At 37.4% G+C, this 72,089-nt stretch overlaps 1 protein-coding gene across 1 annotated transcript; it reads left to right on the top strand.

Annotated features, from left to right (window-relative positions):
- Positions 1-12,505: 12,505 nt before the first annotated feature.
- Gnat3 (G protein subunit alpha transducin 3) lies at positions 12,506-68,605 on the top strand. The gene is made up of 8 exons (XM_021162702.2): positions 12,506-12,716; positions 35,402-35,444; positions 40,041-40,182; positions 48,085-48,242; positions 51,636-51,764; positions 63,743-63,872; positions 64,070-64,223; positions 67,974-68,605. The coding sequence occupies exons 1-8, from the start codon at positions 12,599-12,601 to the stop codon at positions 68,162-68,164; spliced, it is 1,065 nt and encodes a 354-aa protein (XP_021018361.1). The 5' UTR covers positions 12,506-12,598; the 3' UTR covers positions 68,165-68,605.
- The last annotated feature ends 3,484 nt before the right edge of the window (positions 68,606-72,089 follow it).

Below are 72,089 nucleotides of genomic sequence, written 5' to 3'. Positions count from 1 at the left end.
ACAAGGGTGTTAAAGCCCTCCCACACCCACAAGACCATACCTACTCCAATAAGTTCACACCTCCCAAAAGTCCCACTCCCTGGGACAAACACATCACACTGGCCAAGTACTTAGAAGGGTAAATCTCACATTTGACACCAAGACTTTAATATCTTCATTTTACGAATGAAAGATTTCAGTACAGTGAGTTCTATTTTATTTTCTGTTTATCAAATGTTGCTTTAAAAATTGTGATTACTTTGATCTTCAGGAAGAATAGATCTGAATTCTAGTGTTGTGCCTTCCAGTGGGAAGACTTGGGAATAATATAATCTCTAAAAATATGAGATGCTCTTGAAAGCCACTGAACTTTTCAGGAGTAATGGACAAAGAAGGCAGAGACAAATTCTCAAGAGGAAAATAAGATGGGCCAAAAATCAGTTTACTTCTTACCCATTAGGATAGTAATTTTTTTAAAGGGCTAAGTTTCAGTACAGATAAAATCAAGCCAATGACTGTGCAATAATTTCAATTGCCCATTTGTAGTAAATACTCTTTGAGATAACAAAGACTGCCATAGCTGGCAAAGACTCATTGCTGCTCATAATGTATTTGAAATAATACAAATAATATATTTGTATAGTGAAAATGCACTAATGTGGAGAACATTGCATTTGCAATATTTGTTGAAGCTATGACAGGTAGAAGTAAATCTAACACTTAGTTTGCATCTGAGGCAAATAATTCTAGTCAAAATATAACATGATCTGAATCTAAATCCCTGACTTCTAGATTCTTGCTTCCTTAAAAAAAAAAAAAAAAAAAAAAAAAAAAAAAACGTTTTAATTTACATAGCAAACCCTATCCTTTTTTAAGTGGATATATACTGATATCTGAGAAACTTAGGATATACAAAGCCATTTTGCTTTTGCAGGAAATGAATAGCTTTTTTTCTTACTTCTGTTCAATATTTTTTTTTAATTATCTTTAATCTTCTTTACAGTCCAGTCGTTTTCCCCTTCAGGTCTGCCCTCTGACAGTTCCTCCTCCCATTCCTCCTCCCCTGTCTCCAAGAGGGTGTCACATACCACCCTACCACACCAGGCCACCACACTCTCTGGGGTCTCAAGTCTCTCCAGGGTTAGGTACATCTTCTTTCACTGAGGCCAGACCGGGCAACCCTCTGCTCCACATGTGTTGGGGGCCTCATATCAGCTAGTGTATGCTGACTGGTTGGTGGCTCAGTGACTGAGAGATCTCAGGGGTCTAGGTTGGTTAAGACTGCTGGTCTTCCTATGGGGTTGTCCTCCTCCTCAGCTTCTTCCAGCTTTTCCCTAATTCAACCACAGGAGTCTCCAGCTTCTGTCCATTGGTTTGGTGTAAATATCTGCATCTGATTAAGCTGCCTGATGGGCCTCTTAGAAGGCAGCCATGCTAGGCTCCTGTCTGAAAGAACACCACAGCATCAGTAACAGTCTTAGGGCCCCTGGCTTCCCCTTGAGCTGGTTCCCAATTTAAGCCTGTCACTGGAGCTCCTTTCTCTCAGGCTCTTTTCCACTTTTGTCCCTGCAGTTTTTTTTGTTTTGTTTTGTTTTGTTTTGTTTTGTTTTGTTTTGTTTTGTTTTGTTTTGTTTTGTTTTGTTTGAAAAGAACAACTGTGGGTCAGAGTTTTTGACTGTGGGATGGCAAACCCATCACTCCAGTTGATGCCCTTTCTTTCTACTGGAGGTAGACTCACCAAGTTTCCTCTCTCCACTGTTGAGCATTTCATCTAAGGTCCCTCCCTTTGAGTCCTAAAAGTCTTTCTCCTCTCAGGTCTCTGGCCTATCCTAGAGGATCCCCCAATCTCCCACCTCCCACCTCCCGAGGTTGCCTATTTCCATTCTTTCTGCTGGCCCTCAGAGTTTCACTCCTGTTCCCTACCCCCAAGACCAGATCATATTCCCCTTATTTTCCCTCTCTGTTCCAATCTCCCACCCAGGTCCCTGCCTCCCTCTCCCTATCACCAGGCCCCTGCTGTGATGATTGCTTTCTTCTTCCTCCCAAGTGGGATTGAGGCATCCTTACTTGGGCCCTTCAACTTGATAACCTTGTTAATATGCATTTTGGATATTAGCCCTCTATCTGATGTGGGGTATTTGAAAAATTTTCCCCAATCTTTAGATTGCCGATTTGTCCTTTTGACTATGTCCTTTGCTTTTTAGTTTCATGAGGTCTCATTTGAACTTAGAGCCTGAGCCACTGGAGTTCTGTTTAGGAAACCCATCAACTCCACCCTCTGCCAATGAGTTCGAGGCTCTTTCCCAGTTTCTCTTCTGATGAATACTACTTCAGGATTCTGTTTCCAGGAAATTTTAATTAAAAGAACAAAAAACTGATGTAAACATAAGACCAGAAGTTTATATCATCAAACCTTCAATATCTATAAGAGCTTCTGAGGGCTTAGGACAATGTATTTAATCCTATGGTAGAAGCTGAATGAAGAGCAGACACCAAGCTAGGGCAACCTGTCACTGTTACACAGGGTTCATCACAGTCTGACTTTGGGGATAGGCTGCTATATACTTACAAACCTCTCAATGATGTGACAATGTCCCTTGATTTTCTATTCTTATGGCTAAACTATCCTCCATTTTCAAATTAAATAATAGCTTCTCTTGTGAGTGTGCTTATGACTTTCAACTGTCTATAATTGTTTCTTGAGAAAATCATGCTATTGTTCCAATTTAAACAAGAGAAATGCCTTCTTATTTTCTTCTCATATTCATTTCCCTTTATTTGTCATGTTGCCATGTATAACATTATAGCCTATACTCAAAATTTTACAATGCTGCAATACCTATCTACTTTCAGTACCATATCACATTCACTAATACCACTAATCTTATTTTAAGGTCAGCTAACACATCTGGAAGATTCAATCTTCAATGGTAATGACATTTTAGTATAATCTTGCTAATTTATAGAACAACCTTGAAGGAAATGCACCAGGTTTCCAACCTGCACTACTCTTTGCATGAACTGCATTTTTGTCAGTCTTGCTTGTAGTTCTTGTGAATTGTTTTAGTATAATTTTCCCATAATCAGCATCCTCATTTTCATTCCTAAGCTTGAGTGTGTCAGCTGTTACAATAGTAACCTGTGACTCTTCTATCTTCTGACCTATCCAGTATGGCATGGGTGGCACTTTATGCTGAAAACACTGATTCCCATGACCTACTCTTACTTTCTTCTTATTTAGTTGTTCCAATCTGTGCAATGACACGTGACTTTACATGAAATTCCATGCACCCCCCAAAACTCATTTAAATGTCTCCTTTCTGTTCTTGTGTTCACTTGCTTCCTAATTCCACATAAACTCCTTATGCTGGTGATGTGTAATGGCAACTCACCGAGCTCCTCCTCCCCTCTGTGTAGGAGGAAGTCCTACCAACAGGCCTCCAGCCACACTATTAGCATCTCTTGGAATGCTAGCCATTTTACAAACATTATTTCTAGACTTTAAAAGAAATATTTATGCTTATTGGTTTATAAGAGAAGAAAGTAAACAGACTAATATTATAAAACTTGCATAAGATTACATCACCATGAAGAGAACGCAGGCTGCCTGAGGTATAGCCTAAAACTTCTGAAGATTCTAATTATCTTGGACTATGTTATAAATGTCTGTGGAGAACTTGAAATGTTACCTACATTAGAATGCCTAGCTAAAATCAGAACTTCATTACCTTCATCTCCATGTAAAGGTTTTCCCTTTGTTCTCTGTTTCTCTGTCTGTCTCTCTCTGTCTGTCTGTCTGTCTGTCTGTCTCTCTTGGTCTCTGTCTCTCTGTCTCTGTCTCTGTCTCTTTCTCTCTCTCTCTCTGAGTGTGTGTGTGTGTTTGTGTGGTGGGGGAGTGGGTGACAGATGAGGGAGAGAATTCATTTCATATATGTCAAAATATATTATGCAATACTCTTTGCTAGTCACATTGACTCATTCTATTGCCTTCCAGGGCAATTTTCAGGAGTATCTCTCTATAATACTGTGTTGGTTCAAAATAGTACATCCATGAGTGAGACTGAATAATTAAAGTAGTCATTAGACAATTTGCTGGAGAAAAGATAATTCAGCTGTGATATGATGGCTTTTTTCACCAGAACAACAATGGGGAAAACGCAGCCATGGAAACAGACTATTACGTCTTTCTGCTACATTTATAGATTTTATAATGTCGTTGACCTGTTGGCAGGAAGAACATAGAGCTTCAGTGAGTAAGAATGCCTTGCAACACAGGTTGGTAACAGGCTAGCTGTGCCTTTGTAAATGATAAGCTTTTGATTGTTTGGGGCAGTGTGCAGAGAATGGAAAGGATGGGTAGACCAAGCTTCATTTGGTTTGAGCAGTAGACATAGAGCCAAAGTTGGTCTGCATAGTGAAGGTTGCATGTAGATTTTTCAGATGAAATTTATTTATCAAGCTTGCATATAATATCTGAAAGCACTAGTTACATATGGATAAATTTAAATTCTAAGTAAATGTAATAAAACAAGAGGTTTTTTTTTTTCTTTTTCATTAGCCATGCTTAAAGTTGCTTCCATAGTCACGGGAAGCTCGTGAGTTCTGTGGAGGAATGTGCAGAAACGAAGCATCTTCATCACCTCAGACATTTCTATTGCTCAGCTGTGTCTAAAGCACAAGCACTCTCTGGGATTTTCTTTTTGAGTGTTCACAGTACGGGAGAATTTGGAGGGAATGAAGGGAAGGGAAGATGTTATAATCATAATTTAATCTAAGATAATTCATAAGAGAAACATTAAAAATCTTTTAGCTTGTCTTTGTGATTTGAATTTTACATAAGCAGCAACCTATGCTGGAAACCTTTAGGATGTTGCTAAGCTAGAATGAAGCCGCTAAGGTGTGCTTACTCCAGTCTGACTGAAAAGCTATGTGAAGATGTGATGAGAAAGTGGCTGCCTGCAAGCTATAGACAGATAACTCGTAAGGCATAAAACCTACCCACACCTTGCTCTTGGGGTTCTACCACATAGGACAAGTTAGATTTTTACAAAGAGTCCTATTATAAGTACATGTGAGCCTGTTGAGTCCTCCTAGAGCATCACTGAACTTGGGGCAATCTGGAGAAATGCCTGAAATCAGTCATTATGACATTCATTGTGCCTAGGAAACATAAGTTTATTGGTAATAGTGTACATATATCTCAGACTAATTTTTAATTTTAAAATATTTATTAACTTGATCCAATGTTTTAAATGTGTAGCTAAAATTCTTTCACCATCTGAAAAGAATTACAGTTTGGCATTATTAAAATATAAGTAATCAAATGTAGTTCATTGAAATAAAATTGCATGTTGTTTAAGCTGTCTATCTTGTGGTTGTTTTCTATCGCAGTCCAATAAACTTAATTCAAGTATATACCTTTGTTTTCATACTGTGGGTTATATTACTGTTAATTAAAATGGGCAGATTAAAAATATGCTGAAGATATTTTCTAAATTTAGACTTCTATCAGACATTTAAACAGTACTCATTTTCCAATGTCAACTTCCTTCTTGACAACTGTGTTCTCCCTACAGTGTAAATATCAACATTATAGTTGCTGAACTGGAAATTGCATATCCTAACAATATTCTTTACAGCTATTTTTAACCTATGAATGTAAATGAAAATATAAAACATAAATCTTTTATGATATATGTTGGTACATTTGTGCTGCTGTAAGAAAATCTCAGAGCCTGAGTAGTTAATTGAACAAATTACTTTTGTCACTATTTTAGAAATTCAAACTGCAAGATCAAGGTTCTGGTGCTTTCAGGAGTCGGATGAGGGCTGCATCCTTGGAAAAGAAAGACTGCTGTGTTTCCTCATATGCTTTCTGATGCTCAGAGATTAATAATTGGGAGACCAAGCTAACATATACCATGTTGTTTTTTAGTGAAGGACATAATCTTCTTGATAAGAGTGAAACTCTCATAGCCTAATCACTTAGCAATATCACACAAGGAGGCAAGGTCAAAGTATAACATGATGTTATGATTCACTGAGTCATGTATAAATAATAATGAAAAAAAGATCATCATTCAGATTTTATCATTCCAAAGACAATTATCAATTGACTGTGTATCAATTAATATGGATAATAAATTAGAATTCAATTATGTAAATAAATTACAGTAAGTTCTCACAGACATTTGTCATGATGTATTAATGTATACCACAAGAGAGTCTGTCAGCAAGCTGGTCATCCAGGAAAACCAGTGTTTCTTCCTACTCTAAAACCAGCGAGTTTATGTACTTTACAGTATGAGTCTAAAAATCTAACACGCAAGTTCACTGAGCATAGACGAAGATTAATGTTTCAGCTCAAGCCAAAGGCATAAAACTTTCTTCTCCTTCCCCTTTAAACTCTGTGATCTGTCATGACTGAACCTGTACACATGCAGACTGGCTCTACAACCAACAGCTGCTTTGGAAAATGTCACTGGTTGATAGGCGCTGATGTCTTGAAGAGTTATAGAAAGCCTCTGACTCATAGCACTGAAAATAGAAAGCAAAGGCACTCCAAGTGTGATAGAAATACCCTGTCTTAAAATGGCTCTTCCATGTTAACAAAGCTTAGTTAAAAACAAAAACAAAACAAAAACAAAAAAAAAAACATACCATTTGGTCATGACATTACTATATATGTAGATCCACCTATCATGAAATTGGTTGCATAAGGAACCACTCAGTCACAAATTGGCTTAATGGGAATCTGTTCTTTAGTGGGAATATTCTGTCTGAAACATGATCAATGCATGACCAAAGGGCACCAGAGAGCTGCATTATTGACAGCTTAGTCACCAATACTTCTCCCATAGCTGTTTTTTATACTCAGAAAATGAATGAGGAACAGGACCCCAGCTAGGTTCACAGCTAGGTCACCTTGATATGTAGGGCTAAACCAAAAGTTGGTTGCTGCTGTCTTACTTTCCTTTTGAGTGGTGGAATTAAAACTCCTCTGACAGCAAAGCTCTCTTTGCAAAGTATACGATAATGGTAACTATGGGTGATTGTCCATTTTGTGTGAAAACCAGAATGGCCTTAGATAAGCTAAAGACTTATAGACATGGGTATTTACAAGGGAATTGTCTCCATACTTTGTGTCTTAGAAATGAAATTACCTTAAGGTCATGGACAAAGTGTTTTAGAGGCAAGGACAAATAAAACTGTTGAAGATTTTAATTTCATGGCAATACTTAATAATGAGCATCCACCACGGAAGTGCCTCTAATTAAACATTAGGCAGAATCATTTGTCCACTTGATATCAATTCAATAGATTCCCAGTGCTGTACCAGTGAATTAAGGAAAGAATAGCTGTGGCGCTAGGGATAGAAACTGTGCATGTACCTGTCAGCATCACCTGTTACATACACTAAGTAATTGCTAATTCTCCTAGATTCTCTGCCTCTCCATAAGAAAAATAATGTGAACCCTTCTACAGTGTAATTCCTTTAGGAGATCAATCAACAATCTCTTAGTGAAGTGATTACACGGAATTATTTCTACCTTAGAACCTACAGCAAAGGCTGTGAAATGTGCAAGATGAATGTATGATTTTATGTATTCAGGTTCCCTTTGTCATAAGGCCAGTGGATAAGGAAAGAAATCCTCAGAAGGGTGGGAATGAATTGACATCAGCGGGTATGACCACAGTTATGCAATAAAATGAGAAAGTAATACCTTGGCGCCTAGATGATCTGCCACATTTATTGATGCTTCCTGCTCAATTTTACTAGTAAATAGCAAAGGCAGCAGTCACAGTATAAAAAGGGTGTGGGAACAGGGACTAGTAACTCTCAGTGATAAAAGTCTTCATCATCTCAACAGATAAGATAGCTAGAACAAGTATTGAAATGATGCATCAAACTCATTTTCCACGGATTATCCATGGACTTTGAACCAAAATTCCCTAACCTCATCAAACTTTATGGTCCTATGTGAATTTGGTTAGTTAACTCATCACTGTTCCCATTTCAAAAGTCTCCCAGATGTCTTCACCACTGGATAAATCTGAAAGAAGTCATGACCCAGTGCTGTTCCAGAAAAGGAAAATCTAGAATAAATAGCATAATCAGGATATGATGAATAATGGTTGTAGGCTTAAGAACAAGATGGTACGTTTCCCAAGAAATGAAAGCAATCAGTCTTGGGACAAGCACAGATGTGTGCTAAACACTAAACCCGGTTACTGGTATAGGAGCCAGGGAAGCTGTAATGCAAACATAGGTGCTTGGCTGTACTGGCTGGCTTTGTGTGTCAACCTGACCCAAGGTAGTCATCAGAGAGGAAGGACCCACAGTTGAGAAATGCTTCCGTGAGATATAGCTGTATAGAATTTTCTCAACTAGTGATCAATAGAGAAGGGCCCAGCCCATTGTGGGTGGTGTGGTGTCACTCCTGGGCTGATGGTCCTGGGTTCTATAAGAAAACAGGTAGAGCAAACCATAAGAAGCCAGCCAGTAAGCAGCACCCTCCATGGCCTCTGCATCAGCTCCTGCCTCCAAATTTAAGTCCTGCTTAAATTCCCATTCCGACTTCCTATAATGATAGACATGTAAGCTAAATAAACCCTCTTTCCCCTGCCCCATGTCCTGCTCCTGCCAACTTGCTTTTTGGTCATAGTGCTTTGGTACAGCAATAAAACTCTAAGACAACTGCCATGAGGAAGAAATTATTCCCCTGGCTGACAAATCCTTGTTCTTGCCTACTCTTGTGCAGAAATTATCCTCACCCATAAGAACCTTCTTATACATAATACCTTCTCCTTACTGTAACCCATATTTCAATGTCTGGTTCTTGAAAAGGATAAATGGTCCTGTTTTCTATACTTGTTTGAACACAAGCCCTAAGGATCATCTCAGCTTCAGATCTCCCAGGGATTGCCTGACTCTCCATTGCAACTGCATTGCAACACAATTTCTTCTTCACGAATTTACCTGATTCCTTCACTAATTCCTCACTAATTTACCTGATTCCTCCAAAGGAAGCATTCTAATTCAGTTCCTGGCAGTATTTCTTTACATTGAAGTGAACTGAAATTGCAAGTATAGCTCAATACCATGACATTTGTCTGGCATGAATGTGTCTTTAGACTCAATCCACAGGACAGAGGAAAGGAGAAGACTGCATCATCTTGGTGTTACCCACCTACCTAGGAGGATGAGGCAGGTCGTACAGGGAAGCACACGAGAGAGGACATATACTGATCTGCTTTCTTCATTACAATATGGACACGGTGGGAAAGAGCCACCTCTAGACCACAAAGGCATTCTTATTTAGAAGAAAAGAAACATGAATGAAAACTAGAAATGGATGGTGAGAAAGGCAAGTGACTCAAACAGCCAACTAAAATAGAAAATATGCTTTGGGAACCACTGAGCAATATTTTTGATAGATAGGTGGTAGTGACAAAGTTGTTGATGAAATCTGTAATATAAAGGGAATTAATTATTAATCTTAGGTATGGGATAATTTAAAACTTGCTATAATCAGGTAGACTGAACAGGAATAGAGCAGTCTTTAATATCAGGAAACTTAATAAGAAGCTGCTGTAACAGTCAAAACTAAAAATCCCCCAGGAAATCATGGAGGCAGTGATATAAATGATGTAATATGCTTAGAAAGAAACCTACAGTAGAACTTGGGGTAGAAAGAAACACTCTCATAAACAACTAAATATAAGCATATCTTCATCCATTAACAGTATATAGGCTAAATAAAGATGAATACCAATTACATCACATACATATTTGTATTGCTTATTACTTAATATAAACAGTGTCATCTCACTGTACCAAGTGAAGTACTGACACAGAGAACCAAGTTTTAAGATTGCTTTCTGGAAGCACCAAAAGGCTTGAGCTCTCCAGAGGAAATGCCCTGCTCAGCACTCCCTGAAGTGCACATCTGAGTACCATTATCAAAGGAAGAATGCTTTGTCTGGAGTCCCATGGGGATATACAAGTAGAAAGGTCATTGCTAAGGCAGCAGGGACTCCAAATGTCCAGGGACCCCATGTTTGAAATCAACACCTCTTATGAGATATGAACATAAAATAAAGAACCAAACATATGATAGTTTGCCTAGATAATTTCTAGCAGAAGATGAGCTATTGTATTCAGGCTCATTTAATAGCTCCAAGGACAGCCAAGTCAATGACTGTAAAAACCCAGGCAATTAGGAGATATATATATATATATATATAGATAGATAGATAGATATAGATATAGATATATAGATATAGATATATTAGGAGAATTTATATATATATATATATATATATATATATATATATATATATATATATATATATATATATAAATTCAGTAGTAAAGGCAGATCACCATGGACTATATGTTCAATAAAATATATAAAATAATGATAAATAAGATTTTTAAATCACCAATTATCTCCATTAGGAGATTATCCAGAGAATGTAGCCATAAGCATCCTGAGAATAATTATTTGTACTACTCAGGTTATGGTAACTGTGAGTTAAAGTAGTCAACCTTAACTCACTCAGCCTCAAGCTCGGTTTCTTTCTTGAAATGAGAGATGCCAAAGGAAAGATACCATCACACATTTTGAGTGATGTAATGCCTGAAATGTCATGTTCAATGATTATTCTGAGTGACCACATCCTTCAACAAAACCTTTCATGCTGTGTGTGTGTGTGTGTGTGTGTGTGTGTGTGTGTTTAGTAATATATCCCACTCTTAATGGCCAGTATATACAGTTTTAACATGATGGGTTTTGGGATTGTTTCATTTCTTGCTTTCAAGAACAAACAAAATTTGTGATTATGACATCTCAAAGACCTAGTTGGCTTTCATTAATAATCTGCTGAGGAAGACTTGGAAAACAAAAACACCCAAACTATCAAAACCAGGTATATCCCTGTACAAAAGCTAGGGATGTATTTATAGAGGGCAAATGACATACTATTTCCTGTCAATCCTTTGCTGGAATGGAACATGCAGGAATGTACATATACATGTGTACAATGTATGTTCAACCTATGAAACATGTCAAAGATGATTTAGTGTACTAAGTCCTTCATTCTGAGGTGAAAGCCTGTCTCCTGGGCTGATCATAAATAATGCAGCAGGACAGATCTCCTTCCTTTGGGACTAGCTCTTTGCATAGTAAAAGCAATGGCAAATGAGTGGCACAAATCTTTGCATATGTACCTCTCTGAGTCTCTACTCAGGATGTTTTGACTATGTTTAGTCTTTATCTTCAGCTCAACATATTTAATGTGCAAAAGTAAACAAAGCAGGAATGAGTACTTAGTCTGGTGGCCCATTTCCTTGTTGTATGAATATTCAAAATTCCACCTGCTCAAACTTTACACATGATCTCTGCACAACAGCAGTGACAGCTTGATCAGATAGTTTTATTCAAGTGTTTTATAATTAAATGTACCCTGACACACTACAATGTAAGACACTCTTGCTGTTACAGGCAGATAGCTGTGTTTATAAGAAGAATATTGTTTGACAGTCTACTAAATACCTTTTGCTTTAGGTAAACAAACAAAAAAAATGTGTGAAACTCTTCTTTCTCCTTGAGGCAGCCAATTTTCAAAAAATTTTAGGGTGTTAGTAGGGTAGCTAAAAACTTATGGAACATAGTTAGGAATATTTAGTATTTTGATTATCATTTGATTGTCTTTGATATTTTTATATGCTTCCAAAGCACTGATCCTTATTCCCTGAGTATCAACTCAGTCTGTGTACCCCCAACACAACAGCTGTTGCTTAATGGCCCTAAAAAGTTAAGTGCTGTCCACGTTGAACACAGATCAGTGTCCATACAAAGTGGGCCTTCAATTACCAGTGATGGATTGACTTTCACACAGGCAGTAAAAGCTCAATTCATAGTGATGAATCCTATGAGAATAAAAATCCATGTTAAGATACTGGACCTAGAATTTTACATTTATAGCTAAAAAAATATGTGTAAATATGTAAATCATGTCCTTTGTTGCTATTATTTAAATGTTTTCTAATTTATTGATATATTAAGAGATTCTCAATATTTGCACCAATCTTAGAATAGGCAAAATGGAATTTGAATAGCATCATGCATAATCTCTTGGAGGCTAAGGGGTAATTATGAAGAATCTGAAAAACAAAGTATCTAAAGATAAAAATGCAAGTGTTTTTGATTAATAGTAAATACAATAACAATAATAAATATTTCCTGTTGGTAAGAAACATTTCCCTTGAACCATCACAGGTTTTCTTTAATTTCAAGATTTTGAATGCTTTCCATGTGTTTTGTGCTAAACTTTCAGGCAGGTAAGCATGATTTTGAAGGTGGGGCAGATGTGACCATTTAATTTGAAAGCATAATGAGTTTCCTCTTAAGCTTCCATTGGAGTTGCATGGTTTTTCCTCTTGATCAGGTGACAGATGGAATAGATCCCCTTAGTCAAAGCAGAATTGAGAGCGCAGGGGTAGCTGCTGCCTGTTGTAGTGAGCACCGCTCATATGTCCTATATCTGAACTACAGCTGTGCTCCGTGTTTGAAAAGTTTGAGCAAATCAACTGCCCAGCCACTAACATCAAAAGATGGGAAGTGGAATTAGTTCAGAGAGCAAGGAATCGTCCAGAAGGTCCAAAGAACTGGAGAAGAAGCTTCAGGAAGACGCTGAACGGGATGCAAGAACTGTGAAGTTGCTGCTACTAGGTAATGTGCTTCTCCTTTGTTTTCAGCATCTGATTTTCCCCCTTAATTATGACAGATACAGTTGCTTTTCTCAAATTTTAAATTTCTCACTTCGTGGAGGATTAATATAAGAATATGTTTGCAATCCTAAGGGTACTGATTTCACATGAACCCTATATGTATTTCATAATTTATTTTATGCTTCACATTTTTTTTACATTGTTTAGGAAATAAATGTTAGATGCCTTGGTTTATGTCTTTCACAGACTACAGAGTATCATTCCTCAAAGAAGACTCATGCATATTGTTATTTTGTTGCATTCTATTGTTTACCAAATAACAAGAAAAATACTTAATGACAAGTCATTTTTCAGAAACTGCTTGACACACAGTGGTCACTGACATAAAACAATAGAATTTGTAACTGCTTGTTGGAGGAACAAGCTGGCAGAGTTGGGCATACTAATTGTTTTTAACTGAGCAACATGGAAGATTTAAGGGGAATTTCACTGTGGACTTCTAGAGAAAGCAGAAAAGGTATAATTTAGGGTATTAAAACCCATGATATTTTTAGCACAAAAATATGGCAACATGTATTAGATAAATATATTGTGTACTACAGGAGATGACCCAGTAAGATGCATTGGGTGGATTCAGTCTTCCTTTTCTTGTTTGTGTTTTCAGTTTCTTCACAATCAGTCTATAGGCCAACTAATCAGCCAGTTAGCTTTGGTGTTGAAAGATTAACCTTGTGTTAAAATATTATGTAAATGATTCTCAAAATAAAAAAATAAATAAAAAGAAACCTCTTAATCAATATAGAAATAAAAATCAACCTCTTAATCCAAGCAAGAACTCTAACTTATTGGCAGCTGTGTATTTACCCTGATATAAGTTATATGCAAAGTAATTTATTATTTCAGGACTGTGGATTTATCATTTTCTAAGTGTTCTTTTACTGTACTCCCACTACTGTTTCAGCAGCTGCCTGTAGGCTCTGTCTCTTGTTTCTCCATGAAAGGGAGTCTCTCTTTCCTTGCTCTAGTTCTTTGACAAGCCATTCTCATTGTCCTACAAACGTCCACTTAGACACTAACCATTTATAGGAAGATGATGGATAAGTGATTTGAAACCATCAATTGTATTTTCCCTAATTCCAGAGAATTATCAGATGCCCTACCTTGGAGTCTAAATAATATAGACCTCATGAAAGTACATCAAATATCAGATGAAAAGTCAGGTGTTCCCTTTAATGCTTTTTGTGTTCTCTTGCATTGGCACGATGGTGCTAATGTGGCGATAGAGTGAACTTGCATGGTCATGCAACACCTGCTGTTTGTTTCTTGCCTGTGGATACAACTGATCAACTTCTTCAAGGTCCTGCCTCTTTGACTTCCCCACCCTTGCAGGCTCTCTCTCTCTCTCTCTCTCTCTCTCTCTCTCTCTCTCTCTCTCTCTCTCTCACACACACACACACACACACACACACACACACACACACATTAAGTTAATAAAAGGTAAGTCTACATGCTGAGATAAATTTCAAAAAGAAATGAAAAACATTTTCAACACACCATTTAGAAATATTTTCTCTTACTTTATAAAAGCACAAATCCTAAGCTAAATCCCTGAAATGGATCAATTACCAGTTACAAGGACGATATCGCTAAACCTCCACAGAGGTATGATGCTGTGGTTGGTGTGCTGGAGTAACTGACCAACTGCACAGGAGATTGTGCTGGGGAAGAACAGGGTAAAAGAATATGGAGAGGTGACTGAAAATGTGTCAATGAAAATCAAGGCCTCCAAATAAAAAGGGGTAATGGAGAAAATTGAGTTTTCCCAAATTATGAATCAAGAGTTGACCAACTATTATATGCATTGACTTCTATATGCAGAAATGCTAAACACTCTAGAGTGATAACTGTCTGGGCACCATTTGCTATATGTAAAGCTCTGAAAATGGAAATAAAAGCATTCCAATTGTTCTTGAACAATTAGCAACTTCATGGGCTTCATTAAGTTGAAAGAGTAACTTTTATTAACAGGGTTAAGAAAGAATCATCAGTAGTAATATTATATCTTTCATTTATCCAAGATGATAAGAGTTTTATATATTCATTATCATGCTACTATAACAATGCTGAGCTGCTCAGACTTAATTTAATAAAATAAATCAGTCTTCAGTTTTCCCTATTTTGATTTATATTTGAAACATTTGACTGCATTTTCCTTTTGAACTCTGAACTCTAAACTTAATTTTGATGTCAAATTCAAAACAATAAAATCTGTTTTGTTTTCATTTTTAACTAAACTCACATTAGCTACACTGTATTTTTTCATCTTAATCTTGGCTTCATTAAGATATCATACAGTGTGTGACATCAAAGCTTAACCATGATCATGGACAATTCGGAATTTAATCTTGTACTTACAAAACAGAGAAGAAATATACAAAACAAAACTAAACAAAACCTGGTGCATTCCATCTTGCTTTGATCTTCACTGTCTAGTTAATTTCTAGGTGCCAAAGCATAGAACAGGAAGTTTCTTATTTATCATGCACTGAGTAGCAGAGGTAAGCATTGTGTTAATGAAAATAGGAATCAGTGAATTGAGAGGGCTGCTCCCCTCTACAAGTCCTTTGCCTACGTTGTTTTCTTTTTTTTTCTCTCTCTCTCTTAGTTGACAATCAGTTTTTAAATTTAAATATGTTCTTTTCTTGTATAAAATATCCTAATTACTGTCACCATCTCTCTACTCCTCCCAGTGCCTCCCCACTCCCCTTCCTCTCTCTATCCATTCCTCTTTTGTGTCTCATTAGAACAGGCTTCCAAGAGATAACAACTAAACACAACAAAGTAAAATATAATGGAATACAGCAAACAATATCATTTCAAAGTCAGACATGACAACCCAATAGGAGGAAAAGTCTCTCAAGAATAGGCACAAGAGTCAGAGACGCACTCATTCTCACAGTCATGATTGTTATTAAAATATGAAGCAAATGACTATAATATGCACACAGAGGACCTGGTACAGACCCATGTAGGCCCTGTGACTTCTGCTGCAGTCTCTGTGAGTCAATATGGACCTTGCTTAGTTGACTCAGAAGAGAGCTTACTCTCCTGGTATCATCCATACCATCTGGCTCTTGCAAACTTCCCATCCCTTCTTTTAGAAGAGCTATAAGGTGGGATAGGTATCTCTCTTTATGAGTAATATCTAGCTGTAGATATCTGTATTTATTCCATCTGCTACCAGAAGTCTCTCTGATGATGACTGGATAAGACACTGCTCTGTGTGTATAACAGGATATCATTAGGACTCACTTTATTGTCATTTTTTTTGACAGTTATTTTTTATTTTACCCTAGTTCTCTGGGCTATCTAGTCTCTTGTTCTTGGTTACCCAATCAGTGTCAAGTATGGTTTGTCCCAAGGACTGAGCCTTAAGTCAAATGAGACATTGGTTGGTTACTCCCACAAGTTCTGTGCTACTACTAGCTTAGATCTTTTGCAGGCAGGAGAACATGTAGGTCAAAGGTTTTGTGGCTGGGTTGGTGTCCCTGGTCCTTTTTCATTAGCCTTCAGAGGTAAGGGCTCTATGTAGGAAACAGCTCAAATTTTCATGTTCAATGGGTAGTAGTGTTGTCCTGGGCAATAGGGCCCCACTGTCAGTTTGCAGGGGGCAAAAAAAAAAAAAAAAAGAAAAAAAACCCAGAATGTTCGGAAATTCCCAAGGGACCCCTAGGCCAAAAACTCAATTGAATGTGATCCATTCCCACCACTGGCAGCATCTCCTGGCTAAAGGAACTGGCCAGTTGTGACTCTATATCCCTCATTACTAGAAGTCCTTATTAGGACCACTTTCATATATTCCAAGAAGTTGTCACTTTACTAGGTTTCCATATCAGCCCTCAAATGCTTCTCAATTCCAGGCATCTCTCCCTCTATTTTTTCCTTCAACCCATCCTCCTACCCCTACACCTGCTTCCTCCCCAATCCCCATATATCCATAAATGTGTTATACTTTTCCCTTTCAGAGAGATCCATGCAGCCTACACACGACCCTTCCACTTTACCTAAGCTCTCTGGGTGTAAAGATTGTAGCTTGGTTATTATTTACTTAACTGCTAATATCCACTTGTAAGTGAATATATACCATATTCATCTTTCTGGGTCTGGGTTACCTCCCTTGGGATATTGTTGTTTTGTTTTGTTTCTTTTTGTTTGTTTGTTTTCTAATTTCATGTGGTCAGTTTTAGACTCTCAAATGTCTGAGAAACAAAGAAAGAAATATTCAAAACTCTAGCCATCTGAAAAATGGAAATCGAAACTACTTTAAAATCTCAACTTACACCCTTCAGAATGGTTAGGTTCAATGAAAGAAGTGACAAGTCACACTAGCAAGAATGAGGAGAAGGAGAGAGAACACTATTTCATTGCTGCTGCAGGTGCAAACTTGTACAAGCAACATGAAAAGCAATACTGTTTCTTAGGAAGCTGGGAATCAATCTCCCTCAAGACCCAGCTATAGAATTCCTGATGTATACTCTAAGAACACTCCATCCTTCCACAAGGGCACTGGCTCACCATGTCTACTCCATGGGTTTATTTATAATAACCAGAAACTGAAGTAACCTAGATGTGCTCCAGCCTAAGAATGGATAAAGAAAATGTGGTACACGTACATAATGGTGTAGTGTTATGGTTGGTTGTTCTTTTGGTTGGTTCTGTGGTAATTTTAACCAGGGCCATCTATCTCTAGATCTCTAAGTTTCAAACATTCACTGAAGCCTGGTGGGTTCATTAGTGTACAGATAGATCATCACTTCTCTTCCTTCTTGACATCCCAGTAGCCTATAGTTCAGCAGGGGTAAGGGAAGTACACAGAGCCTCACAAGCACTCACCTCCACACCTACCTGCCTGCTAATAGGCCCAGTTTTGTGCAGGCTTAGTGCAAGCAATGTCAGCTGCTGTGAGTTCACAATTGCAATGGCTATGTCAAGCTCAGAGGACAGCATTTTGTAATTCTTTTCTCTGTCTTTAAACTGTTACATTGCTTTCTTTCTCTTTTCTGAAGAGTTCTCTCAGCCTTAGATGGTATGAACAAGCATTCAAGCACTTTTTACTCTCAGCACTTCCAGTAGCCATGTGTCTATTCTCCACACTTATCAGAGTCCATAGCTTCTGTGACTGAGGTTGTGAGTAGCCTTATTCATGGTGATAAACATAAATACATAGAAAGGAGTTTGATTCCATATCAATGTAATCAACAATAGTAAGTACCCCCTAAGATAGACGGTTATACAGCCATGTTTTGTTTTGTTTAAATTGGATTGACAGTAACCACGCCCAAATTCCATACTGTGATAAGTTCTAAAAACCGAGCATAGAGATTGTATTAGACTTGACTCTTTGACTATATAGCACTGTACTTTTGAAATCATTTATATAAGTAACATGAGAAATTAATGTAATTATTTACCTTTACAAGATGCTGTAGAGAAGGATGGTGACATACTGTACAGTCTTAACAACCCTGGTCCATATGTATCCATATGTTTAAAAACCCTTTTATGTAAAACATTGAACTAAAGTTCAGAGCCCATAACTATATTTATTTTTTCTCCCAATCCTAATGTAGAAATGCAATAATGTAGTCTTGGAGCGAAGAAAGGGAACTCAAGGGTTTGATTTAATCAAAATATGATGAAAATATTGGCCCTGATTATTAGCTCCCAAAGCAAATAACACAGAACACATGTTGAATTGTTACCATGGGATTTTATTTTCCAACAGAATAATATTCCTAGTAAGAATCATTCCTTCTATAACCCATCTAAATATAGTTTATATTTTGCAGTCCTTCATACTTTCCCACATATTCTAAATTATTTTTTGGAATTAAAATATAAATAACATTCTCTTTGACTAAAACTTATCACTTCCTCTGTGGTTTTCCTAAAAATCTAAGAATACCTCACTATCTTTATCTTCTATCCTAATTGATATTCAATTCTTTAATCCAACATAATCCCTCAAAATTTTTCACTTCTTCTTGTTATACAATACTCTTCCCAAGTAGTTTTGACTAACACCATTTTAGCCCTTATTGATTCTTTGACTTCTCTGTAAATTCCTAATTAACGTCATTACCAGGTATTATGAAATAAAACAATACATTTTCAGTTTCTTGGCTGAAAAATATAGTTTTGACTTGAGTGGAACCAATAACCAATCTCCTGCTACAATATTCTAGAAGTCATATTCCCAGCAACATTGTCAAGGTGAGTCTCCTTCTACCTCATCTCAGACAGACAACCTTTACCTTACAGCGAAACAATGGTTAGCCAGATGAACACTAGCTTGTAATTAGGCAATGGCCAATGGGCATCCCCAAATAAAACCAAACTATTACATCTAGTTTTGAGGAAGTATAATTTCATTTTTATTTCCTGGCTTTATACTATGATAACATTTTACTGAAGAGTAATTTCCACTGTGGTTTACTAAATTTGATGCATTCTATCTCTTGGTAATTTTGTTCAATATATTGTGGTAAATGTTGCCAGCTTCAAAGTCCTCTGGGTCCTTCCTCCTGAGGAATCAAGCCAATCCTCTCCTTCAGCATAAAACGTTTTCATTTGCCTTATAAACCCCTGGATTCACTTGATATGGCTGTTTTTTTAAAGAGTTCAAAATGCTTATAATTTGAAAATTAGTCTATGCCCTCTGGTGTCTCTTTTTACTTGCCTGTAATCTGAATGTGTACAGATGAGCACAGAAACACATGGATTTATAAAAGCAGAGGAGTGATAGAAGGAGAGCCTGAAGTATTCCTGAGTTGTTCTCAGTGACAAGAACACAAGCTACATGTCACATGAAGAAGCAGAGCTAAAGAAAAGCCCTATGTTTTCAGATGAGTTCATCCCTAGTTTGATGAACTCATCATCAGCAAAGTACTGTCTAGTTTCAAATACATGGATTGATATGTACTAATTAGTAATATCTATCTATCTGTCTATCTATCTATCCATTTATCCTCCAACTACCACATGGGTCAAATGGGACAATAATTTTATGAGAAAAAAATAAGATTGGAAGATGTACTAGAAAAATTTTCACTATTATGAAACTATTTGATTTGATATGAGTTAAGGCAAAATGTTTGGAGAAAGCATTGAAAGACAAAAGCCACCAAAATATGGTGTTTGATTTCATGTTATAGTAAGTCAGAAGAAAACATAGTGGATTACTGACAATGTGTGAAATGCCAGGCACATGGGAATCTGAGGAAGAAGAATGAGGAGTGATTTACTTAAGATGTGTAACTCTGAGATATCTGGTGGGGGCCAGTCCCAGTGGGGGCCAGGTCCCACGGAGGAGATAAGGAATTGTAAGGCCTCAGATGCCGGGCCTCTGCTCAAGTCCCAGGATGAACTGGCCAACACCCCACTGTCCCGAGAGAAGACCACACCTGATGCAAGCTGCAAGAGGTTTTATTATCAGCTAGCTGAGGATGAACCCCTCGCACCTCTCAGGGCAGGGGAGTTCGACCCGAGAAGTGACAGTAGGGGGCTTTTAACAGCTAGCTGAGGAATTGGGAGGAATTGGGAGGAGTTGGGAGGAGAGTTGGGAGGAGTTGGGAGGAGAGTTGGGAGGAGTTCTTCTCTTTCAGGTGTCCTTGGTGACATTTACAAGGCAGGAGTGAGGAGTGAGTTCTTTCTGAATTTTTATCTCCGTGTCCTCGGCACAGGAAGGCCAGCATCTCTGGTTGTACAGTATAAAAAAAAAGCCTTTTGCTGGCTATAGAGAACAAAGAGCTTCTTTTTAGCTGTATTTTTAGAGATCAGGGAAAACAAGCTTGGGGAACATCCAGGGGCTTTACCTTCCAGGGAGAAACACTCTAAGTCGGGGTCTCACAGAATCAGAGAGGGAGGGCTGAATCAGGCATGGGGGTCAGGGAAAATCTTGCACCCTGACTGACTGGCAGTCAGAGTGCTTCTTTATTTATGTAGAACTAACTCAGTAGGCAGGAATTGTTCAATCATATTGTTTCAAAACAGACATCATATCATTTTTGTCCCTAGACATGTTTTTTAACCCCCTCTTGGTCATTAGTTTGATTCATTGTTGATAAACAGTGGCAAACAGAGTTATCTTTTATAATCACTTTACCTCATCAAGCCCACAATCCAACTTTTCAGAATCTAGAGGCATATGTAGCTCTTGTGGCTTCCCAGGCACTATACAGAAAGAAAATCTCCAAGCCAGCCTGGGCACATTGTCATGTCCGTGCAGCATATTAGCAACTTTTAATGGCCAGAGTGTTAGTTGTTATTAGACCTAAGAAAAATCCTGAGGCAAACGTTGCTGCAGTTATTATTCATTTTCTGCCATAATAAAAAGTTTATATCATTGTAAAATTTATTATGTGTCTAGTCTTGGTATTCTTTTGTTCCTTGGTCATAGGCTATACCACATGGCTCTGCACAAGCTAACTTTTCTAAGAAGGGGAGGTCTTAATACTTCATTCTTTTATCATTTTTCCTCACCATTCTTTGTCCATTAGTATAAGCCTCTTTGTGAGGTAGAGATAACTTCTAACTTTGTTGCTGTATTTTTTTCTTGAGGGGCATATCATATGTGGCCCCAAATCTTATATCACATAATTGCCTCAGTGTGTAATAAGAAGAGGCTTTTAATCTGAATTGCTGCCAACTGAATCGTGTTTACATGTTTATTTTTCTTTTCTTTCTTTCTTTTTTTTTCCCTTTTTTTTTGAGACAGGGTTTCTCTGTGTACCCTTGGTTGTCCTGGAAGTCACTCTGTAGACCAGGCTGGCCTCTAACTCAGACATCAGCCTGCCTCTGCCTCCCAAGTACTGGGATTAAAGGCAGGTGCCACAACTGTCAAGCTTGTTTACCTTTTAAAGTTCACTTTATTCTGACTATCCTTCACCTAATGGGCACATATTCCAAGAGTATCTTGGAGCTAGAGCCTCAGAAGGAGATCTCTGGCTTCTTTGTGCACAACCTTCAGGGTTTAAGAAAGGTGGTTAAGTAGGGCCAGATAAGGATATCTCCCTAAAAGTAGGAGGGCTTAGGATTTTCAGGCCTTTCCTAGGGAAGCATAGAAGCAGTATTCCTGGAAGGAGGAAGAAATGATTCACAAGGAAATTCCCATCTGTCTAGTATCCCCAGGTGGTGCAAATACTAAAAGCTTCCCAACGTGTTCTCAGGTAACACGTGAGGATCAAGATGAAGCATGGAAGTCTGGATGAAATCTACGCCATCACTTAGCTCCAGTTGGCTGGATCTCTGTCATGCAATTATGGTGGCTTTATGACTTTGACAATTCCCTTTAGATATGGCTGAACCAGATTTTGGTTTAGCAACAAAAATTATAGCTCTCTATTACATCAAATGCTTTCTGACCTGCTTGAGTTCCAGTCCTGACTTCCTTGGTGATGAACAACAGTATGGAAGTGTAAGCTGAACAAATCCTTTCCTTCCCAACTTGCCTCTTGGTCATGATGTTTGTGCAGGAATAGAAACTCTGTCTAAGACAAATTGGTACCAGCATAGTGGGGTATTTCTGTGACAACCTGACCATGTTTTGGGGAGGACTTTGGAACTTTAGGTTAGAGGATCTATTCAGTGTTAAGAGCTCTGTCAGATGTTGTATAGGAGCTTGGAAGATAATGTTGAGAACAGTGCAGAAGATGGAGGCCTGGCTTGTAAAATTTCAGAGGAAAGATTAAAGACTCTTTTCAGGGCCATTGCTATTTTGATTGGGAAGATTCTGTGGTTCTGGTTAACTGGGGCTGAAGAATCAGCTGTGATTAACAAGATACCAAAACTACTAAAGTGAAACCTTTGTATTACTGGGACTATTGATGCTGGTTAGCTGGAGCTAAGAAATTAGTGTTGATTAAGAAGCTATTGGATGGATCACAGGGCCCCCAATGGAGGAGCTAGAGAAAGTACCCAAGGAGCTAAAGGGATTTGCAACCCTATAGGTGGAACAACATTATGAACTAACCAATACCCTGGAGCTCTTGACTCTAGCTGCATATGTATCGAAAGATGGCCTAGTCGGCCATCACTGGAAAGAGAAGCCCTTGGACTTGCAAACTTTATATGCTCCAGTACAGGGGAACACCAGGGCTAAAAAGTGGGAGTGGGTGGGTAGGGGAGTGGGTGGGGGAGAGGGTATGGGGGACTTTTGGGATAGCATTGGAAATGTAAATGAGGAAAATACCTAATAAAAAAAAAAAGAGAGAAGAGACCAGCATCATTGAGGTGACATCTTCTGGGAAGTGTTTTCTGAGAGTACAAAGAGGCTGTGTTTCAGAGATAGCCAAAGTTGTACCTCATGCAGCAGCAGGACTTGGTAATGTGTAAGAGTCACCCAGGTGGTACTGTTTTTGAAGGCATGAAGGGGTCATGCAGAGCATCTGAGACTTGGCACTGTGAGAGGCCATGGAAGGCCATTGGTGAAGGTGCAACCTCAGTTGCAATTGATGGCCCAGGACTGAAGGGATCATGCATTGTTTTGGAGATGCCAGTACCATGAGATGACCACCAAGAACAGCAGCAACAGTGGAGTACAGGCATCTGGAGCCTAGAAGATAACGTGTGTGCTACAAAGGGCAATGCTGGAGAAGTGACCCAAGCCCTTGGAGGAGCCGAGAAGATCGTGAGTTGGATCCCAGACACTGGATGGTTGGAGATTGACTTTTGCTTTTGATAGTGGAGCCCACAGTTAAGAGACTTTGGATTTTAAAAGATATTGAACATTTTAAAGAGATTGAACTTTAATATACAAGACTGTGGGACTTTTAAAAATCATTTAGATCTTGGGGATGAATAAGAAAGTAAGGGTTGAGGCTTAATAGTGATATGTTTGTGTGTCAAGTTGACAAGTGGTCAATTGTACTGGCTGGTTTTGTGTGTCAACTTGACACAGGCTGGAGTTATCACAGAGAAAGGAGCTTCAGTTGGGGATGTGCCTCCATGAGATTCAGCTGTAAGGCATTTTCTTAATTAGTGGTCAAGGTGGAGGGCCCCTTGTGGGTGGGACCATCTCTGGGCTGGTAGTCTTGGTTCTATAAGAAAGCAAGGTGAGCAAACCAGTGGAAGCAAGCCAGTAAAAAAGATCCCTCCATGGCCTCTGCATCAGCTCCTGCTTCCTGACCTGCTTGAGTTCCTGTCTTGACTTCCTTCAATGATGAACAGCAATGTGGTCATTGCTTTCCTCCCCAACTTGTTTCTTGGTCTTGATATTTGTACAGGAATAGAAACCCTGACTAAGACAGATAGGTCTCAATTTAAACTAGTTATTAGTTGGTCATTCCCCCCATCTCTGCTCTATCTTTGCCCCTGCATATCTAGGACAAGTTTTGTGTCAAAGGTTTTGTGGATGGGTTGCTGTCCTTATCCCTCCACTGGGAGTTCTGCCTGGCTACAGTAAATGGCTACGTCAGGATCCATATCCCTCACTGCCAGGAGTCTCAACTTGTGGAGTCAATAACTGCCACAAATAGATACCCTGGGGCCTCCTCACATCCAGGTCTCTGGCTTATCCTAGAGATTGCCTCCACCCCTACTTCAGATTTCCATTCTCTCTCCCCTGCTCTCCCTACACCTGATCCTTGCCCTGTTCTGCTCCTCTCTAGTCCCTCTCTCACCCAGTTCCCTCCCTCCCTCCCTCCCTCCACCTCTGATATGTATTTTATTTCCCCTTCTGAGATAGATTCAAAATTCTCTCTTGGGCCCTCCTTTTTATTTGGCTTCTTTAGGTCTGTGGATTATAGCATGGTTATTCTGTACTTTATGGATAATATCTACTTACCATGTACATACCATGCATTTGTTTTGGGGGTCCGAGTTACCTCACACAAGATAATATTTTCTAATTCTATCCATTTCCCTTCAAAATTCATAGTGTCCTTGTTTTTAATAGCTGACTAGTATTCCATTATGTAGCTGAACCACATTTTCTGTATCCATTTTTCAGTTGAGGGACATCTGAGTTATTTCCAGTTTCTGGTTATTTCAAATAAAGCTGCTGTGAGCATAGTTGAGCAATTGTCTTTGTGGTATAGTGCAGCATCTTTTGGGTATGTGCCTAGACTCCTATTGTTGTGTCTTGAGGTAAATCTCTTCCCGATTTTCTAAGAAACTGCCAAAATGATTTCCAGAGTGTGCTAGTACAAGTTTCTGCTCTCACCAACAATAGAAGCATGTTCTAAGAAGGAATAATTATGATGAGGGCAATATGTCTGATATACTCAATTTTTTAGTTGCCTTATTTACATATTCCATTACCATACAAATGCATACAGGACAGCCTTGTAACTAACAAAAGCTTTCTTTGAGAACATCACTTCATCCTAAAAGGTTGTACATACTATTATTGTCAAAATTAAAGAATATTTAGACAAAGAGATGGCTATCTAAAATAGGCTAAAACAGAAGAAAAAATTACATAATTCTCTATTTCAATTTCTTCATTTTCTGACCTAAAGGGTATAATGTTAAGATTAAAAAGACATCTTTGAAATAGTTTTCAAAAATCTAATGAAGTGAAATATGATTTTGGAAATACTGTTGAAATATGATTGATATGCCCATCCTTTGCTCCCCCTTACTTATTAGTATTGCCACCTGTTGATAAGAATGGATAAGAATAGCCCATGAAACAAATAATCACAGCAAACTATAATTTTCAGTTATATACTGTGGTAATTAGAACATCATCAGATATTTTCATAATGAGTATGAAATGGGAAGTTGGAATATTCAAATAAAAGGTTGCTAAAAGGAAAGATATGAGTCAATATAGTTTCTTCTTGGTGAGACATGTGGAAGCAGTTTATCTGATAAGAAATTTTGTGGAATTGAGATGCTTATAAGTTCTGAGGCAGGACAACTGGCATGGAGTTTTATCTGACACCATGTACTTTCTAATATGATAGACTGAAAAACCACAACATTTTCATGTAAAATTTATATGAATGCATTTACACTTAAAACAAGAATCAAACAAAACAGATTACTCAATTCTACATAATAAAATAATCTCAAACTTTGGGAAAGTGTTACCACCATAAAGACAAATAAACATATCAACAAGAATACCTGGGAATTATTCTGAACTTTAAAAATTAAGGTAACAACAAAAATATATAATTTGTGAGAGGATGTTGAATCTATGAAATATAAAGTGAATAAAAAGACTTTGTGCAACAATGAGATAATTTTGAATATTCAGGGTTCATTGGAGAACACTTTAAGATAAATTTCCTTATGCACATAAGTAGTATTACAGTTAACAGGGAATGAGCTTCTTAGAATATGCACTTGGAAATACTGATTGCCAAAGTGGCTAGTTGCTTTTCAAAGCAAAACCAAAGTAAAAATACTCACACATATCTGGATGGGAACACAAATGTCTGTTAATGGTAGAGATTGTGAAGATGTAAGCATTAATAACTGATAAAGGCAAGTGATGTAAATACAGGAGTCTGAACCACTATCTTCTCAAGTTTCCATCTTTTTAACTTAGATAAAATGTTTGTGGAAAATATTGTTCAACTCATATTTTGTTTTGCAAAATAAAAGAGTACTTAATTTTTTATATTACTTTACAGATAAATCCTACCAAAATTCCATGGACAGATAATTTTAGGATTGCATAAACATATATAGGAAAGTTTTGTCAGTTAATTGAAAACATTTGATTGACACACACACACAAAATTGTCATTTTGTAAAACATTAAAATAATATATTGGCAGACTGGTGAAAGTAATATATGAAAACCAAAATCAAAATGGGATGACAGGAATTATGTAATCCCAAGAACAGTGGCTAAATTCTATCAGGACATTCATTGACATTTACAACGCCATCATGTAATACTGTTAATAATAGTTATGTCAATAATAGTCATGTTAATAAGTCATGATAATTATATCAAGAGAGGTGAAAGGATAAATCAAAATGTTCATCTGTACCTATCCAAAACAAACTAGAAAGAGAAAGGAAGTCCCTTATAGATAGTCTGCAGAAATATAAATATCACACTTAATGATGAGCAACATTAATATTGTTGTCTATAGACACTAAAGAAGGAATCATGATGATAAATGTGTTTCCTGTTAACAGAATAAACACTGAGGTTTCCCTGCCCTTGACTCGTCCCTTGTCAAGCTCTAGGCAGATACAAGGCATTTGGGTGAAGGTACATAGGTATGAATCTCAATCAAGTAGGCTCTGTTGATAACACACAAAGATAGAACAAATTAAGAATGTGATTGATGCGAAATTGCAGAAAATAAATAAAAACTCAATGGTTTTTATTCTTTTTCTTGACTTAAAGTCAACAGAAGTTTGAGAAAATTCTACTTTAGAAATATGTTTCAAATAAGCAAAGTGGAATGTAATACATATTCATAATGCAGTTCAAGAAAATCAAATTTATTATTTGTGGATGAATTCACGTTGAGAAACATTGAAAGTTTTGAACAACTGTGGGCAAAATGTATGAAAGAAACATAACAAAACAGTAAGGTCAAAAAAAAAATGAAGACATACTAATCATAGTATGTACTTTGAAAAGTGTTTTATTTAAAACAAAAGGCTGTGGCTGACGTGGCTTCCTCATGTTGTTATACCTGGATATCAGTGCTCTTAAACACCCACTGCAGCAATAGCAGAAGTCTCAGAACCTTGGCACTGGCATGGTGTGGGCAGAGTCTAGGGAGTCTAGCAAGCATGATCCCTAAGAAATTATTAAGGAATGGAAGGGCTGGAGAGAAACTCAGAGGACAAAACGCTTAAAGCTCTTCCACAGGTCCTGAGTTCAGTTCCCAACACCCACATCAGGAGACTCAGATTCTTTTAATTCCAACTGCAGGCGATTTAGTGTTCTTTTCTAGACGCTCTGAGAGCTTGCCCTTGTGAGTATATACCCATAGACAGATATATGGAAAATATTAAAAAGTAATAAAATATAAAGTCACAAATAAAAGAGTGGAAGATACTTTACTTGAAGTGTTTTTAAACAGATGAAAGTGAAAGACCCCCATTTCTGGGGAGACTCTCGCTCAAGTCCGGGGATGAGCTGACGTTCTTGATGCAATATCGCATGAGGTTTATTCAAGTATCAGCATGCTGAGGCCGAGCTTGTAACCCACACAGGGGCAAAGGAGATCGACCCCCAGCAGTTGCAGTCGAGGGGTTTTTAAAGAATAAATCATAAAGTGAGGGGTGGTTAGAACCACAAACAATGGGGAAGCTGAGTAAACATCATAAGAATGGGGATGGTGAATTACAGCTCATCTCTCATGGAAAGGTTATAGGCTATCTTTGGCAAACATTCCTGGTCCCTTATACTATAGGTTAGGCGCCTGGACAGGTCACCCTGTGGTCATCATTCTCTCAGGCTGAAGGCAAAAGAACAAAGAACTCCATGCTGGGCTTCGTTTCTAGGGGTCTAAGAAACACATTGAGTTGGGGGGTCTTACAAAAGCATATTTGCCACATCGGAGGAGACAGTATTCTCCAAGTCATTTGTATCTGTAATTTGTTCTCCAAAAGCCCTAAGAGGTGCACACCGATAATATGATTTGATAAGCAAGGAAACTGATGATCACAGAGATGAAACTTAATAATCACCCTGTCTAGTAAAAACCAGAAATGTATGGAAACTAGCTTAAGTTACATACGTAAATAAAATATATTTCTTCATCTCCAAAGGTACATGAACCGTGTTTCTTTTCTTTTTCCTTTCATCTTTCAGTTCAGTAAGTTTGAATGGCTTTCATGTAAATGATGGAGATTTTTAATTTTACTCATGAGAATTATTGAGTGTGACATGTTATTCCTGAAAAAGACTAAATATGATGAGAAGTTGACACTTTGTGGGTCTCTCTGCTCCTAGATTGTTGGCCAATGCAATCTATAAGGAAAGTGGGTGCAGAAACCTAGAGGGGTGGGGTGCGGAGGCTGGAGGAGGAGTGGTTTCAGAGCCTTGTGAGTTGCATGGAGAAAGACTGCAATGGGATCTGATGTCAGTAGACAGATCAACATTACTTGGGGTGATTGAAGGTTTAAAAAGTTTTGGGGGACCGAGGGTAGGGACATCCAGTAGAGGCAAAGGTCATTGGCTGGGGACTTAGGGAACCTGGAGTCCCTCATTAGCATGGGGAAGCATTTCGGGAATCTCAGGTGCTGGCTGAACAGGTTCTGTCAGGAGAAAAGAAATTGGTCCTACAATCTTATTGAAGCTACAAGACATTCCTCAGATAGAGGTGTGTTTGGAGGCTTAGATTCCACAGACAAGATCAGAGAAGGAAAAACCTTGCTAATGAAGGGAGTTTCCCATATTTTGCCAAGCCCAGAGGCTATCTGGTCAAAGTGTGCTTTGACCTTAATTAGCAAGTAAGTTTCCCACTATACTTGAATACAAATTATGTCTATAAAACCATAGTTTTCATTTCAACTTAAAATAGTTTAAATTGCAGGGCTTTGGGGTGTGTGTGTCTTGCTTCTGGTTTATAATAAAGACACAGATATCTACATACTATAGGCGGTTGGCCTTCTTTTGTTTGGGCAGTCTCAGCTAGCTCAGCTAACATAAGCCAACTTCACTGCCACTGTGTTCCAACCTCGAGGTGCTCTCTGCTTCTTTCTTGTCTAAGTTTCTGTGTCTTGCCTCTGTCCTTCTGCCGAGTAGTTCTGTCCCAGCTCCTGCCACCAACTCTTTTATTTATCAAAAGTCACACTCTTGTGGGTGGGGGGAGCTATTAACATAGTGGGAGAGGTTCCACAGTTTACCACCTGACTATCTTTAGGTTGCCCTTTGGCCAGATTGGAGACAATGTGACCTTTTGTGATCTCCCCCACAGCAGCAACTAGCTTTTTATCATGATAATCTCAGAGACTGCTCTTTTAGGGCAGGTAAGGAAGTGATAAACTTTTACTTATCTGGCAGCAACTGGTGCTGTCAACGCAGCAATTAACAAGGAGGATACAAGGACAGACTTACGTAGCCATTAGATACAATAAATGTGGGTGTAGGTCATACCAACTCTCCCCCATAGTTCAAGAAAGGGCTTTATCTCTAACATCTGTAACCTATATACACTAAGAACAATTGTGAGAACTACCAGGGTAAGAACTATGTTTACAATGTTTATTCCATTTCTATTTGGGAACTTGAGAAATAAAGTACTCCACTATTTGTCTCATATTGGTGAGCCCACTGTACTGTAGGTTTCTGTCTAATGAACACAATGAGAAGTCCCCTTTAAGTTTATACTTATAATACAACGAAAGAAAACTTAAGATGTTGAGCCTGTGAATATGATATTACCAAAACTCCATTGATTGATTTTCAAATTTTAATTATAACAGTAGCAGAGTGAGGAAAAGTAATCTGAAATGTTTTCATTCTGTTTAATGCCTTAAAACACTTAAATCACTTTCTTATCACTATTTAAGCTTTCATATTCTCCAACCTTCATAACTTTCACAGACCAACCTTAAAACACCACCCTAGATCTTATAACACTGTCTTAGGTCCTACAACTTAGACTTCAGTATCCTCAGCCCTTATTTAAAATGGTAACAAGGAAGACTGTATCTAGACTTAGTAGCAGCAGTTTTAGGAGAGTGAGGACCTTTGACTGAGCTTAGAATTGAGAACACATCTGGAGACTTAGTTTCTGTTGTTAAACTGATCATCCTTTCACTGAATAGATAGTCTGGGTCCCTCTGTGATCAGCAGGGGCATCAGCCTTTGGCTCCCAGACCCAGAAGAGCTGATAGACTTTCCTGGGAAGCAGAAACTTAAGGAATGACTGTCCTACTTTTCTAGGCTAAGTGAGTCATTCAACTCCCCTGTGTCCTGCTTGCCCACAGTTGGGACCAGCAGTCACTCAATGGCTGTTTTGCCACCTTGGAAGCAAACTTAAGCTGGAGACTCTTGGAGGCTCTTTTGGAAGAAAATAGGGGTGCTGCTAGGATCTGGCATATCTCTCTATAAAGAAAAGCATATTTTTTAATTAAACATTTTAAATGCCATATTCTGCAGGTCTCTGAAGCATTTGAAAACCACCTATCTACAGTATATCTAAATAGTTGAATTTTTTGTTTGTTTATTTCTAGTTATCTGTGTTAGGCTTAACATAGAAAACATATACAAGAGACTAAATGAGGCTTAATCCTATCATTAATTATGTCCGTTCTTAGCATGAATACAAGTAAAATTATGAATGAATGTATTAAAGGATTTTATCATTTATAAGGTGACTAACTACCAACTTATATTTCTTAATTAACCTTAACAGTTTACAATAGTAGTCTTTATAAGACTAGGACTTAGGTTTAGCCTTTAGCATCATGATTTGGAATTGAAGTTCTTCTAGTATCACAATAAAACTTTCAATCATAAATACAGTCGAAAGAGAGACTGGAAACTTTATTGACTGTGAGGATATGGCTTGAAACCATTTAAACTTTCCACTATTAATGCACACCTGGAAACAAAGTAATATGATACAGCATTATCAGGAGAATTGAATTTATTGGAACACATATGTAGCATGTGCGTTCATCTCTAAGGTCCTCATTCCTCTCATGCAGAGATCAACACAGCCACAAGACTGGTGCATTCTAACTTCCTCTCTATTATACAACTATATGATTTCATTAGCCTAGAAAAGTATCTTATATATCAACACATGTCAAATTATTTAATCTCATGGTGCCCTTTTTAGCCAAAGGAGCAAACAAACTTTGTGCGTTTTAGAAGAGTTCAGTTACAGTTATGAATATTGTACAAATTTCAGATTCTTTTTTTCATATTTCTATGTAACAATAGTTTTGTTCATTTGTATTTTATTATTTTCTAATTGTGCGTATTAAAATGCAAATGAAGTACAGTTTTTAATTGTTATTTGAAGCATTATCTTCTTCAAAGAAACAGTATGTGTCTTGCAAAAATTCCTCTGGTGCTCTTTAGCCTAGAAAGTAACGTTAGTTATGCCCACACTTCAGAAGGAAGGAACTATTTTAGGCTGTACTGAGCATAGGCAAACATGCTGTCATGTGTATATTTAGCCCTGTAACATGATCTAATCCTCCAAGAATGGAGTGATGATCGTGAACTAAGACCCACTATCAATGTGAGAATGGGAATGAACAGTTCATTTCTGAGAAGCTTTGAGATGGAGTTTGAAATAATGAAGGAGATTTTTAGATGAGTTGTTTTTTATTTAGAAATTATGCCAATACAGCAGTTAACTGTTTGGGACTTCACCCAGAACAGTAAACTTACTACACAGAGCAAAGAAAATCTTTAAAATTTTTACAAATTTTTAAACGCTACTTTAAAAAATAATTATAACCAAATATAAATTATTAATATGAAGTTTCATAAAAAGTTATCTTCTACTTTATAGCAATTAATTACTTTACATCACTTAGGTACATAATTAATTACTTAATAAGTTACAAAGAATTGTTATATACTTACAACCCTTCTAGTGTCAGAAATAATTTGGGAAATTCCAGTATTAGTGTGATTCCATCTGATTTTGACCTTTGCCCTTAGTATTCATGGATTACACACCAGGTTTCAAGCAACTAAAGATGAAAAATGCCTGTAACTTTGACCTGTACTTAATACATTGAGATTTTTTTATTCTCATTATCTTATCAATGATAGAAAATAACAATGGTTTACATCATAGTTACAATACAGTTATAATTGTAAATAGTGTAGCAGTTTAAAGCACAGTAGTGAATGTGCATAGGTTATGAACAGATATGATATCCTATTATATAAGAGACCTGAGCATAGGAGCTTTGTGCCTTCAAAGGACTCCTATAATCAACCTAGTTTGCTATTCTGAATGTACATTTACTCTTTGTTGTAACCTAAAAGTCACCCTTTTTGTCCCCTTAATGTGTGGCACAGTTTTGAGTATTCTATACCAGAGAAATAAAATGATATATGTCTGCAATTTTCTTTTTTATCTGACTAATAGTGGCTCTTAATTATTAACACATTTCTTTAAAATCCATGAAGTTATAATCATATAACTCTCAAATTTTATTTTCGTGTGTGTTGTGATACAGATGAAACTATGGCCTCACACATCTAGACATATATTCTACCTACAAGTTGTATCCTGCTGCAAAATTCTTATACATTTTTCTTGGTTCTTAAGAATGATATTTCACTCGATTGAAAACAACTTCATGAGTAAGTTTGACTTTGTTAAGGGAATCATAGACAATATATAATTATTTTAAAGTTTTAATTGATAGTCATGAAGAAGCATTCTTTTCCCTGTTTCAAAAATTCTCCAGGCTTTTCCCATGAGTCACTTCACTGAGCAAAATATAGGACAAAGTAAACCTGAAGAAGTAGGACTGAAGCTCCCTCTAACATCTCATTCCCACAGCTGGAAAACTTTTGGTCAGTAAAACTAAAATTTGGTTTGGTGGAGTGAGATTGTGTGGAACTTGGTTTTCTGACACTTACTTTCCAATATCCACTTCCATTGCTAGTAGCTAAGTATCCAGGGCTGTGTTACTGTTTGCTGGGAGAATGGATCCCTAGAACTCACAGGACCTAGTTTTAATATCAGCATAGCAAAAAATAGAAGATTTAAAAAAATCTATGAAGGAATATTGGCAAATTGCTGTGGCTGATTTTTGCATTCATTAGCTTTGTTTTTAACTTCTATGACCTGTGGCAGAAAGCACCCTGGCATAATAATGGAGGCGAATCATAGGCAGTTTATCCAGCAGGGAGAATCGGTGCATAACCATCTGTCAATGAAACATTATTTATTTTAGCCTTACCACTCCTTATTTTTCTGTATCACAAGCAGCTGTTTAGACAACTGCAGAAATCGGATACATTAAGATTTGCCAGGGACAATAAAAATGTTCTGCCATAAGGGTTAAATTTAGATGCCTCTCTATCTGCTCACCCAGGCTCAGGAAATATGTAGACCAAGACCATACAGAAATACTTCAATAGAAAAAATGTTGTCTCATAAAAGGGACAAAATAAAATAATGTCATACAATGCATTTTGATATTATTTTTCTCCCCCCAACTCCTTCTAGACCCTCCCAAGCCCCATCCAGTTTTAGGATCTCTCTCTCTCTCTTCTCTCTCTCTCTCTCTCTCTCTCTCTCTTTCTCTCTCTCTGTCTCTTTTCTCAAAAATAAAACAAAGAAAACCAATAAAACATAAAGAAAGAAAGGAAATGGAAGGAAGGAAGGAAAGAAGGAAGGAAGGGAGGGAGGGAGGAAAGAAGGAAGGAAGGGAGGGAGGGAGGGAGGGAGGGAGGGAGGGAGGAAGGAAGGAAGGAAGGAAGGAAGGAAGGAAGGAAGGAAGGAAGGAAGGAAGGAAGGAAGGAAGGAAGGACATTTTGTGTTGGCCAGTTGCTCTTGGGCATGGAACCTGCAGTGGCTCCAGGTTGGCACACTCAAGGACATGCCTTTTAAGAAAACTGATTTTTCCTTTCCTTTTCAAATAGCTTCTTGGTAGGCATAGGTTAGTTTTGAATTACAAGTTCAAAGAATCATTTCTTTCATGTGAAATATATCTCATTCTGATGCATGGGGATGAGATCATAAGCGTAGAGCAGGAAGGAAGCACTAGAGAAAAACTGAAGGTCAAGTAGGTGGAAGTGGGATTAAAATTCATCATTGTGCTTTCAGGGGCTTCTAATTCATATTCATAGGTATAATTTTAATAAAAGCTTTAGATTTAGTTATTATTCAAATTACATTTTGCTTATATCAAAATCATAAAACATTAAGACAAGATAACTGCCTGCCATACACAGATGCAAAAACAAACAGAGGTCATGACTTTTTAGTTTTCATTTCTGAAAAAACTTATCCTTAACATCAAGAGAGATTCAAGAAATATCTTCAGAAGGTCCTGACTGACAAACTAAAACAGCCACTAAGTTTTCACCAAGAACTATTACTATCTGTCAAAGATCATGTGCATTTTGGGTTTTTCTATATGATGCTAGTTTTCTATATGATGGTAAGTTAATGCCAAAATCTCATATAGTGTACATCATAAACTGTAATGCATGTTGTGGATAAGGGTGAATATAACACCTGTGATACCACTGCTGGTTCCTCATTTTTACCTCAGGGTATGCTGATCTTAAGGCATGAGACATTCCATGTCACCCCATATGCATTAGGGCTCCTGGCAGTTAACTAAAGTTGTTAAGATGCTTCATTCTTCTGAATAAAGGAAATTATAGCTATGTCGAGGGCTATGATAGGCTTCTGAGGACAAGAACATATTTTAATCAGAATAGATTTCTGTTTGAACAGTTCTCGAATAAAATTATTAATGGTTCTCTTGTTATTTATTCAAGCAAAGATGCAAAGACTAATCTCAGGAGGCAAGAATAATGTACAGTCTGAATTGTGAATTATATATGTTCTTGGGTTGCAAACTAGGAGATATAAACATCTCAAATCATGTTTAAATTTAAAATGTAATTTTCTCTATTTGTACTATTATTTTCTTTAGAAGTTACATAAAAAGAGGTCAAAAATTTATGCATGATAAAATAGGTTTTAATATACTAACAAAGTCTGTATATCAGTAAATAACATCTGCTTCATTTTGTTCCAGGAGCAGGTGAATCTGGGAAAAGCACTATTGTTAAACAAATGAAGTAGGTACAGAAGTATTTGGAATGTTTGCCATTTGATATTTCTCTATGCATTGAACAATTCTGTTTTAATTATTTATTTTAGTTTTTATTATAATACAATTTCATTATTTTCCCCTTTATTTTTCTCCCTACAAATCTTCCCACACCCCCCTTCTTGGTCTTTTCCATATTGATTGCCTCTTTTTTCAGTAAATTTTGTTACATATTTATGACTAAGTATGATCTGCTAATGAAGTCTCACCAATATGACTGATTACTAATCATGAGCTGAAATAGGACTAATAGACATCCTAACTTGGACAGGGGAAGCCCAAGAGGCTTCAATCCTACACAGAAGTACAGGGACACAGTGGAGGCTGGCAGCTGCACAAATAGTCTTCTACAGAGAAGAGACACCAATTAGTTGCCCAATAACAAATGGTAAGCCCTGAATGCACACGTACAAGTAACATTATACACACTGAAAAATTCTAAAAGGAATGCTTTGTGAGCCACTTTTCAGAATTGAGAAAATCGCTTCAGTATTTGTGGGTAGTGGCAAAGTTATCCTGACTTTTTGAGTGTGTATATATTCCTTTTTATTGTTTAATAAAAAGTGTAATTTCTATTTTTCTTTTGGATTTTGCCTTTCAAAAGTATTAATCCCAGAAGCTATGTCTTAATCATATCAATCCTCAAATGATCTAGCTTTGTAACATTGTGGCTATAAGGCAAAGACATTTCAAATATGTCAATCAAGGATCCATTTGGAATTTGGCAGAAATTGGCCTTTTTTCCCCTATAGTATAGGAAATGTTTGTTCACTAATATCACTCCAAAAGATTCTTATGTGCTCTTATATTAATTTTTCTATCCATTCTTTACAATCAGATAACTGCCTATTTTTCTGAATGCAGAAGCATTAAACAAAACTGCCGTGATTAAAATCTTCAATAAAAAACAAATAAAATGAGGTTAGATAATCGCGATGAAGCTCTTTAGTTAAGCCAGCCCACTTTTGATTTTCATATTACAGATAATGATATATTATGACATTAAAATCTCATGTGATTTGCCTATCAATCTACTTATGAATGACTTTTGAAGATTCATATATAGGTGCCAGAAAATATTTAACTCTCCCATGTGTCTCTAAAACATGCTTTGTGACTTTTACCCCATCCTAACAGCAAAGTTATTTCTCATTCTTTCAGATAATTATTCTTTTCTACGACCCTCTTATTTAGGACATAATCACACTTTGTTATCTTATTTTTTTAAGTCTACGTTTTATAATCGTAAATATAGTTTTTAATGAATAGTCATTTTGCTATATAAAAAATTAAATATTAAATCATGTATAAGTAAACAAAAATAGAAAACTGGAAAGCCAATAATAATTATTATAGATATATAACTGGCTAATATATAAAGAAATATAGGCTCATATTTAAAACAATAATGTGCCAAATACATGAATAAAAAAAAAAAAACAATGAGCAGTTGGAGTTTAACTACCTGTAACAAAGAAGTTAAATAATATAATTCATTCAAACTTTACTATCTAAAAAATAAAAGCTCAAGTCAAAAATTAGGCATTCCTTCTTATAATAAATTATAAAAACATAATTCTAGCTTGATGTGGTAGTTTATTCTCATAAGCCTCAGAAGGCTGAGACAGGGAGATTGCTACAAGATTGAGGCTAATCCATGCTATAAAGAAGGTATGTTATATCAACCAGAGCTGGTAATAATTTTACTTATAATTGTAGAAGTACAATTTGCAAAAAAAATTAGTAGGAATAATTTTTCTATATTTAATATAGATTTATGGGTGGAGAGATGGTTTGGCTGTTAAGTGCACTTGTTGACTTTGCATATGATGAAAGTTAGTTTCCAAGAACTCCACCCTTCTTCATGCTTCCTCTGGATCCTACACACCATACCCCATGCCCCCATGTGTCTCTCCTTCCCCCAACCTCTAACCCCAGCAGTCCTTTCAACAAAGATACCAGGCAAGCAGGTGAGTAAAACTTATGGCCACTTAAACCCATCCCTAACTGTAGTTGCAGGGTACGTGGTCCCATTTTCTGGTATCTAAAGGAACCAGGAACACATACAGGTTACTTACATAATCAGGCAAAAGGGGCCACAGAAAAAATAAAACTAAATCATATATACACATATAAGTAACTAGGAAATCATAAGTATTGTTTGTCTATACATATTTCTGAGAAACTTCAATGAGATTTTGAAATATGTATAAAAGAAGTAATTTAAGTATTCAAAGTATCAAATTATATGTAAAATATGATTTCTGTAATTATTTAAAATGGGAAAGTAGAAGATAAAGACTCCTAAATTAAAACAAAGTATAAGTAATCAATTTACAAAATGCTGAAACTATTAACCATCCATTTGAATTACTAATGCAACCAATGCATATGACTACAACAATCTTTGCCCAACACCGGTGCTTAGCACACGTCCAAACTTGTTAACTGCATATATCTATTCACTTGTATCTATAAAGTTCCTCTTCCTTTTGACCATTAATGTGGATCTTATTATTCCAAAGTCATCACATTATTATTTCTGCGACTCCTTGTCTTTTATTTTTTTAGTATATCTACCCGTAAAAGAATGTACTACATTTTCCCTAATGTCTCTTTCCATACACAGATGTGGCTATAAACTTTTATATGGCACAAAAATCTTTGAAAATGATAATTCTTTCCATAATTTGTTGCTGCCCATTAGAAATTTTATCATGATGGAAAGATTTGATGGCTATGTTCTCTGAGCTATGTGTGATTTCAATGGCATTTGAAGATCTAAACTGTAAAATTGTTTTGTAGCATGGCTGGTGGCTGCGGTGTGCCATAGCTGCTGCTGCATTGACAGAAATTCCACTATGGCTCTAGTGAGAGGAGAGACAGGAGTGATTCATTCATTCTTTCAGTATATAATGAAGAATTAAAATATGCAATAAAATCATATTAGTTTGAACAGAGCCATAAACCAACTTACAGCTAGAGAACTCTTTCTAGAAAAAATTGTATTCTTCTATTGTATGTTTCCCCACAGGCTGAGAAGAATCAGAGGAACTTGTTTTACCAAAGGAACTCGGATGCCCCACATTTATTCACAATTACCATTTTAATTTAATAATTAAAATCATTTTTTAAAAATTTTTGATGGAGGACTGGGATTTAGTCAACAATTATGCCTGGATCTATTCAGAAATAATACTCTCTGCTTTCTTGTGGTCTAAGTCACCATCGAGCTTTTTCTCTTCTCTTCTTTTCTTTTCTTTTCTTTTCTTTTCTTTTCTTTTCTTTTCTTTTCTTTTCTTTTCTTTTCTCTTCTCTTCTCTTCTCTTCTCTTCTCTCCTCTCCTCTCCTCTCCTCTCCTCTCCTCTCCTCTCCTCTTCTTCCATCCTTCTTTTCTTTTTTTTTGCCTATTCAAGTGATTTAATAGATTAATGCAGAAAAGCATGGACCTGTTGAAAATAAACATGAGCATGTGTTGGTAATCAAATGTAAAGGAATAAATTAAATACACACACACACACACACACACACACACACACACACACACATACATTCACTCCTGTCAGTGCCTGGCCCTTCCATTTGCTACTTTAAGTTCTTCAAAGGCATTGAAGAGGTGTTTGTGCTCTGTTTGCCCCTTATGCTTGAGGTTCCATGTGTATAGGCACAACATAAATCTTGAGAAAAGTGACAGTCAAAAAAAAAAGCCCCCCAAAAAACAAATAAACAAACCAAACAAACCCAATTCACTTTAAAAACAATATAAAATAAACAAAAGAGCAACAGAAAGAAACAAGAATTTATCTCTCAGTGAAGATGCAAAGATGCACAATGAGCACTAGCACTGATTTTTAGCTTTAAAGGGAAATCCATTTCAAGGTATTATTCTTAAACCCTAAGTTAAGGTTGACTTCCAAGTGAATGGGTGGAAGGAAGAGAGGAGCCCAGCCAACCCTACGGTCTGGGTAATTCAGTTCTCTAGACCCTGGAACACGTACGCACATGGGGGAATGGCAAGGGATTCAACAGAGAGCAATTACCTGAACAAAAAAATAAAAAAGAATGCCTTTGTTAATGCTGTAAATAGAAAGCAGGCACTCCTACTTCCAGTTGTTCCAAGTATGTCTTAAATGATGGGAAAAGCCAGGGCCGTTCCACTAAGTGACTTCACATCCTGCAGAAATCATGGTGTAAACACCACATCAGGATTCAGGTCAGGACGCTCATCTCTGACCTGGAGACCAGGGAATTTCCTTCTTGAAAATGGAGTCTAGGTTGTAAAAAGAAAAATCTTTGTGACTTATATATTTGAAAAAGTATTTGATCTAGGACAAGTTTTAAATTCATTGTATATTTAACACACATCCCTCCCACATTATATGAAAAAGACAATGAAGGAGAAACATTCTCAAGTGTTAAGTTGTCCAAAGTCAGCACACACTCATCATTAAAAGCCTTTCTTTTTAAAGTTTATGTACAGTACTTTTATTCAAGCTATTTATTACTGATGCTCATTTGTGCTACAACAGTTCACCTCACAAAAGCTTTTCACATTTAATTGCAGGATCATCCATAAGAATGGTTACAGCAAACAAGAATGCATGGAGTTTAAAGCAGTGATTTACAGTAACACATTGCAGTCCATCCTAGCTATTGTGAAAGCCATGGCTACACTGGGGATTGATTATGTCAATCCTAGGAGCCGAGTAAGTATGCCCATGTGATAATTACATGGCTAGGGTGGGATGAGGGCTAAAATAATCTTAAGATTATGCTTGTTGTCCCATTATGTGTCTAGGAATCAAAAATATAATGATTTTGCAAATATTAACTGTCTTCAACTTAAATTTTATGATTTTTCTCTGAATGAAACATCTCTTTTTACTGTGTACTATAATTTTATTAAAAAGGAACTGTTTTCTAGGAATTAAACTTAGTATTAAATACGATAGTAGAGAAAAAAAGAAGCATAGCTGTACTGTGGTTTATAACATAGCATTTATCTACAAGTATTTTTCCTGTATTTAATCAATACTTATTTTATACATTATGATGCATTAAAAATATACTTAATTTAAAAACAGATAATATGTTAAAAACTACTTTAGTATAAAAAAACTATGCATATATTATTGTCTAAAAGCCAATAGGTAACCCCAATCACAAGAAAATCATTAAAAGACCTTCTCCATTTCTATGTGTCCCCTCCCAGAGTAGCTGCTTATCTCCAGAGGGCATCAATTGAACAGTCTCCAATAGGATCAGGGTACAGGAACCACAGGTAGAGGAAAAACCATATGCAAGACAGCAAAAGACACCAGTGCTTTCCTACTCTCCTTCCCTTCCCAGGTTTGAGCATTTAAATGAGGCTAGGAAATTATTGGGATAAAAGGGAAAATACCCATTTCTACGCTGTTTTTAATTTTTTTTAATTCTCTCATATATTTTATCCTGGCCACAGTTTCCCTTTTCTCTCCTTCCTCAAGTCTTGCCTCCCTCTACCTATCATCCTGCCATGTCCACCTCCCTCCACCTACCCTATTCCCCAGATCCACTCCCTGCAACTCTCCTTTCCAGAGATCCATCTTTCCACCTCCCCTCAGAAAAGAGTATGCCTCCCAGGGACAACCACCAGATAACGCATAACAAGTTACAATTAAGACCAGGCACATACCATCACATCAAGGCTGGAAAAGGCAACCAGTAGGTGGAAAAGCATCCCATAAGCAGGCACAGAGTCAGAGAAAGCCCCTGCTCCCACTGTTAGGAATCTCACAATAACACCAACCTACTGAGCCATAACATATATGCAGAGATCCTAGGTTTGACCTTTACAGGCTTTCTAACTTCTGAGTCCCTAGTCAGTTGACTCATGGGCATTGTTCTCCTGGTATGTCTTTGACCTCTCTCATTCCTCTGATCCCTCCTCCTCCTCCTCCTCCTCCTTCTCTTCCTCCTCCTCCCCCTCAGGACTCCTGGAGCTCCACCTAATGTTTGGTTGAGACTATGTCTCTCATTAGCTACTGGATGAAGTCTCTCTGGTCTATTTGATGAAGATTTTACTAGACTCTGGTCCCAGAATACTCTGCAGACAGGACAAACTGAAGTTCAAATGTTTTGTGGCTGGGTTGTTCCAATTCCTCCAACAGAAGCCTTCGCTGGATACTGAAGATAGCTAGTTCAGGCTCAGGGTCCTCTATTACTCTTTGCTAGGGTTATTCTCATAGACTCCATGGAGTTTCGATAACACTAGTTTACACTTCAACCATAACCTTTCAGGTAATCCAGACCCAGAGACACAAACATGTACTCACTTATAAAGTAAAATAATTTACATGTGGACATTATAAAGTAAAAGACAAGAACTCCAAGACCTCCTATTTTTATTACTCTGATTTGTTGAACCAATTTTATTTATGGCTGCTCTGTTATCTCTGACCCTGGCTTTTCTTAAGCACACAAAATTTTATAATGGTTCTTAAGAAATGGACTACTAATATAATCCTTATTTAAAGGTCAGAAAAAATAGAGCAACAATGGGTAGTTGGTTAGCCTCAGCAGCTGACTCCTGGGGCTTAGCATACTGCTGCCTGGCTTCCATTACAGTATTTTGGCCTATGTGAAAACGGTTTTAAACATTTTTCATGGCAACATTTATTTTACTTTTCCCTCCCAGGTAGTAGTTAGTTAATAGAATGTGTGTGCCTTCTGTATTCTTTGACAGTGATTTAAAGGTCTTGGAATTTGCATATAAGATATTACATGTATTTTTTGTCAAGGAAGTGGAAAATCACTAAACTTCCTATTGCTTCTTTTTTAAAATAATGTGTACTAAATACAGCACAAGTTTTATAAATAGTGATGTTGACTAGTCCTCTTCATTCTTCAGGACATGATGCTATACAAATGGAGTGCAAACGACAGACTCTAAACAGTACTACTATTAGCTTACTGAAAGAGGTTTTAAAAGTGTAAGTTTTGGCCACTGTACATTCAATGGTGCAATCTTAAGTAACCATTTAAGTTGCTATGATGTCTCAGAAGCACTTGTGTCCTATCCTCGAGAATGTCAGGACACCATAGTTTCCTCATCCTATACAGATCATATTTTTGTTTCAAATGAGGTAAACATTTGCACTTTTACTCATTCATTTAATATTTTATTGTAAGATGAAGATATGGTGTACCTGATTTAAACTGTTTACTCAACAAATTAACTTCTAAGCACTATTTTGTATGGCTTTCAGACTTATGATTTGGTGGATACGTTTGGTTATACAAGCATATATACTTTCACATAACCATTCATTTGTACATCATCACAAAGATTTCCATTTAAAGACAGTATGTACAGGAAACCTATGTCAGTTGCTTTAGCCACTGAGTATCTAGCTTTAAATAAAGATACTGTACATCTCTGTCTTAATTTCTTCATGCACAAAATGTTAGCAGTCTCTTCATCAAATTACAATAGTACTAAGGGACAAAAATATAAATAGCCCATTAAAATTCAGAATATTTTAGAAAATAAGGTCCAGGTAAGTATCTTCTACTTTTATTTTTCAAAGTAATTAAAACTTTTATACAGAAATGCTCTCATCAGAGATCATTTACAATATTCTATTGTTTATGTGGCAAGCATTTGGGTTGCTTCTGGAGATACATTAACTACTGTTAATCATCAGTAGCTGAAATGGAAAAAGTGTATTCAGAAAGGAGAGCTTGATATTGATCATTATAAAGTGTTTGGCACTTAAGCGGGTTAGCCCAGCTGCATGTGAGTATCTGTAAGTCCTATTCACTGAAAGAGTGGTTAAGACAGCTCACTGTGTCTTAGAAGTCTTGTGTATCCTCATTCTATAAGACGTTTACACATGCAAGCAATTGCAAACATGAATTTAAAGCTAAATGTGGTATTCTGTCTACAGATGTAAATGTAGGTCTTCTGGTCATATTGTTACAGGCTATTGTAATTTACTTAGAGGAACTTAAAGGGATAGTGGATGAGAAGAAATAATCAAATGCTTAGAGGAAGAAAAAAAATGTAGCAGGTAGTAGCATGTATATTTTTAATGTGACATTGTCTAGTTGTTACAAAGGAATAGGAAGTAACAGAAGCCTAATGACCGCAGCTTGATGTAGAAAATGCATATAAAGGGAAAAGAGAACCAGCTCCAAAGAATTATGCTTTGACTTCCACATGTACACCATGGCATACCTGAACACACACATCATAAGCATCACACACACAAGTATAATAATCAGGATGGGAGTTATGATGATGATAATTAGAAAAACATTGCCCAAAATGTTCTGCAATTGAATTCATGTAAGCAATATATGTGGATCACTTGTGTCCTACAACAGATCAGGAATTCTTAACAGCTATCAATATTCAAAGACTGAAAGTTTAGTAGCAACAGAATTTGACATTTTTAATTATTTCTCAGACAGACATGCAAGTCTTCTATTCCATGATCTGATATATCCTTTTCTCTCTTATTTGGAAATATGACTGCACGGTTCAGAATGAATTCGACAAGATTCTAAGTCTGCCCAAGGCACATAGTAACAATGAAGAATCATTGGCTCATTTGTAAAGAAACACTTAGCACTAGGAAGGTTGGGAATCACTGCTTTAGGCTACATGGTGTAGAAAAGACCTGTGACCCTTCAATACTGTTCCTCATGCCATGGGGATCCCCCCCCCAACCATAAAACTATTTTAATTGCTACTTCTTCACTATAATGTTGCTATTGTTATGACTTATAATGTAAATACCTGTTTTCTGATTGTCTTGGGAACTCCTGTGAACCCTAAAGGGCAGTAATCCTCAGGGTAGTATTTAAAATGAAATTATAGAGTAGTAAAAGGCCCTTAGTTTTTCTAGAATTAGCATATTTATTACTTTGGTTTGCTTGGTCAACAATATTTTAGCAACATGTATTTTGTTGCTCATCAGAGTGTATAAATGAACTAAACAACAAAAGTCTTTGTCCTTGTATACCTATACACTAAAAAAACCAATAAAGTAAGAAGGGAAAAGGCACTTGAATAAATGCTGTGAGTAACACAAAACAGGGGAAAGTGTACTTTGAGAGTGCTAGAAGAATAAAACAGTAGAGTAAGATTCCTTAAGAATGGTTCAATCAGAGGGTCCAGGGACACACAAGAAGATGACCCACATTATCAACTGACTAGGAACGGCGACTTGCAGGAATCAGGGAAACTATATGGGTCTGACATAAGTCCTCTGCTATGTTGTGACTGAGTAGCTAGGAATTCTTATAAGACTCCTAACAGTGGGAGCAGGTGCTGTCTGTGACCCTTTGGACTATTTCTGAGGACCCTACTCTTCCTACTGGGTTGCCTTGTCCAGCCTTGATGTGATGGTATGTGCCTACTCTTGTTGTAGCTTGTTTGATGTCCCTGGGAGATGTACTCCTTTTTGAGGGAAGGCAGAGTGGGGAGTGGAACTGGGGGAGAGGAAAGTGGGGAGACTTCAGGGAGGGCAAGGAGAAGAAACTGTGCTCAGAATGTAGTATATGAGAGATGAATAAAAAAAGTAAGTAAGCAAATAAATATAGTTCTGCAAATATTCCTGCATAAAATGAGATGCACACAGCAACCCTCAAGATGGGGGTTTAATTTTAAAAATGATTTGTGTTTTTAATGACTGTGCGAGAGTATCAAGAATTGAAATGCCCTACATTCAATGAAATGATGTTATGGTCTAGAAAAAGAAAATAAAAACTTCCCTGTTCCTTGGGGTTCTGGAGAGCAGCAGAACATGGAGAGCTATGGAACATGCATCACCTTGGCTGAAGGAATGAGTCCTAAGCTGTCCGGTTCTCTTTACCATGTAAGCAGTGAAGGAAGGAAGGAACCACAGGCTTTGAAGGAGAAAGTGGCATGTGCCTAGAGAGCCAAGCCAAATGAATCAGCCCTAGAACAAAACAGTGACACTGGAGGTTACACCACACCCTGTACCAAAAGACTCTTAACTTTGCCTGTAGAACTGAGCTGCCTGGAAGGTTTACACACACACACACACACACACACACACACACACAGAGAGAGAGAGAGAGAGAGAAAGAGAGAGAGAGGTCGGGGGGAGGGTTATCTTGGCATTCAAAGATTGTCTCATTTGTTTGGCCTGGTGGTATTTTGGTATGAGTCCATTGACTATCATTCCACAAGCTTCTACTAAATAGTCTGAACTAAAAATCAAGAGGGTCTTTACCCAGGTGTGTGTGGGAAACGCAGAAATCAAGACATAATCAACAGAATAAGATGGATGCCCTACAGGAAAATACTAGGATTGAGGATGTGTTTGAAAAGATTTGGGGACATTTAAATGTTTTAGTAAAAATCCAATTAGCAATATAAATAAACTGTAGTTTAGCTTAATGTGGAATAATATGGAGGCAAGGAAGAACATATTGGTTTATAAAGGATTGCTGAACAAGCAGGTGATTTATTTCTTTAGGAATGGACCCTGGGAAAAGCTGCCTCAATGCACCATTTGCCCCAAAGGCACATTAGCAGTAGAAGAATGTTCCAACTAAATGGTCAACCCTAAAAACATACACATATATGTATATACACATACATATATTGCCGCCCTGTGTCCACTTCTCCCTCAGGATAGCCAGGCCCATTGCACACCTAGCTGGACCGGAAGGAGAAAAGCTTAGCTGGGGCCCAGTGAATGCACTATAGGATCTGAGTCAACGATGAGGGCCCCGGTTGAACACAGCTAGGAACAGCTTTGGAGAACTGGTTCCTTTATTGATGGGGAGAAAGGAGTATTTATGTCCCTGTGGAGGTGGCCAGAGTCTCTGGCCAGGGCAAGGATGTTGGAAGATGCTTTATCTGCATACTCAGAGGCTGAAGGGTCCAGAGGGAAAAACCATACAAGGTAAAACAATGAGTGAATCATAATAACAGTCAGCGTAATAAATTCTTTTATGGGTTAATGTGGGGAAGCCTGCTTTATGGCTTCAGGTTGGGAGGGGGAGGTAACCAACTACTATAGTCTTCCTATTTGAGGTGTCTAGGGTTGAAGCTCCTTCAACCCTCCCTCCGGAACCCTGGACCATTATGGCCCCACAATGGATATATCAAAATAAATGAAAGAAATGGGCATGAATATGAAAGATAACAAACAGGGGCTTATGGGCAGTTTTTGAGAAAGGAGAAATTATTCAATTGTATTATCTCAACATTAATTAAAAATTAAGGGAACAGATCACATTTCACTAGATTTGTAGTTCTCTGTCTAATACAAAGGAAGAATTTTGAAATAGGTCTCCCACAATGCAAAAAAACAAGGACAAATGCAAGAAAATAAAATAAGACGTGTATTTTGGGCTATTTAACAATCAATTGGTCATCTGATCTATTACCTGCTTGTAATAATAAAAACTCATCAGAAAGAAAGATGGAAAAGTTTTCTTTTAGATTTAACATTCCTTAATAATAACGATATGCTATTAATATCTTAGGCAAAGAACATACTTTTAATAAAACAGCAGAATAAAACTATAGTTGGCTGAAAATGAATGACTGATATCAGCAAGCAAGAGTTCCTCCTGGATCTATTCACTCTTAGCAGTGGCACACTCTACAGACTCTGCTTGCCCTTGCCTCCTCTTCTGGTGCCTTTTGGATTGATTGCCTGGTCAAAGGGAGCTCTGAGAGTACTTCGCTGTACAGGTGTAAATGCATACATTGTAGCATTTGCTGGTTATTGTAAGGAAGATGAGACAGAAATTATGTGTCCCACATTGTAACTTGTTATAATGATATTCATTAGCATGGTATTATGCAGGCAGAGCCTAAGCTTTGGATATTGACACAGGGGATCTGAGCCCAGATTTCTCTGTTTTCCTAACCATTTACCATAATCTATTTAACTACTCTATGACTCAAACTCTTAATCTTAATTACTTGTCAAATGTGTTTTGATTACTAGTATAAATTGTGGCCACCTATAGATTATTTACATTGAGTTTATTTGTTTTCTAAGCTTCTATCCATCCTCATCACTTCCCACGTCTTCCTATGTACTGACATAGTACTCTGTGTTTTGATTCTTAGCCAATCCTTATGTCGGTCCTATGGCACATTAATGCAAAGGCACTCAATTCACTCAGTTTAACATACAGAATCAGTACCTCTGTGTGTCTATACGTGTGTGTAATCACTTGCCCAAGTAATTAAAAGAAATACCTCATGCCAAGTAACATTTTATGCCAATCTAATTTTTCTTTCACACCAGCATTTTAAACCAGGCCATAACAGACTAGAACAAAGCACTGTTATTCTTTGTGACAACATATTCAGAAATCAATGAAATATCCAAATCATTCAAATTCTTCATATAGTATTTTGCAATTTTTCCAAAGGTCAGCATTTCTAGATATCAGTCAACTACTATAATGAATGTTAGTTTTATTATTCTTCATAGATTTTGAAAAACTCTTCAGTGAAATGATTGACAAAATGAAAGGAACAAAAACCTTTTAAATAGAGTGCTCTATTTAAAACAGTGCCTGTACCTAAATAGCATACTTTCATTCTTCCCACCAAAATATTATTCCAGGAGGACCAAGAACAACTTCACTCAATGGCACATACACTAGAAGATGGTGCTATGACTCCTCAGCTGGCTGAAATCATTAAACGACTGTGGGGGGATCCAGGAATCCAAGCCTGCTTTGAAAGGGCATCTGAATACCAGCTCAATGACTCTGCAGCTTAGTAAGTCATTTTCTTGGACAAGAATTGCAGATGACACATAGTTTGTAACTTGGCACATTGTGCATGTAAGCACAAATAATGGGAAATGGTTTTGCATTTTATTATAAAAAAAACTGAGAGCCAGCAGAAAAGACATGAAACAACATACCTGAGAAGAAATATATACTACACATATCTTCTCTTAGTTAAAAAAAAATTATTATGATGTCCAATGCTTACTTAGCATGAACACAGACAGATGGTATGCATGTTAACATTTGGAACTGTATTCATCTGAATCATATATTTCAGTGTTACTGAAATAATCCCCTAGATTAATTTTACTAGTGATATATGTGTTAGGCCACTAGGTTATTGAGCAAGACACAAAACTCTGGAAGAAAAGTCGATTGGTTTCAGATTTTCGCATATTGTGAAATCTTGTTAGAGTCAGCATAGCAAATATTGGCAAGTAAGTATTTAATGTTAATAAAGAACTTAGAAGAGCATTGCACTGTTTACAATAGAATTGTTACCACATCTTCAAACTTCCTTGTTTCGAGTGTTTCTTGAATTATTTTCTGTATGAATCAACAAGAACATGTGATTATGTTTGGCTACAAAAAGTTTGTGCAATTACTCATTTTCTATTTCTTCCCATGCCTACAAACACATAACACATACAACATTGTCCTTGAATGAATCTCGTGACAAACCATGCAAGCACTGAGGTTTCATTAAATAAGCAACAAAAAGTAATGTAGCCGGGAAGCAAAGCTCTCTTCAACAGAGAGATGGATCATGCATGACAATGACAATGCAGATTTGTAATCACTGAGTGCCTTTGCCCCATAAGTCTGTTTCTTAGGAAAAACAGTGATGGATGGAGAGAGTCTGAAAAAAAAAAAACATAAAAAGAAGTCCATGTGTAGTGAGCACGTTTCTGTGATGGTGATGAGTGTTCATTTATTGTTCATTTCCACTGGGACCATCGCCTTTAGACAGCAGTGTGGATCCTACTTGATGAGACAGGGTGTCACTCTGTGACTACATAAACTTGGGAACATTTTCTCCAAGGTTCCAGTCTCTGCCTCACTGTGATCCTCAAAGTGATTTCTGTGGTACTGTAACACCTTGCTTACCTGTCTGTGCTAATCATTGAGTAAATAAGATGCAAGTTTACACATTACATACAAAATGTTGCTTAGTTACCTCTGGGAAAGGTGAACGGAAAGATTAATAAATTTCATTTTGAATAAATATTGCCTAAATACCTTCAATTACATTGTTAATATGCTTGCCTCATTGTTTGTCCTTTGGTAGCAAAATATAGATATTTATAGTAAAAAAATTAATTATAACTCAGATAACTAACATGAGGCAATAAAATGACACTGTATTACATATTTTAGATGATTCATTTGTTTAAATGCTTCGAATTTTTGACTAATAGTTTGAGTTGAGAATATTTACCATAGTGTTAAATATATCAAACATCTATTTGCATTGATTTTCTGAGTTCTGCCCATACTGTAAATAGTTTTTGAACACTAATTTGCACAGCAGTATAATTATATGAAAATATATTTTCTCTATGAAGTAGAAATATTTTCTACATAAATTAAATACTTGAGATATTAACTTTGGCAGCTTCAAAGTGTTACTATAGGCATATTAAATAAAAGCCTGCTAAAATGTTGCTAAATCTACATTATTTTCTTCCAAACATTAAGAACAGATTATTTTTTTCAATTTTTGAATTAAGTTACATACTTCAATTTCCATATCAGAGTGATCCTGCACTACCTATTTATTTTGTTTATACTATATAAAACATTTTTTCCAACTTTTTGGTGAAAGGAAGATTTTTTTTTTTTTTTTTTGCATATCTAGACATTCTGCAGATGGATGCTGCTGGAAGAGTAGAGCAGAATTCCTAATTCCCGGGTTTGGCTGAGGATGCCACAAGCTCTAGGAAAAGAATAGAGGAAAGGCCTCAGCTACCTAAGTTTCATGGTTTACTAATTAGGGCCACCTAGTGTGCTGTTTAAATTCCACAAGCATTAAGAGCAAATGTGGGTTACAAAGGACAGCACTGTCTTTACAGGATTAGAAGTAAATAATCAACGCATTGTATGTGACTTGAGTCATAACAGCTAAAGGTTTAGAAACTACAGGCTTGGGCATCCAAATACCAAATTTACTTATTAAGATCAGCACTTTTGATGAAAATCCTCCCATTTGCTAAAGTCTCTTCTTTGCCTAAAATGATTTACAAATGCAAAGAAAAATTATTTAAAATCTATTTTTGCTCAAGCTTTCATTAAATGGATTAACCCCTGTGAAAGGGTCATTTGACTCCCCCAACTGGGTTGCTACCCACAGATTGAGAACCACTGTGTTAGATGCTAACACATCTGAACTTCTTAACATAATCTCTGAACAAATTTAACTTTGTAGGCAATAACTAACATTTGGTATAACTATACCCTCAAAGTTCTTTGGAAAGACACCAAACTTTAAAATCTGTATGCAGGCATGGCTCAATTTTGCATTTAAATTCATCACAGAAATAGCCATATGGCTAAGCCATTTAATCCGTAGTGTCATACACAACAGTACAAATGAAAGGAAATACAGTTTTAATTGTAGATCGAGCTTGAAAGGATAAAGATACTAAGAATAGTTTTCATTCTTTAGTCTAACAGACTCAGAGCACAGAGCTGATCAAGCTTACATTTAACCATTGCCAGGCTTTAGATACTGTGATCAATAAAACAAAAACCAAATAAACAGAAGGAACAAACAAGCAAAGAGTTCACTCCAGTAACAGTAGGAATTCTGGAGGAGTTAAGGGCTTCACCATGCACTGATAGACAGTGGTGTGGCTACAGTACATAAATGACTATAGTGTTCTAAACTAAATAATCCATGTAAAATCACCCAAACAATTAATAACTCTCAAACAATTCAAGTTGTTACACACACCAACCGCTGTCTTAGAATGGAAACCGAGTAATTTCCATAACAGGATCTTTGAGTAAAAACTGTTGAGGCAAACATTCCAAGGCAGCATAATACATAGAAATGCATCTATACAGCTCTGCATGGGGAAAGACCCTTTTGTATCTCTATATGATAGTGAGTCTGTCCTACAGATTTCATAAGTCTAGGGCTAAAGTGGCTTTGAGGAGTTCTTAGAGAAGAGTTCTCCAGGAGCTCTGGGCACTCAGCACTCTGCAACTGTGACATCTGAGCTGCCAAGGCCTGCCATTCAGATCAGTATCATGAACAACAAATAGGGTTTGTTTTCCAACGTACTTTAAAGTCTTAAAATACATTTGCACTGAATTGCAGTGTATCCAATGTAAAGTCAAAAATAAAATATACTCCATTCGATTTTGTTTCTCTTAGCTACCTTAATGACTTAGACAGACTCACAGCCCCTGGGTACGTCCCAAATGAGCAAGACGTTCTACATTCCCGGGTGAAAACCACTGGTATCATTGAAACTCAATTCTCCTTTAAAGACTTGAATTTCAGGTATGTTCCAACCTGTTTTCTAAGTGTGGGTGGAGTATGCTTTCGGCTCAGTATTTCATCATGGAGTCAAGTGCAGTGATTTTGGAATTAGCTGGCTAGACCCCACCCTTCATTCCTGCTGTCCACCCCATCCCACTCTGAGCCTGTCCTTCCTTCTAGGCTGCATTTCTCAAACAAGTGGTAGCCCAATTCTGTTTTCTAAAACTTAAAAATGACCTTTTGAGTTTGTTTTTTTAAGAAAATATATTTAAATAGCCTTTTAGCAACAGATGCCAGGGGTACTATTTTGTTTGCCTGCTCACTTCTCTATTTGCTTGAAATATTCCTTAAATTTACCTTAGCTTAAAATGGAAATAATTAAAATACTGTCATTTGAATCATGTGATTTTATTTAGAAGGCACATTTCCATCAGACTGGTTTTGGTATGGAAATGAGTGACCTATTGTTTTTGCCATTGCATTGAATTCCCATTGAAGTAAACCCTTGAAATTGTACTATCAAATCCTCTTTAGATTTACTAAGAAATGTAAACCATAATACAGTTAGACGGCATCTCTTGGTTTTTAACAGCTTTCACATGTTCCCCCCTGAGGTAGGGCAATATATTTGTTCCTATTTTACAAAGTTTAACGGTTCTCTTTTTTATTCATGTTATATTTTTTATTAGATATGTTTTTTATTTACATTTCAAATGTTATCTCCTTTCCTAGTTTTCCCTCTGAAAATCCCCTATCCTTCCCCCCCTCCCTCTGCTTCACAACTCACCCACTTCGATTCCTGCTCCTGGCATTCCCCTATACTGGGGCATAGAACCTTCACAGGACTAAGGGCCTCGCCTCCCATTGATGACCAACTGGGCCATCCTCTGTAACATATATAGCTAGAGTCACAAGTTCCACCATGTGTTTTCTTTGATTGGTGGTTTAGTTCTGTAGGGCTGAGGGGTGATGGGGAAGAGGGGAGGGAGGGGAGCACATGTACTGCCAGAGTTCCTGTGCTCTGGACACCGGAGGACTGCCAGAGGCTTTCTACTCGCCTGGTCCAGGTGGCCATCTGGCTGTGTGTAGCCACTGGACCCCACTCCACAGTGGGTGGACAAGGGGCAACCCCTGATACCAGGGGCCCCACTTCAACACTCTTGGCCCCAGAGATATGGGAGAGAGGGCAAAGAGAGAAAGGTTCCCACACAGGCGAGAGTCTTAAGTCTGGTTTGCGGCTGGAGCACAGGAAGGCCTTCTGAGGGGAGATTAGGCATGGCTCATTAGGAGAAAGCCTATCCCATCATCCAAGCACAGCAGGCCTTGATGAACAGAGACAGTCTATGGTTTTAGAGATTTATTATAAAAAGGCAGAAGAAAAGAGAAAAGGTAGAGAGAGAGAGAGAGAGAGAGAGAGAGAGAGAGAGAGAGAGAGAGAGAGAGAGAGAGAGAGAGAGAGAGAGAGAGGCCATGGCCAAGAGGAGGGGAGGGGGAAAGAGAGAGAAAGAGGAAAGGCTAGAGAGTAAGATGTTAGAGAGAGCTAGTAGAGAGAGTAAGAAAGGGGCCAAGCAGCCCCTCCTATAGTGGGCTTGTGTTATCTTGCTGTTGCTAGGTAACTGAGAGGAGTCTAGCCTCAAGGTCAGAAGCTTGGGACATTATGTACATGACTACTAGCCACAGCTTCTCCTGTGGGGGGCTGTGGAGGCTGTAATTTCTACACCAGCCAGGAGTCCAGGAGACATGAGGGAACGCCTTCTGTCCCATGTAGGTGAATAATCACCACCAGGTTCTACTGGGGTTCACAACCTCAGCTCTGGAGACCAGGCTGTCTGTGCATAGCCCATTGCCCCACATAGTTCCAAGGAGCTCTGGGGGTACTGGTTAGTTCATATTGATGTTCCTCCTATGGGGCTTCAGTCCCCTTCTGCTCCCTGGGTATTTCTCTGCCTCCTTCATTGGGGACCTTATACAAAGTTCAACAATTTTCTATGGATTAAGGATGAGGTAGAATATTAATAATAGCAGGTTCCAACTAAATATATTAGTAATGAAAACATACTAAAACTACATAAGATACAAGGTCAGTCATGCCCACAATAATGAAAATGTACTCAAAGAATTAAAAAATAAAAAAACCTAGAGAACAGCAGACATGAATTTTTAAAAACCCTTATGATAAAAAAAATGTAAGTAAATGCTAATTAGCTAATATCCTCAACTCAGTTTAAAGGGAATAAAAATTTTGAAAGACTGCAAAGTGTCAAAATTGGTTATTATTAGCTAGCTAATTAAAACTCCTATTATACAGGATATTTCAAGTGGTATGGAAGTAATGTCTTCTAAATTCGTATTAAATTTCAGGCCTACAAATAGTTAATTTTCTGGAAAATTGGTCAAATATCAAAGCAGGGCAAAGGGCCACAGAGAATGAAGTCAACTCTCCCTTGGCAAACTCCAACAAATTCTCCTAAGTTCTAGCTCAGCCTGGTTGCAGCCAGATGCTCTTTGCCCCAGTTTCTGAAGGTTTCCTTTGGGAGCCAAGTCCACAGCTGCTCCCCCTGTCTCCCTCTGCCATGCCAAGGACCTTTTCACATACTCCCTTTTCTGTTTGCTCTCTTTCTTCTCTTCTAGTTCCTATGGCACAGGCTGGAATTGCTATGGCCTTGAGGCTAGTCAGGCCAAATATCCCTTCTTTGGATCTCCAGGAAACCGCAGCAGCAGCTATGGATCTCTTAGATAGCACACTTAGGATAAAGGTTGGATCAGGTTAGCAGTCAGCACAGAGTTAGTGTCTTGATGCTACATAAGCAACTGGAATTTCCTCAGTCCCAGGTTCTATGAACCAAACAGCAGTTTTGGTAATTAATGCCACCAGCTCAATATCACAAACCTCCCAGTGCTGGCACTACCCACCACACTGACTTTCTGTCTTCACAAGGGACTCCTGAATTAGCTGGTTCTCTGGTTCTAACATTCCAGGCACAAGGACATTTATGCTTGCTGTACTCTTTACTTAACATGGTTTTGCTCCTTTTTATCATAAAGATTAAAAAAAAAAAGATACTCACCCCTCCGAGTCTTGACCTTCCATCTGTTTCCTGGCTATATGTATTTTTCACTCTTACAGGCAACAGTGTTTGGGCGCATATTTAATAAAGACCTTTCCAATCAGTAGGGCAAATGAATAATGGGGGATCAAAGCTAATTTGTGGTTATTGATTTCTCTGGTGTAAATACTTCCTTCATGGGACAGTTTGAAGCTACTAGTGTTATATTCACATGCAAAGTGAGAAGGACATTCAAACAAACAGCTGTCTCCACAATTCTGGAAGCATGCAAATTAATACACCACACTTGTCTCCTGTTTTTCTTCTTGTTACCAGTTCATAACTTCCCTGCTACTTTTTCATTTCCCTTTTTTGTTTCCATTTCTAATTTATGAACTCTCAACCTTAGAAAGTCAGAGCCTTATCAGCACAATCTTGCTAGTGTATGAAATGGTGTCAGCGTTTGGAGGCTGATTATGGGATGGATCCCTGGATATGGCCCTGATATAGCTGTCTATAGTGAGACTACACCGGGGCCTAGCAAACACAGAAGTGGATGCTCACAGTCAGCTATTGGATGGATCACAGGCCCCCAATGGAGGAGCTAGAGAAAGTACCCAAGGAGCTAAAGGGATCTGCATCCCTATAGGTGGAACAACATTATGAACTAACCAGTACCCCGGAGCTCTTGACTCTAGCTGCATATGTATCAAAAGATGGCCTAGTCGGCCATCACCGGAAAGAGAGGCCCATTGGACTTGCAAACTTTATATGCCCCAGTACAGGGGAACGCCAGGGCCAAAAAGTGGAAGTGGGTGGGTAGGAGGGTGGGGGGGGTGGGTATGGGGGACTTTTGGGATAGCATTGGAAATGTAAATGAGGAAAATACCTAATAAAAAAAAAGGAAAAAAAAAAAAAAAGAAAGTCAGGGCCCACATGTGGTTTTTGATCTACTGCCAGTGCCTCCCCATAGTGATTAGCCAGAGGAAGCAAATAGTCAGCTTTAATTGGCTCTGCAGTAATATCACACAAAGCAGCATGCATCCAAAATTGGTGCATGTGACATGATAAGCTGGGTGGTGCTATATTTATATATGATAAAGCATCAAGAAACGAACGTTTTGAGCGAATCTCCAAATAGCATACAAAGAAATGTTGAAGTAGTCTTCAAAATGTACATAGTCCCTTTTTAAAAGGAGTGTATCTTTGCATGATGTCATTGATGGCTGTTAGATACGTTGGTATGGAAAGCATTCTTTTCTTCAAGTGCAAATATTGTATACAGTTGGTAGCCTTCCACAATCCCTCTCAGAGAAAAATGATAGGTGAGAAAAAAACTACAGCTTGGTGAAGCATTTTAATGTCTATTCACATCAATTGATATATCATGGTTGTTTAATACATCCTTAAAGTTTAACCATCTTTCTTTCAAGTACTGAGTAGAATAATTCAAATGTATAGTAGTACATATAACATTTCGTTATATATACTGTTCATAGTACATATAACATTCTGAATTCCAAAATTAAATATAAAAACAATGTACCTGCAGGCTTCCCTTCAACACTTGCCCAGGTGTTAAAATACATTACCTTACCATTGATTTGTGTTAGCATAGCACAAGTCATCCTAAGACGATTTAAAACTAAAGAGTTAATTTACATTAGTTAATTTACATACATATAGAGAACTTCAGAATTTGAAATAGGAATGAATACCAAATGAAAAGCTCTCTCTGCCAAAGTGATGGATCAATGGATCGATCGGCTCCATGAATCATATAATTTAATGGAAATTATCCTAGAATTCTTCTCAAGCCAGTGTGCCAACTGTCAAGCTGATAGGACAACTTATCTGAAAGTTCTTATCAAAGCAGAGCATTCTAACTGCTGATCTGACCACTGAGGTCTACTGATGTTCAAGTTCCTACCTCACTGGAAAATAAAATGCAAATCTAAGCCCGTCTGCTATTGAGTAATTCCCTATACTTAAGTGACTTAGGAACAAATCTAAACTGAGTTATCAATTGTAAAAAGTCATTTTCTCCTTAAATGTTCTACAAATACAGAACTGAAAGGACTCTGCGTAAGAGCCAGAAAGGCTGAAAACCTCACCATAGAGTTTAAAAATTGTAAATCTGGCATAACTACTATTACAAATTTGAGAAGATCTGTGATTTGAAGAGAGAGAGAGAGAGAGAGAGAGAGAGAGAGAGAGAGAGAGAGAGAGAGAGAGAGAGAGAGAGAGAGTTTTCCTAAAATATAAAGTAGAATTCTATTCACTGTGTTCATTTCCAAGTGTTTGAGTAACCAGACTTAGCAGCAGGGCTTGTTGTCTACCCAGCAGCTAAATCCCAGTTTATATTTGTTATTCTCTATTAGAACTCATATAATGTTAATTTACATATGCTGCATGTTAGTTACATATGTGGGCATGATTAATGATACCAATATAATATATGATTGAATTTGACTATTTATTTGCTTTGCAGAGCTGGGCATAAAACTTAGGGACTTCAACACACTAGGCAGGGTCCCCTTCTGCTGAAATGTTCTCTTAACCCTTGATTTTGAGATAAGTAGCATTAGGCTACCCATGAAATCACAAAGTAGACTAAGATAGCTTCAAACTTATCAGCCTTCTGCCTCCATCTCGTAAGTGCTGAGATTATATATGTATGTACCAATATGTACAATCTAGAATTTATTTTAATGGCTTCATGATTTTAAATTATAAGGCAGAATTATTTTTTATGTTTTTTATTGAAAATGGTTTTTTCATATACTATATTCTAATTATTCATCATTTAAAATTATAGTGCACATGATAAATGGCATTTGTAATTATGACAATTTTTGGACTGGACTCACTTTTGGCTCTAAATCTTTTTGATTATTTTTTAATGTCAAGACTAATTAAGTGATTTAGACATACCTCTGTGCATGCCTTGGTGTCAGTTAATATCCGTTCTTCTCTGTTTTCAAAACAGGGCTAGAGAAAGAAATATGCAGATCATTTGACTGGTTGCGTAATGATGCACAGTCAGCAATTCACATTCTCACTTGTAACCATCCTAAGACGGTAAACCAATTTTGCCTTAGTCATCATCTTCAACAAATCTCATTTAACAGAATAGTTCAAAACAATTTCCTGTAATAATTAGCACTTGTTTTTTTATATGGCTATAGAATAGAAAAGGTTAGATGCAGTACATTTTCAGAGACCCATGCCTACGGAAGCAGTAATGACATCTACCACAAATGAGTTACAGAAGCATTGCCAGTGATTAGCTCTCATTGATTATGTGATCGATTATGTATTACAGAGATTGTAATAGCCAAATTATTCATACTAATTTATTATAATGTGAGGCATAAGTACTTTTGTGTCATCAAATATTTAGCCAACTATTTGATATAAGTTCATAAAGTTTAACAGCCTTCCAACTGATTAAATAGAACCATAAAACTCAACTATTTAGTCAGCTGTTTAACCCAGTCACAGGACTCTGGTGACTTGCCCTATTTTAATATCATGGACAATTTAACACATAATCAATATTTGGATATTGCTTAAAAAGCCTGGATTGTTCATTTTTATCTATATCTTAATCAATAATTTGAATTTTTTTTAATTTCCAGAATCCTAATTTTACCAACAGGAGTTTGAAAATGTTTATAAAACCTTACTAAAAATTAACTAAATAACCTTCCCCCAAATCTAAAATTAGTACTTCAAGCTGCATGTAACATTTTGAAAGTCTCATTGTGGAAGCTAAAGCTATCCATGCATGACCATTTTTATCAGTCTAAACCATCAGACAATGACTATAGATGGTTTTTGTTTTTTCATAGAATGGCCACAGTGTGTGTGTGTATGTGTGTGTGTGTGATCAATTATATAAGTAAATCTCTTTTTTCCTAGCTTTAGGTAATTTGAAAAGGTTACGTTAATTAATACCTCTGTAAAATAGGTCTCAACTTGAATTTTTATAAGAAGCTGAAGTTAAACATATGTATGCGAAATAAACCATTATAATAACAGAGAAAGAAGGCCTAACTTTTCATAAAACTAATGTGATATCCAGGGGAATCAACATAAATTCAGCTCTCTGGACCTTGATCTCATTTGCTAATGAACATTTCAGTTCAACAACAACAGATGGTCTAGAGAAACGTGCAGTGATCTCTGGCCCCTGCTTTCTGTTTCATTCTGTACCGAAAACATTCTATGACTCATGTGAGTCATAAACGGCAAGATCGTAAAGATTCGTACGAAGATGGACTTTAGAAAACATTTTGTCACTAGCAACAAAGACTGAGTGATCTTTGTTCCCCCTTTCTTGAAAGAAAGCTAAGATCTGAGATCGTTAACCATGTTTATGGGTGCATGTTCAGCTGTTCAACGCTGAGAACAGAGTTTAGGGCATGTTCTCTAAGTCCTACCGTCTTATAGTGAATTTAGTCAAAAAGGAATAGTTAAAAATACTTTAAAAAATCTTCGCTCAATTCTGCAAAGACTCAGCTTTTAGTGAGCAGAATAGTATTTTCCCTCCTAATACAAAAAGAACTGTTTCTTGTTTTGTTTTGTTTTTCGAGACAGGGTTTCTCTGTGTAGCCCTGGCTGTCCTGAACTCACTCTGTAGACCAGGCTGGCCTCAAACTCAGAAATCCACCTGCCTCTGCCTCCCAAGTGTTGGGATTACAAGCATGTGTCTCCACTGCCCGGTGAAGAACTGTTTTCATGAACAAAGAAATCTATAGCTATTAATTTGTTTCTCAGAGAGAGAGCACAATTAAAATATGGCATTTATACAAGTGTAAGGTACTGTCACTACTGTTGTGTATCTCCACTGCTTATATTTATCTGAAGAGAAGGACTCTCTCATATCTGCCATGAGTCAGCTGCAAGGTTGCCAGATCTCCAGAGAAGGTCAGGACTTAACCAATGAGGTAACTGGGCTTCCATTCACCTCGGTCATCACTTCATACTTTTCACAGGCTTTAGGTTGGAGGTGAACCCCTTGAGATCATTGTACTAATGAATGTGAAGGAACGTGTGTAGAAAACAAGTATGCAAGAAGGGTGTGAAGCGCCTTTGTACTAATTCTGGTACATTTATGCCCTCCATAAAATCCCTTCCAGAACTTTCCTATCTTTGTCATTCTTATTAGCATTTCACTTAGAATAGAACCTGTGCGAAACATAAAACAAGATGAAACTAATTTATGAGAAATCATATTACTCTCCCTATCATAAAATACTAGGTCATCTGCAATAGATTGGAGTAGGGTTTTTGTTTATTTGATTTTTGTTTTTTAACTACAACTGAAAGATAAAGTTTTATTAAGAATTTAAAGGTTAGAAGGTAACTAGACTGAAAACAGGATGTGAGTTAAAGAAGAGTAATTCAGAATAGATAGGAATTGAGCATAAAAGCTTGTTAAAAGAAATTCAAGGCCTGCTAGTGGATAGAATTTAACCATCATGTCCTTGACTCCCAGTCCTGATATTCTTCCTGTAAAAAGACACCCTGTTCTCTCCTCAAAATCCAAATTACCTTTTCATGTGATTACATTGTCCTGGGCCCAAGATCACTTAGTTTTCCACTAAGCAGTCATTGGAGAGATGGTTAGAGTCCAAGAATAAACTATTGATGTCCCTATCTGTTCAAATCTGGTGGGTGTGAACAAGAGTGGCAGCTGGACTGGAAAAGCCCACTGTTAATGCTATCTTAGTGATGTACTTTCCAGAGCCCAAGTTAATGCACAGTGTCAGGCACAGCATCCCATTGCTTTGATAAGATCCTAGGGTCCAAACAGGCTAACAAATAACAAAGTGGAGAGTATGTGTATCACCTACAATCCAGAAGTTCTACACTATTCCCTTTGAAAGATGGGGAAACACGCCAGAAGAAATTTCAATAATAATAATATAAAAAACTGCTGTATGATCTTGAGAGAGATAACTAGAGATCATTCCAGCTAGCTCCACATGCTAGAATGAGTTAGGGACCTATGATATACTATATAAGTGTTTATAGAAGTAGAGAATAGCACACAAATGAGCCTATTATCTAGCACAGAGACTAAAATATAGAAGACTCAGAAATGTTAAATGAATGACAACCTTGAACAAGTTATCTGAACACCTCTGAAAGGTAAGAAAAACAGCTGTAAATTTCTTATAAGTTCCTCCTTCTGAGGCTCTGAGTCAAAGATTCTTCCAGATGCTCAAGAGTGTGTGGCACATAGGGGTTGGGGTTGGGCCATTTGAGGAATTTTTTTCTTTTCCCCAGAGATAGCTTTGTTATTACTGTTCTTATCTTTTTGCCTGTATTTTCCAACTTGTAGTTAAACTTTAGACTTTTTGAATTTTCCCCTCTTATCAGTGGATAAATTTTAGCTTCACTTATCTGTTCTTTCCTGCGTTAACATGAGAAATATGAAGTACAAAGTAATGTGTTTTTTTTTTCCTTTAGCCAGCCTCTGATTATGTAGATTGTGTGTGTGGTCTTGAGTTTGCTCTGATACTCCTATTTCTGCCTCCAGAGTACTGGGATTACGCACTTGCTTTTATTACAATACCCAAAGCATTATACTTCTGATATTCTTCATGAAATTAGTTGGTTGACATTGGTTTGGCTAAGGATCATCATCTTCTAGGTCTGTACATTCAGACACTTTCACTAATTATCATCTCCATCCCAAATATTCCTGTAGCTTATAACTTAGTTTCAACCTTATCAAATGTCTTCTGTCCTGAGTTTAAAGTAGCCTCAGTAACATAGTAAACAAATACACAATGTCAATCTTCCATACAAATTATTAATTATCTCCTACTCCACACCTCAATGACTGCAATATAAAATCTAAGATTCCTATGAGTCAGTTACTCTACAGCTAGACAACCACAAGCAGCTCGTTGGGACTCCTTCAGTCTTTTGTTTTTGGTGTTTCCTCTTTTGCTTATACCCAGATGTTTCCCTAGACACCTGCTAAAACTCAATTCCTCATTTTCTTAGATTTTCACACAGTTGACATTTTTTTTGTGATTATGCATCAGTGCACTGTAGTTTATAACCCTTCCCTACTAGCTACACTTGACTAATGACAGATTGGAAGGCTAAATCTTTTAGTAACTAGTATTACAAACATTCAATAACCTTTGATTAAACAGACAATGAATAGCTGAGAAAATTAAGTCAGTTTTTTTGTTCTGGTTTTTAAAAACTTAACTTGCTTTCTGCAGTCACACTCTGTCACCTCACACCTAGATACTTTCACATGTGCTTGTCATCAAAATTGTCCATTCATTTCATCAGCATGGTCTCTACTCAATTATTTAGCAAATGTTTATTCCATGTGTACTACGTGCCAGGCATCTGCTGAGTAGTGTAAAGGAGACAGTTCCCAACATGCACAAGGCTGCTGTTCTATTAAACGCAGTAAATGCTAAGCAGAAGAACCATAGTTTTTATTGTCTGGTATGACTCTCACAAAGTGACAGTGGTTCCATATAAAGTAGTGGAAATGAAGAAAGAGATCGTATGAAGTCTCTCAGAACACCTCTGCTGTGGACAAGTCATTGATGACAAAACCTGAAAGCTGAGAGAGAAGTGGTAATGAACAGTGGGAAAAAAAAAAGAAGCCTGGTATGAGGCCACATATCTATATGATGCCATATACCTGTATGATGTCATATATCTGTATGATTTACATACCTGTATGATGCCACAAACCTGTGATCCTACATTCTGTAACATGAACGCAGAAAGAAAGGACAGCCTCAGCTACATAGTGGGTTCATGTCCACTGTGTGCTACAGGAGACCCTATCTCAAAAAATAATTACCTAATTGAAAGGGAAAGAAAACTATGTGACCCCCCAAAAGGAGAAAGGTCATGAAAGAGCCCTCTAAAAGTTATATTTATATTGATTTAAACTAAGAGAACACCATGATTTTATTGGATTGAGAGGAGATTGATATGAACCATCTTCCAAAGAGTAGTGAAGATGAGAATAGTCACCCCAGACTGTGAGTCAGCACAAGTTTATTTCTTATTCTAAAGCAAAGAGAACCCATGGAAAAGAGGAAAGTGAACTTGAAACGTCCATTCACCATGAAACATATTTAAACAAAGGGGGAAGTTCAGGGACAGTCTTTTTGGAGGCTGGAAAAGCAGCAACAGGGCAATGTGTGAGGAGGCTTTTACTGGCCCTGAGTAGACATTGGTGACTTCATTTTAGCTGTTCAGTACCTGGAGAAAGGGGAAAGAGTGGTACAAAGAGGAAGTGCTGGCTACTTATCACTTTTCTCTGACCATGACAATTGCTACCAAGTTGATAATATAGAACTGAGTCAGCACATTTAAACACCTCTTTTAGAGTGATCCCCATGATCCTTCAGAATAACTTGAACCCCGTTGTGTACTGACATACTTTTTGAATAATTGAATATTTAATTACATAATACTATGATTGCTTGCATATTTATCTTCTGTCAGCCAGCAAGATCTTTGAAAACAGCAATTATATCTTTTCATCTTCATGTAAACTGATTTAAATCAGTGTTAGCACAGAACACAGGCTTATTGGATAAAAAAGAAATGCAGGAAAAGATAGAGAGAATCCTGTTATCAGATTGACACATCCAATCTTCCATTCTATTTATTCTTGAAAATATGTATAAACTTTATCAAATTCTTTTAAAACTTATATTTTAAACTGCTTTAAAATTTTCAGTTGTTCAAGTTACCATGAGAATAATTTCACTCAGTCTTATGTGAAGAGGAAAGAATGAGATTTCTCTTTTATCCCCCCTGTGGTGCTTGATCAACTTAGGTTATCCAACAGAAATGGAAAAAAATGAATTTTAAGTTTATTGAAATATGTGTTCAGTGTCAAGCACCGGCCAGAATTTGGAGGAGTAATTTTTCATTTTATTTTTTAAGAATGTTTGATGTAGGTGGCCAGAGATCAGAGAGAAAAAAATGGATCCACTGCTTTGAAGGAGTCACCTGCATTATATTTTGTGCAGCGCTAAGTGCCTATGACATGGTGCTTGTAGAAGATGAAGAGGTGGTAAGTAAATGAGATGCAGCAGGTAGAGGCTGGGGAGAGAGCAGAGAGCAGTGTTATCCAGTGATAGTACTGCACTCACTTCCCAACCCAATGTCTACCTCACAAATGTGCGTATTATGTCTAGGACTTGCTTGTTGATGCCCATGCTCAAACCCTGAGGATGATAATCCTACACGATCTCTTTCTTTACACCACAGAACAGAATGCATGAAAGTCTTCACCTCTTCAACAGCATCTGTAATCACAAGTACTTCGCAACCACCTCCATTGTTCTGTTTCTTAACAAGAAAGATCTCTTCCAGGAGAAAGTGGCTAAGGTGCACCTCAGCATTTGCTTTCCAGAATATACTGGTAAGATTGTTCCCCTCGATTCTAGATAGTACACTCTGTATGACACCCCCCCCCCTGTGTGTGTGTGTGTGTGTGTGTGTGTGTGATGTACTTGTTACTGTTGGGTATATGTAAATGTGTTTATGGCTGTACATGCAAGCTTGTGTACATACTTATATAATTTCGGGAGTGGTATTCGATATCTTTCTTAATCATTCTCCACCCTTTAACAATTACTGAGTTTTAACCTATATATGTGTGACCTTACGAGAATTTATGTGCACCATATGTGGTAGTGCCCTTGGAGGGTAGAGCAGGGCTCTGGATACTCTGAATCTGGAATTACAGACAATAATGAGTCACCTTGTAGGTTCTGTGAACCAAATTTAGGTCCTTGTGAGAGTAATATATGCTTTTTAACCTCTGAGAAATATGTCCACCTGCTTCTGTCCCAAACTTTATTTTTTGAGACATGGTCCCTCCCAGAACTTGAAATTCATCTATGCAAGTAAACCAGCTGATCACCGAGCTTAACGAATCCTCTTGTCCCCGTCCTCTTTCTCACTCCTTCCTGAGGTTTACAGAAACCCACGGCCACACCCTGGTGTACTCATACATTCTAGGAATCCAAACCCAGGCCCTCACACTTATGTGGTAGGCTCTTTAGCAACTGAGACATCTCCCTTGCCCTCCTGTTTGGATCTGAACATGACTGTGATTCCCATTGAAAACACTCTCTCAACTAAAGAGGACCGTTTGCCATACTGTGGAAATTAAAGCAAACACCAACGGAACAAACTGGAAAATGTGAGATTGGTGAGAGTAGCTGCTCTGCAGACACATCCAATGATGGCGTGGGCTGTGTTAACTTCTGTATAATAATGTCACTGTAGTCACATTATCTAGAGCTCACAGTACCACACTGGAGCTCAGTAGCTCTTCAGAGTCTACAGTGTTGTAGTCTATTGAACAACCGGAATGGATGTGGCAACAGTGTCCCTTCTCTTTCAGTTCCTGAGGTCCCACCATTTCATTGCTAACCCTGTCAGTCAGTAACTACTGAAAGAGACCATGTAACCTGAAACAGTTGGTTTACCGTTAGGGACTACGTTGAGAAAGTACTTAGCTGCTCTGATGTTAATGAAATTATCTAAGACTGAAATGGTTGAGATTTAAACATAAATGTATGTCTAATTTGACACTCTGCGTATTAGATGTCCTAAGATCATGGTAGTCTGTCAAAGTAGGTATTTATGCTGACTAATCTTTTCTTAGAGTGTGTCATTCTATAGTTGCAAACATCATCTATAATGCCTGTGCATCTACCATGTGATAAATACAATCATGAATCTATATTTAATAATGTACTTTAAATATAGACACAGTTAAAGGACATATTTATAATTAATACAGTTTCTTAGAGCAGGTTTTATTCACATATATGAACACTTTGAGAGTGCAGAGATTTTATGTATCTACTCTGTCCCCCCTCCCATAGGATCCAATTAGTCACATCTTGTATTGATGCAGTGTGCTTGTTGTAATTGATGGAATGATGTTGACACAAAATTAACCGAAGTCCACAGTTTAATTAGGCCTTGTTCTCTGTGTCTCATAGTTCTGTGTGTTTTGCTAAATGCATGAAATGTGAGCACCTGTCATTAGTCTTCTGTTAAGAAAACAAATACCCGAGGTAAATCAGCGGTAACGAGAATGGCATTTTTCTTAATCTCATAATTTGTGAAGTTCCAGTCTATAGTCAGTTAGCCCTGTTCCTTCTCAGTCTGTGGCAAGGAATTGTGGCAAAGGGAGCCTGTTAGATCTCTATCAAGAAGAAAGCAAGAGACAGAGAGAGAGAGAGTTGAGAATCCTATGGTCCCCTTTGAAGGCACACAAAAGGCCTCCCACGAGATCCCACCCCTTAAGAGTTTTTATGATATCCCATCATGCCAAGGACCACATCTACAATAAATGGAACGTTGGGGGATATTCAGATTTAGACTAGAGAAGTAGTATAGTAAGTATCATATGAAATAGTTCTGTTGTTCTCAAATAACCAAGGTTTCACCTATATATGTAGCTGTGCAGTGGCCATGGATGAACTGGGTAACTTGAAAGGGGGGCTGGAAATAAGAAAGGGGTAAGTTTGAGAGAAGAATGAAGCCAAGACAAAAGTTCTGATCCAGGCTCAAAGTTTCATATTCAGCACTGCACAGTTTATATAGGGAGAGCCCACAGACCATTCTTTGTTTCAGCTGGATTATGGCACAAAGCAAGCTCAGCAGGCAGTCTGCTCCTCTAAATTCCTGTAGGAAATTGCAGGTGCAGATAACTTAGGTTGTAAAACGCATTGTGGCAAGCACTCAAGGTCTGCTTAGCCTGCTCAAGGCTGGGGGAAGGGCACAGTCCCCAAACTCCAGAAACTACAAATATTTCTAATATTACCATTTCACATTTTCCAGAATTTCAAACTGCTGGAATTGTGCAGTGTCGAGCCTTCCCCAGTGACTGGAACAGTTTGCATTCCCACTAGCCATAAGTATAGTTCCTATGATTATAAATTCTTGTTAATATTTATTTTCCCAAGTTTTTCATCTTTGTCTTATTTGTCTTATTTTATTGTATTTTAATTCATTTGTTTATTTACTAGGACTGGGTATTGAACCCATGGTCTTTCACTAGGCATGTTAAACTCAGCTCTGTCACTGAGCCACCTTCTAATCATTGTTGTATTATATGATGCAAATACTTTTTTTTCTCCTATAATTTTTCTTCTAGCAGCAATAAAGTATGAAAGTGAAAATTTTATCTCTAACTCATTAGGACATCTCAGGGTCCTTTCTATGGTGTCCTCAGTATATATATTTTTTGGTGTGAAGCCAATCAGTTAGCTAGTTAGCAGCCCCATGTCTGTCAGCTTTCCTATTTTATGTCTACCCTTCCCCATTTGATCTGTGTGTCATTCCACCAGAGTTTTCTCACACATGGAGTAAAGGGCCACTCTCCATAGCTGTCCACATTTCAGCTCAGCTCCTCAGTTTACCCAGCTGTCAAGCCAAAGAGCTTCTTCACCATTTATTCCATTTCATTTGTATACTGCCTTTACTAAAACTCATGCATTTGCCTGACCAGATCTTCCCAATTCCAGTCTATTTCCCAACTCCAGTCAGAAGGACCAGGGGAGGAGTGTCACCAACCATGATCAGTTGCACTTTCTTGCTTTCCTTCATACATCTTCTCTTCTCTCTTAGTAAGTCCTTGCTCAACACTCTTTCTGCAACCTAGCCATCTGTCATAGTCTTATTTATTTTAGCTTGTATTAAAGCATATGCATAAGTACATGACCATAACATGAGGTATGTGTTTGAGTGTGTGTTATTTGTATCATTTGCCTTGTTATGCCAGTTTTAAATTTTTTAAAACTAAAATTATATCATTTCTCTCTGCACCCCCTCATTCTTACCCCATCCATATATGACCACCATCTTCCTGCCTCTCAAATTCACAGCTTCCTCTTATTTAATGTGGTTACATATGCATCTAAATGAAATAACATATAACTCAGAAATTCCAGAAAAGATGGCATAGTATATGATACCATGTGGGTGCTACACAAATTTCTAAAATCTGACCTTGGACACATTGACTTTGAAATTGAGAGATGATATGCATAAAGATTCCATATATAAATAGTAACTTGTTGGTGCTATTTATAGCCACATGATTTTTAAGATGAAATTGTTTACTTCTTTCACTTCTTTCTTCACTAAGGACCAAACACATTTGAAGATGCAGGGAACTACATCAAGAACCAGTTTCTAGACCTGAACTTAAAAAAAGAAGATAAGGAAATCTATTCTCACATGACCTGTGCTACTGACACACAAAATGTCAAATTTGTGTTTGATGCAGTGACAGATATAATAATAAAAGAGAACCTCAAAGACTGTGGGCTCTTCTGAGCAACATGTTTGCTTTCACCTGTGATGGCTATAGTCCTTTCAATACAAAAAGGTGGTGTGTATTAGCTTGTATAAATATTAATTAATTTAGAAATGTAACTAGCATTATAAAAACAAAAAATTCACACAAAATTGTTACTGTGGTATCACATATATCAGGATTCGGTTTTCTTGGGGAATGGAGGGTAGAGTTGCTGAAGTTCTACTGCTAGAATCTGATGTATCTTGGTAATGATCTCAATATACATTCATGCTACTAACGTTTCTTGGAAATGACCTATAGGTGACCAATTTTTAATCATAGCGTAAACAATAGAATATGCCATAACATTTTCCAGGTAGATTGTGATAAGCATACAAAGCCATGTCTATACTACAGAAACTACAAAATGATACAAGATATATTTTTAGTCATCAGCTCTTCAATTAGGGTGCTCCACAGCGTACACAGTACATGCTTTTGCTGATGGGAAATTGTATGTATATATATATATATATATATATATATATATATATATATATATACATTTCTGATTGGCATTGGATATTATTATAAGTGATATCCTGGGCTTTAGAATTACAATGCTAGTCCTTAAGACTAAAAGGTTTCCTTAATAGAGTTGTTTTTGCTTTGTGGATTTCTGTAATAGTAGCAAGGACATGAGGGAATTTTATATGTTAGCTCTTGAGCTTCTCTGTTGGAACTGATCTTAAATTCTGACTCTTTAAATTGATGCCTTACAAACTGAAAGCTTGTACAAAATGTCTTACTTACCTGAAGATAAAGATGATCATTTCTTTTCCTTTTTTAAACGTGTCTGTCCTTTTAACTTGAAGCATTTCCGATAACATTCATTGCTTTTGCATTTGAGAAAACATACATGGTATATATCTATTTTATACAGACTTTTATAATAGTGCATGAAATCAATAATGATTCATAAAAGATTAAACGAGATTTTTTTTAACAATGAAAGAGTAATGCAAAGAAGAAGAAGAAATTAAGCATTTACCAATTTGCAGCTCAGGTTGACCTTGATTATATGTCAATAGATCTATTTCACTGCCACAAAACATAGAAACACTACACTAAAGAAGAGATCCTTACTAGATTATCTGTATCTTATTCCTCCCCTGACCAAAAACCACAAAAGAGGTTAAAAATATCTCTTAAAAATGTGGTTTTTAATTTTAAATTTTTAGTAGAAGTTGTAAATTACTGAAGTGTATAAGACATCAATGACAAAAGCACCCTGAAGAATTATTCAGCTCTGACATTGGATAAAGTTTTCTGGCTGAAAATCAACAAGTATATAACAGACAGACAGCATTTTTATGGAGATAGACAATGCTATAAGATTTCAAGTTCAGAAAGCAAATACGTTATGTCTGATGCTTTATTACTACTCTCATGTAATCTATCTTTCTCTGGTAGTTCATGGAGAATATTTGAGAAAAGAGAGAAAACTGTATTATTTGGAATATTAATATTATTGCTAGTTTGTGTTTACTTTGACTTAACTCCACTTTCTTTTTTTTTTTTTTTAAGGTGTCAACATTTAACATTTAATCTTTTTTTTTTTTTATTTAACACTTTTTTTTATTACATATTTTCCTCAATTACATTTCCAATGCTATCCCAAAAGTCCCCCATACCGCCCCCCACTTCCCTACCCTCCCATTCCCATTCTTTTGGCCCTGGCATTCCCCTATATTGGGGCATATAAAGTTTGCAAGTCCAATGGGCCTCTCTTTCCAGTGATGGCCGACTAGGCCGTCTTTCGATACATATGCAGCTAGAGACAAGAGCTCCGGGGTACTGGTTAGTTCATCATGTTGTTCCAACTATAGGGTTGCAGATCCCTTTAGCTCCTTGGGTACTTTCTCTAGCTTCTCCATTGGGAGCCCTGTGATACATCCAATAGCTGACTGTGAGCATCCACTCCTGTGTTTGCTAGGCCCCTGCATAGTCTCACAAGAGACAGCTATCTTTGGGTCCTTTCAGCAAAATCTTGCTAGTGTATGCAATGGTGTCAGCGTTTAGAAGCTGATTATGGGATGGATCCCTGGATAGGGCAGTCTCTAGATGGTCCATCCTTTCATCACAGCTCCGAACTTTGTCTCTCTAACTCCTTCCCTGGGTGTTTTGTTCCCAATTCTAAGAAGGGGCACAGTGTCCACATTTTGGTCTTCATTCTTCTTGAGTTTCATGCGTTTAGCAAATTGTATCTTATATCTTGGTTAACTCCACTTTCTAATGGAGAAGTTAACATGATCCAATTTGTCTTTCCAAAATACATAATTACTTTGAGCTCATGTATCCTGGGCTTGTAGTGGGTTCACCATCTATCCCTCTCTTGCTAGAACTTCTGTTACCCTGACTCAGCCTCTGTTCATGGTGTTATTATAACAATAACATGCATAACCATGCCCAGATAGTTTGGGCTCTAGAAAAGAGAGAGAGAGAGAGATAGAGAGAGAGAGAGAGAGAGAGAGAAAAGAGAAGGGAAGGAATGAATGAAGAAGGGAAGGAAGGAAGGGAGGAAGGGAGGAAGGGAGGGGAGAGGAGGGGAGGGGAGGGGAGGGGAGGGGAGGGGAGGGGAGGGGAGGGGAGGGGAGGGGAGGGGAGGGGACGGGAGGGGGAAGGAAGAAAGGAAGGAAGGAAGGAAGGAAGGAAGGAAGGAAGGAAGGAAGGAAGGAAGGAGCAAATTGATACTGATTCTTTCCTGCAATTCTATGATTGAACGTAAGAAAGATCTTACACAATATAAAAATAGGTATTAAAGTATCAGTTTTTATTAAGGAGCAGAATTTTTAGTAGGGAGAAAACAAAGTCTAGTGTTGTTTATTGTTTTAATTTTAAAATAAAAATCTATATTTATAGATGTACACTATTTGTGGTTAAAGAAAGAAATTATCTGAAACTTGGAAGACTGACTAATGCCTGAGAAATTCCCACCAAGAAAAGTTATGTTAAATTGGGTAAAGTTAACACACCTGCTTCAAAAGGGCAGCTCATCTTGTAATTGGACAATCAGTTACTTTATTCAAAGAAGTGTCCTGCACTTTACCGTCTCATATTCAAACACATAAAGGACAGTCAAACAAACCGAAATGAATGCCACATAGATACACATATACATGATCAATCATAGCGATGTGTCCATCCTCTGTTATCTGAGGCTTCTCTTCTTGCATGAGCACATTTCTCACCGTTTTCTTGCATTAGATATTTGTCCCCAAGGTTTGGCCAAAGCAGACACACTGTACTAGCAGAGAAATCTGCTATGCCCTTAACTCACGGATCCCTGTCAGCCACCACAGAGCTTTTCCAGAAGCATGGACTGCTCAGTGGGTTAGACTTTGCTTGCTGGCCCCAAGACTAGAGTGAAAAGGAAATGACTTATGTATGTACCTCATCTCACAATATTGTGAGAGTTGTTGACTGTGGGAGAGTACTTTCGGGAAAGGGAGTTTCAAACTCTGTCAAATGGAACACTTTTATTCTAAATGTCAGCAATCCAACTGGTGAACAAGATGTATAGATTAGTGTCAGTCTGCACATGTCTCATAAAGGGTCAGCCAAGCGTTTCAGACCTTGAACCTAGTACCCTCCCTAGTGCAAAGGGTTTTACCTTGTCCATCTCCCACTTAGCCACAAAATGTCCTTTGAAACACTAGCTGAGAATTATTTAAGCTTGACTTCACCCAGCAATATAAACACAAGAAACTTTTTATTTGTGTGGCTTTATCACTTCTGAATCCTAAGGAGACACAGGCTAAAGTGTATGATTACTGAACAGAAATCATTTGTAAAATTCATGGGAGAACTTATTGAGTTCTATCTCATAGACTAATTCTATTTTGAGTGGAATTCATTAAAAAGCACCTTGGGTCCCCAGTAGAGGAGCTAGAGAAAGAACCC

The sequence above is a fragment of the Mus caroli genome, unplaced genomic scaffold, assembly GCF_978045245.1.
Source record: "Mus caroli unplaced genomic scaffold, Mus_caroli_1 scaffold_4, whole genome shotgun sequence".
NCBI classification, from domain to species: domain Eukaryota; kingdom Metazoa; phylum Chordata; class Mammalia; order Rodentia; family Muridae; genus Mus; species Mus caroli.
This window is presented reverse-complemented; position numbering and strand designations above follow the sequence as displayed.

Bases quoted from the DNA above. Each gene is read 5' to 3' on its own strand.
- Gnat3 (XM_021162702.2), top strand. From the start codon at position 12,599: ATGGGAAGTGGAATTAGTTCAGAGAGCAAGGAATCGTCCAGAAGGTCC. The intron at 35,445-40,040 runs GTAGGTACAGAA...ATTTAATTGCAG, and splicing joins ACTATTGTTAAACAAATGAA to GATCATCCATAAGAATGGTT. The intron at 48,243-51,635 runs GTAAGTCATTTT...TGTTTCTCTTAG, and splicing joins CTCAATGACTCTGCAGCTTA to CTACCTTAATGACTTAGACA.